General features: G+C 39.1%; 1 protein-coding gene across 1 annotated transcript; it reads right to left on the bottom strand.

Annotated features, from left to right (window-relative positions):
* Positions 1-13,530: 13,530 nt before the first annotated feature.
* On the bottom strand, positions 13,531-48,852 carry LOC139690520 (mitoguardin-like). The gene is made up of 9 exons (XM_071588020.1): positions 48,789-48,852; positions 44,925-45,145; positions 37,124-37,315; positions 24,461-24,573; positions 22,751-22,919; positions 21,632-21,796; positions 20,990-21,151; positions 19,101-19,271; positions 13,531-16,504 (listed from the first exon to the last, which is right to left on the bottom strand). The coding sequence occupies exons 1-9, from the start codon at positions 48,850-48,852 to the stop codon at positions 16,265-16,267; spliced, it is 1,497 nt and encodes a 498-aa protein (XP_071444121.1). The 3' UTR covers positions 13,531-16,264.
* Between the last annotated feature and the right edge of the window lie 23,237 nt (positions 48,853-72,089).

Raw genomic sequence — 72,089 nt, 5'->3', positions numbered from 1 at the left:
TTGCTCAAGTATATTTTGTTTTATGTAATAATAATAATATATATAATTATCTATTCTAGAGAATATTTCCTAGAGAATCAAAATATTAATGGAGGTACTTGTACCAATCAATGACTTCTGGAGTTCTATTGGCAAAGGCAACATCATTTGATCTTGGTATGGTCAATCATAGGGCAGGAGCCAGATGAAATCTAGTACATGCCATCACCTACTTGTAATCTTTGATCAGCCAAGCTGATGGCATTTGGATAGAAGACTCAGAAGAGAACTGCAACAGTGCAGGGAAATGTACCGAGGGATTAATGTTAAGAGGAAGAAAATACTATGAGAAGAATTAAAAAAGGAGGGACAGGTACAGATAGGTTCAATTTGTGTGAGTTGAGATGGAATGACAGTGTGTGGTTTAGTGAGTCCATGGTTATAAGGTAATTTACTGTAGGGGAGAGAATGTGAAGTAATAATAATCATAATATATTTTATTGTCCACTGACCATACATATCATGTAGGTGTAGGAGTCATCTAATGCGCATAAAAGACACAAAATACAGGTACATTTTGACGCTATGAACATGCTTAAAAGAGAGCATATACATTAAAGTGTGGAATAAAAACACAATGCATTATTAGCAGTGCAGCATTGCCATATTACTAAAAAGAAACTGAGTAGGGTATTGAATATAGAGTAGATGATTAATTTTGTACATTTATTCTAATTTTATTGACACAAATAAAAGCAGAAACAACAAAGCCAGTGATAGTTCAGGTGTACATGTTGACAAGTGGTCACCAGAAGGAGGAAATACCAGCAGTTACACTGTATGATCAATTATAAGAAATAATTGGAACATGCTGGAGAGGAAACACTTCATACTGATGGGAGTGAAACATGATGGTACACAAAGGGAGAGATGGAATGGTAGTACGAAGGTACAATTTAGGAATTGGGAATAATCACCGAGAGAAAATAAGTATTGCAGGAGATGGGATGAGAATAAAGAAATCGGTCCCAACAACATCAGAGCCATAGATATACATGGTAAATTTAGGGAAAGATACTGTAGGTAGGTACTAGTCAGATTACACTATGGTTAGACAAGTTTATTAAGAACATCCTTGATTCATACAGCTTCCAGTGGGTATAAGTATATTTTTACCACAATTTACTTGTTATGAAATAGTATTTAAAATATTGATTAAAAGGGTTTTTGAGTGAATGAAAATAGAATGTTGAACATTTAATGAGAGTAAATAATGAAAGATGACCAAGAGAAACTTAATACATGTCTAACTGAGGTAAGAACTGTCTCAGGCTTAAATACTGTATGTGGCATTTCTCCATATTACAATGTGAAACTTATTATCAAACTGTCATAATAAATAAAATTTGTTGTCTCAGGCATAACTTTGTGGAATTTGCATAACATATTGAAATGTAATGAAATAATTGACTGTAATTCCACACACTTTGTGTGTGTGGAATGTGTGCAAAGTGTGTGGAATTACAAAGTCAATTATTTCATTACATTTCAATATGTCATAATAAATGGTGAATTATGGAATTTCTGAGACTTTCACCATTCCCCCCAAATGTAAATGAGGGGAAGAGGGTGGAAAATGTTGAGAACAGGTGAGTCCCACAACAATAAGACAGGGTGAGCAGGTAAGGTAACAATAAGAATGATAAAAGCTAAGATAATTAAGAATCCATGGACCATAGAAAAGATGATGAAGAGAATAGATGGGAGAAGAACTGGAAGAACATTAAGCCAGATATTGAAATATGAATGTACAGAAAAGTAAATAATAAGCTTAGCTGAGAAATTAATAGGGCCAGGGGAATGTGGGAGAAAGAGTGGCTCATACATATGGAGAAATTTCACAGAGGGTCAAATTGAGATGTGCTAAACAAGAAGGTAAGAGAATACTCAGGATGGTGTAGCAAGAGAAATCTATAACGACCATATGAGATAGAGAATTTAATTTATTAACAGTCAAACAAGATTCATTGAAGGAAGAGAGAATTAGAGATTTCTGTCAGAGAGATCAGGCCAATGAATAATGAGGAAATATCACATGGAGGTTGATAGCTTTGATCCATAAATACCAAATGGCAAGATAGAAGCATTAAACAAAATGAGCAAGGCAGTAGGAATAGAAAATATCTCTGCACCCTTCCCAAAAATTGTAGGGAAAAATGAAAGGAAGGCAGTTTTTGGAATTCAATGTAAAATCCATGAGGATGGAATCAAAAACCTATCTTTGAAAGGGTTAGAAGAGTGGTGAACACTGTTCTGGAGTACCAGCAATCATTCCTAGAATTCCTTGAAACTCACTCAGACTTCAAATACCCATGCATACAGACTGATCACAGTTGGATACAGCCTATGGTCACTTCATCCCACCATGGAGTCATAAAATTAATGCTATATCCACTGAGCAACATTTTCATACAGGAACTATGTAAATGACTCTACATGAGATTAGAAAGAAGTCATTTCTCATTTCTTAGGGCACTAACTCCTTGAGTGCCCTAAAATCCATATCTGATTTTTCCCCCATGAATCCTATCATCCTGCACATACCATCTGCTCTCATATCCCTTAATAGAAAGGAAAGTAAAGTTTGGTATTTGCAGGGCTCTGGATATGTTGGGATAGCTGGAAATGAGATGGCCAATTCAGCTGCTTAGGTGGAACTATATATACTTCAATTGCCATCAATGATGGTATCGGTTGAGTATTGAGATGGTATCTACAGGTTAAATTGTGAAAGGCAGACTTAGGCCATTGAAAGAAAGCTTAGTGGACCAAGGAGAGCAGGGGATCGAGATTGTGCAGTGGCTAACATACTAACTTCCCACCAAGAGGGCTCAGGTTCAAATCCTGGAGATGGCAGTTTTTTTCAGTAGTATCACGCTCCTTACTTGAGGTACTTTGTGGAGAGCACTTTAAGTGAGTATGCCAACTGACAGATGGGAGGTTAAACTGTGGACCCCTTGACGCCTTTCGTTAAGAGACGGCTAATACCGATGCCATGTTTCTCTCCACCATTCCTCCTTTCCCATCCATCCCTCATAGTGCATATGACCTAAGCTGTTGGTTGCCTCCCCCATATCTACTTCTACTAATACTACCACCCAAACTCAGTGAATTTTTACCAGAATCAGACTTCATCAGAAACCATAAGTGATGCATGGGTTGGATTTGGATCCCCTACCCTGATGTGTGAATTTCAAAAACTGTTGTGGCTTAGCACTAGATAGGCTCTACCCTTATCAACCTTTAGGTTGATAAACATGGTTTTTGAGCCCTAATTGTCTCAGTCAAGTTTTATTCTTTTTAAAATAAACTGTAATTTAAATTATTTACAAGTTTATTATTAATCTTAAGGCAACGTCTATCTGATGACGGTTTCATGCTGCTTCCGGTAATTACCGTCGCATAGGTTGGCATGTCGGACAACATTTAATAGACACTTTATTTTTATAAAAATCTAGCCTTTTCAACTGATGCTACATACACATCATTTTTTAATGAATTTTAATACTAACATCTGAATTCAATTTTTAAAGATAAATTGGTAAAATATATTTGGATTGTGAGAGGTGCAAAAAGACCCTACTTATTGGCACGCTCAAAACTCTCAAAGAACTTCTAGGAATTTGACCAAAAGACTTCATTTCTTTCATTTTGATCCCTATATAAAAAAAGAATAAAGCAGCAGTATGAAAGGATGATGGAATGATAACTTTAATATTGCATGCAGCACAGGTAGTATTCTGAGAATCAACAATAGAAAGTAACACAATAGTGCAAACAACTATCTGAGGAAAGATCAGTATGGATTTAAAAGAGAAGGGGAAAGCCATTCCATACATCTTACAATGCCCCTGAAAAGCACAACAATAATTGGAATGCCTTGGTGGTCTGCCAAAGTACTGTTATGCCATCTGCAAATCTGATTTGATCACCCTACTACCCACTTTCATTCCAAGCTCAACCATAAACTTTTCTCATTTCATAACATATACTCAGCATATAAGATAAAAAGTGCTGGTAATAACAGGCAGCTCTACCTTACTCCCCTGCCAATCACTGCCCCACCTGATTCTCTTTCTGCTAATCTTACCTCTACCATATGATTCATATAGTTCTTGAATTAGATACCTGTCCATCCTATCTACTCCTATACTCCACAATACTTCAATCATCTATATCTACTCTGCTCTGCTAAATACCTTCTCACATAAACACACAAAGATAACACCACTGTATTTCAGAATTTTTCTAATAATGATTTTTTTGTTGCAATCGTGTCACTAATTCCCCTGCACTTTCTAAATACAAACTGATATTCACTTAGATAGTTGTTCTCACTAATGTGTAACCTTCTGTTGATGATTCTCAGTACTACCTTTGTCACATGCACAATTAAATGTATCATCCTACAAGTATGCACACATAGTACTCACCTGCTTCACTCTTTTTTGAGATAAGAAATAAACATTCCATTTTCATTTTCTTATCATCCTCACCGAATTCCATATCCTTATTCTAGCCATAATGATCCTACTTTTCTTCAATCTAATGGTTGTCCATTTAGTTAAATACAATTTCATGCGATATTAGCTTCAGAGGCCTTGTCCCAGAGACCCAGACCCAGATGCCTGCAGGGACACAACTACCAGCCTGGAAGTCCAAGTCTCATAATTTCAAGGATTCATTTTCTATTGAGTACTAACCAATATTGTAATGGGAGCAATAATTGATGCGATTTCCCACTCCCTTCCTCAATGCCATGTGACACCATCGCTTGAAAAGGTATTAGATACCTTGCAGCCACCTCATTGAGGAGCAGATGCTGCATGGATTACCTTTCTTCTGGCTTAGGGCCTTTAACCAATCAATAATGGGTTTCTCCATCAGATTTAATAATATTTCCCTTGTCAACAGAGCTCCAGGGTTCATCAGAATACACAAGAACTTCCATAATGTGAATCTCACAGACCACAGGGAGGTATTTTAATCATTTTGCACCAATATGAGAATAAAAGTATATTAACAGAGTATACAAACATACTTTGGGCATGATCAAGAAATCACCGTTTGAAAATTTACTAAGCATTACCTGCATAGCCCCTACATTGCACATTATGCAATATTTTGAACAATACTTTGACACAATCAATTTGAATAACAGAGTCCATTGCTTTTCTTTTACAATATAAGTGACTTTCATCACTTATATTGTCTTCCAAGCTTATGGTCTTTGATGTTAAGTCCCCTCTCTACTAGGTGGAAGATTTCTTCATACAAATGGACACCCCTCAATTAAGCGGTGAAAGAATTCTGAGGGCTTCTTTATCCTGACATTCCATGGAAAACTTGGACATAGTACAATGACATCTCCACCATATGTAAATGGATAACACAGTCATATTTTTCCAGATAACCAAATCTTATAATTCGACATGTTTTGTTCATTCTAAAAGTGCCTATGTAGCGCAATCATATACTGCTACAATCAATGAATGAGGAATGTAGATAATTTTCTTTTTTGCCTGGGAATAATTGTTATCCCAATGCATTAGGTTGAATGGTAGGATAGGTATGCATTCACCATGGTACTGTGCTACCATTGCACAATTCAATTCAAGGAATTCTTTCTTATTTCCTAGGGTAGTTCTCTAAAGGTATCTTCTAATGTTGAAGTGGGAAAATCTTTTGAAACTTTGTTATCTCTCCATTGTGCTAATACATATCTCCAAACCACCCAGACCATACCTACACATGGAGTGCAAACGTGGTAAATATAATAATTTCATTGATCTTCCAATTAAAGTAGGTTTTAATGAACACACAGACTAACCACCCTTACACTTCTGAGCCTACCCCAAAAAGATGAAGTTTGCCATCCTAAGCTAAAATAAATACTCCAACACAAATACTTTTCCTTCCTTATCTTGCTTACCTAACATACTCCCCTTTATCAAAGCCTTTAATATTCCATTTCCAAGCAAAATTCTCTTCATTCGACTCAAGTCAAAAAAGTCAAGGTTGAACTTTCCTGTCTCCTTGGATTTCTCCGAATAACACACTCTCCTCCAACACCTATTTTTTTACTTCTTTATTGGTTTTCCTTTCCATCCATTTTACCTTTTTAATTCTTCTTCACATTCACAAATCAAAATCCTCCAGTTCATAAGAGTTTTCACTAATCATTTCTAAATATCCATATCCCCAATATACCTCCATTCTTTCCCACTCCCTCCTCTTTGTAAACATTTCTTCATCCATCATAATTCTTCTTCTCCTTAAAACCCTACTTCTTTGACCAACTTGGTCTAATACACTTCCAAGATAGGTAAATTGTTTCACTGGCTCTAGTTTTTGTTCACTAATTATGACACTTAACTTGGTCTTACCCTTTCTTTAAAACCTTTTAAGTTTACAAAATTCTCAACTCCTACCCTAAATTGATTTTCAAATATGCTCAGCAATAATTATATTCCTTTGGCAGACCAGCTAACTAAAGCTTAATTATCAGAAAATCAGTTTTCATTCCTACCTCCAGCTCCTTCCATGTCTCTATCATTTTCTCTACATGTAAGCATGAAAAACATGTGCAATGATCAGCATCCCTGTATTAACCCCCTACCTCTAACAATGTCATTTGGACTCTCCACACACACCCAAACATTCTGAGACATGTACAGGTTTTAAATAACCCCTTGAGCCCACTCCCATCTTCCGTATTACATTCATTAACTCTGCCTCAATCGCTATAACAAATGCTTTTGCAAAATCCACAAAACAAGTAATCTTGGATATATTCTACATTTATTTCTATCAGTAACCTCATTGATGCAAATATGTGGATGATACAGATGAAAATCTTAGGGAGATGGACAGTAAATGAGTTTTCCAAATATATTTTGAATGCAAAATAATTTTTTCAGGGAGGATAAAAGCAGGACTAAATCAGTCCTGCATTTGAAAACTGTTCCTGTCCACTATTTTGTAAATTTATTTAAAAATTTTGCAGTTTTATTTTAAGACCAAAATTTGTGGTCGAATTTATTTTGAAAATACTAATCCTACAGGTCCATCCAAAGTACTCAACCTTGCATTCTTAAAAAGTATACTGGGTCTTCTGTGCATTTTGGCTGGGTAAAAAGTGCTCTGAGTGGAACATTAGTAATAAGTGCTTTTTAATGGATTCAACAGTATTCTTATAATCCACATGTCAATTAAATTGTGCTGTGATTTATCAGTGCAATAGAAGAACAGAAATAACCACAAAAATCTACTTTTTAAATGTCCTAATAACATTATTAAAGTTAATAAACAGTTGAGTACTCGATTGGAAAAACAATATGCCTAATAAAAGCTTTTGCCATTAGAGACAATGTATAGGCTACAGCATCCTAGCACAAAAGAAACGAAATCACCATCAACAGTTCCAAATTGATGCATACTGAATCCTGTCTTGTTTGATAGTAGTAGTTTAACCCTTGAATAACAATTTTTGTACACATTAAATTAATATTGTGGTCCCCTATGATGTCTAATACACTGGTACCAATCTTGATTAATGCAGTAGATACAAATATTGAGGGCCATGAAAGTAAGCAGTATCAAATCTTAAGACAGTTTTTGTTAAAGGAAAGTAAGGGTCAATGTGCTCAAATAATTACAAAGTCTAAGATTGTAAGAAAAATATACACAGATAAAATAGTTTAGGAGACATCTTTTACTGGTTGTATTTTTATAATTGGTCAATTTGTTAATGCCCCATAAATATTCAAAGATGTTTCTTTAATGAGAACATACTTACAATTCTTGATCCTTTATCTTCTATCACATGGCTATATTGAACTCCATTTTTCGCTGCTCTTACTATTCTCCTCTGTGGAGGTCTCGGATCTCTTTAGCTCGTCTTTTAGTCATAAATGTACATCCAAATGAAAGATTTATCACATTAGTGAGGACACTAGGTGTTTAATCTTTCGGGAAATGGCAATAATGCATTCGAAACGTTTTCACTCAAAGTACACTGAAATTTTCAACCGATCTATCCTTTATTGATATTGTTCATACCAAAAAACAGCGCTTCACGTTGATCCACATTTGAACACACACTCATAGAGATTTTAAATTCCCACTTTACACTCTTTACTTAAGTCAGCACATTGGTTTCCAATTCTTATTTTAAATTCTTCAATTTAAAATAAATTGAATTACCATAAAATCTATTTCCGGTGTTTGACCGATTTTACAGGGCAGCGATTAGTCAACTTTTTGACGTTAGTTAACTTTTCTATAGTATAATGTCTTCACTAATAAACATTTTCGCGTCACAAACGATAAAAAATGTCAGTAAATATCTATAAGGGCTTTGTACACACGAGGACACAAAATTTTCCAATTGCAACTTGTAGTTAAACACATCAAAGTTATTACATTACTGTTGTCAAATGTACACCACACGAAATCCCCGCCAGGTACTCTAAATGAACTGCAGGTTCTTCAATTGTTAACAAGAAATACGATTCTATTTTGTCATAACCATGGCGCTCATTCCGTCGTTACGGCGCCTCATTTAGAATTAAGAGAAATGCTTCCATTGAATTTCCGAGGTGAATATTAACAATATAATTAGCAGCATAAGTTTAAAAAATAGACGATACGAAGTAAAAGATTTGAGTGGTTATTTGATTTGTCATGGAAAATGAGTCTTCATATAACATATACATCTACCAAAATGTGCGATTGTGTTCGCACGATAGGTATTTTCCTATATTGACTTAAGATTTCTCTGGCTCTGTTGTCGTGAGAAGAAAGTAAAAATGTTAACTGTTATTATTTCTCAAGAATGTGATACGCACTGTAAACGATAATCCAAATTTTAAGAGTGTTATTTACACAGGGGTGTGGTAATCTAGAGGTAGTGCGTTGGACCACTGAATGGACGGCCAAGTTCAGTACCCGCGCATGCCTCTCTGGACATTCACAGCTCCACTCAAGCTGTGTGAGTTTTCGGTAACCAAATCTAGTCTTCCACCCTGAAGTACCTTGTGCCCATCATCGCCATCCAATGACCAACCAACTATCTCTACGTTGATTGCAGTGTTTATGGTTTTAACGGTTATATACGCACTCCTGCAAATGGGCTCAGTTACTGTTACACGTTAAATTGAAAATGGGTAATAATAATAATTTTTTGAAATAATCTAGTTTAAGGTAGGTTTTGGGTGGGCATAACTAACTAATATTTCTCTTGTCCCTCCTGTGTAAAACAAAACTCAACACCCTACTCTACAACAACCCCTCTTCATCTCAATGTACTTCATACCTCCCTTCATTCTTCCTCCAACATCCCTTTCCTATTCCTGCCCCTTGCTTGTTTTCCTAACATTCTCCCTTCCCCTCTATCACAGTCCTCAACATCCCATTGCTAATTAATATGCTTTGCATTCGTTTGTTCTGGTTCCTTAAGATTTTTCCCAACAATCCTTTCCCACACACCCAGCACTTCCGCATTTGTTTTCCTTTCTGTCACCTTCACTTTCTCCATTCTTCTCCATACCCACATTTCAAAAGCCTCCAATCTACACGTAATATCCTGCTTCAAAGACCATGCTTCCCCAGTGTACATAACTGTGCTCCATATTAAAATTTTAACAGGCCTTTTCTTAGCCTCCTTACTCATGTCCCTGCCATCAATTCTCTCCTCCTTGTAAAAGCTTCTTCACCTGTTTTATTTTTAAGCTTAGCCTTACTCTATTTCAAAAAGTGCATGACTTTTATTTTATTTATATTGATTCTCATTCCATATCTATCGCACTGAATATCCAATTCACTCAGCAATGCTTGAAATCCCTTGGCTGACTGGCAAACAAGAGCTTGGTCATTGGCAAACCTAACTGATTTTACAAATTCCCCGCCGACTTTCATTCCTACCTTCAGTTCTTCCCATGCCTCTTTAATCATATCTTCCACATATATGTTGAACAGCACCAGTGATAACGGACAACCCTGCCTTACACCTCTTCCTAACACTGCCCATTCGGACTCTCCTTTCCCCTCTCGCACCTGAGCAGTCTGAGAAACATGCAGGTTCCAGATTAGCCTCCTGTTCTTCCTCTCTTTTCCTATTTTCTGTAACATATAATTAGTTTTTCCCCATGCATTCCATCAAATACCTTTTCAAAATCTACAAAATAGGCTAATACGTCCTGATTGTATTATATATTTTCTCTTAATGCCTTCATTACTGCAATGGCATCACATGTGCCTCTCCCCTTCCTGAACCCAAGCTGATCATTCCCTAAGTAATCATTTGCTCTGCTATATATCCTCTCGATGATGATCCTGAGAACCACTTTAGCTGCATGGGATATCAAACTGATTGTCCTCTAGTTCTCACATGAAAAAGCCTTTACCTTATTCAGAATAGGAACTGACACTGATCTCACAAAGTCTTCTGGCCAGATTCCTTCCTCATAGAAGCTACGAATAAGCCCATAAAAACCCTTCCTCCCGCATTTCCTAAACCTAAGTAGTTCCATGGGAATGCTGTCTACCACCACAGCCTTATTTGATTTCATCTCCCTTAATGCCCTTTCTATCTCACCATCAAATATGCCAGGTCCTAAGCTATATTCATCTATATCATAGTCTCTATGTCTAACCTTGCTTGTCTAAGTTCTTTACCGTACAGTTTTTCTATAAATTCCTTCCATTTCTCGTGGATCTTTCCTGGTTCAACTAGTATTTTCCCCAACTTATCTCTAAATTACAACACAGATTTTCCCTTCTTACTTCCCAATAAAGTTTGAACCTTATTGTATAGCCCTCCGATTTCACCCTTCCTCTGTAAACTTTCCATATCCTTGCTCTGCATCTTCCAGGGTGCATGTTTTGCTCTATTTGTTACTTGTCTTAATCCATTATTTAACTCTTTCACCCCTTCTACCTAACTCTGTATTAACATTCTTCCATTTCCTTCTCTTATCTATCTTTCTAATCAGTCATCTCAAACTAGATTAATATACAATTTCAAAAAATCAAATTATTTTTGCTAGCATTTTACTGGTTATGGTACTTCAAGATTTTGTAGAAAATTGGTATGGAAACTTTTAATTAATTTTTGAGCTCTAAAAGCAGGTCAGTGCTATGCCAGCACTGATTTTGAATATACTGTGAAATTAAAACAAAAAGGATTGATCACAAGAGCCTAGGAGGTAATAATTACCAGTAATTAAGATACTTTAAATCCATTACCTGCTCCTCATCACTTCTAATCACTCATAACAGGACTGTTGCTTACAGCACGTACTACTATTCATAGCAATTGATTTCCCATTAAGATTGGATTACCTCTGCACAGGATCATGCAGTCAGACTTAATCAGAATGAATTTCTTCGCAGCTTTCTTTTGTAGCCAACCACCATGGCTGAATTTCTCCCAAGAAATTAAAACAAGTAAAAATATAATCTTAAGTTAAACCAAAATTTAAGGTTTCTTTCATCATGCTGAAACATTTCAGAAGTACAACCAGTGTCAAGTATTAATCTAGTATATCTAAATTCCTACAGTGTGTGCTAAAATTGATAATTACTTTAGATTCTTTGGATAGATCTGACATATTAAATCCAGATTCAAAATAACTTGCTGAAAATTGACCTCCCAAAAAGTTTAGTTACTCTTCCTCTAACTCTAGGAATCAAACTTCACCTTTTGAATGGTGTGTAACATATCAGCATAGATACCATAGACAAGTTTGTTTTGGACCAATGAGTTTAATTTATAATTTTCTCTGATTCCTACATTCAACATATTTCCAGTAACTGATTCCGTCACAGATCTTTAATTGTAGATACATAACTACAGCATTCTCCTCAAAGGCTAAATAACAGGTTTGATATCATCACCAATAAGGTTATTTAACTTAAAATAACTTGCCCACACCATAGAACAATGAATTATGGTAGTCAAGTATGCTCATCATTTTATACAAAATGATCATGCACAATTACAAAACATTCAACTTCAAAGTTGTGCTCTTACCTTAGATATGAACATTAGTCTGTTTCATACACTTACCATGTATACAAAACCATTCTTCACATCAAAGTTCTAATGACCATTTTCTTAAAACCCTTAATGAACATCCCCCTTATTGTAAAAGCTTCTTTGCCTAGCATAATTCTCCTTCTTATGTTCCTACTACTTTGGCCATCTTGTTCCAAAATACTTTCAAGCTAACTAATTGCTCCACCCGCTCTTTTTTTTGCTCTCCTATTTTGATGTTTAACTTAATCTTCCTCTTTCTTGAAAACCTCAAAAACCTTTGTTTTGTCTACATTGCTTCTCACCCCATATTGATCACATTAGTTTTCTAATGCATACTCGACATTGCATGTAACCCCTTGGCTTGGTTATTCACAACCCCAAATAAATGTATGAATTCTACACTGACTTTCCATTCTATCTTCGGTTATTCCTATGCTTCATTTACCATATCCTCCAGGCATACATTTAAAAGCATGGGCGATAATGGATACCTTTCTCTTACCACTCTTCCTAACAATGCCCATCTCAACTCTCCATTTGCCACTTGCACCTCAGCAGTCAGAGATATTACAGGTTATGAATAAGTCACCTATCCTTCCAATCAACTCCTATTTCCAGCGATACGTTCATTTATTCTACCCAATTCACTCCATCGAATGTCTTCTGGAAATCTGCTAAACAAATGAATACTTCCTGATAGTGTTCTCTTAGAGACCTCATTAATACTCTGGCATCACACGGACCTCTCACCTTGCTTATCCTAAACTTACCATCCCATAAGCAATCATTAGCCATATTGTCCGTCCTCTTGTTGATTATCCTGAGGACTACTTTGGCTGCATGCAAAATCAAAATTATTTTTCTCTAGTCCTCACATATTTCTACCTTTCTCTTTTTTGCGATGAAATCCAAAAATTATTATTATAAATGGCCGTTTTGAAAACTCGGCCATCACAAAACATTTACGATACTTCCCACCCTATTACACTCGAAGATTTATCCCTAATTAGGCACACCAAAATTTTAAAACTCGATGCCACTAGGAGCTTGCATGCACACATACACAGAGACCAATTATTGAACAATGAACTAGGAATCATCCCTTCTTTGACTTGGTTCCTTTGTTTAAAAGTCCACAGGCTACACAGTAAAATAGAAAACACATCTCTCCCTTACTTCCCCTCCCCTCTCCTAGTCTTCCCATTCCCTCTCAAAGAAACAAGTCCCCCACTCCTCACCCACCTATTCCCAGTTGAACATATTCACCTGACCATGGCCACTTTGCTACTGTTGTCTTCCCCGTCATCAAATTTTCACTCCCGCTGACAGTCGCCTATTGGACCAAAATATCAGTGAAGAGTTCTTAAAAAGCAACACTGGCTATAGGATTGACATCTAACAAAAAAGTAAAGAAAGGGGTTTTAGACATTTTAATATTTATTTAACAAAATTATTGTTACTACATACCTCTGGACAAGTTAATTACTTGTTCTATTAACATTGTGTATATATTCACATATTCATACCATGATTTACAAGTAGCAATAATACCTTGCACCTCTGGAAGTCAAAATTATATTAAAATTAATATTATTCTGAACCCTTAAAAAACAAGGAATGCTTTTAACTACAGAAAACTTGTTTTTATTTCCATTGGAAATACAACATTGTGTCCTTAAATTCTTTCTGAAAGTTCATATGATGAGAGTACATTTTTTTCAAATCTAATAATACTAGCTTCTTTCACGGTTGTGAATATTTTCTCATTAAATGATAAATGATGTTGTTGGCCAGAATTACTGCACATTCCATTTAAATCAAGGCTAAGCACAAAATTATTTAAATGGTTATTGCAGAGATAAAAACAATCATCTAGCCCAACCAAAACATCAGGCATAGTCATGATTTACCAATTCATTCATTAAAATTAAGAAATTCCAGAAACACAAAAATGCCTATGGTCCCTAACTATGTTTAAAACAACTTTCATTAATTTCATTTCCTTGGGAAGCTATTGGAATACTCTTACCTGCATTACTCAATTCCAAATCAAATCAAGGTTATTACATTTTTAAAATCATAAATATTTATATATAAAATAGTTTCTATAACAAGATGAATACCATCACCATCAGTCATCTAACCCCCTCAGGTTCTGCACATAATTGTCAACGTATCAATGCATGATCTTGAGTGACAACTCTTGAGTTGCCACATAACACCATAACAAGTTATCCATAATTAATTGTAGACGAGATAGCTGGAAAATTCATCACGCAAGCTAAATGAAATTGGCAGAGAAAGGGTTCTTTCCTATAGCTCATTAAAATAGCTCAATTTTTTATAACAAAAATAAATACCTTCAATTGTTCAAAACGAGCCATAAACTGGCCATTTTAATCAAGTTTCTTGTGCAATCCAATGTGGACTTCTCCATTAGCCTACTTTTATGTAAACTCCTAAATTTTCTAGCTGTTCAATGGGTATATTACATACAATTCACCTAATATTCAATCGCATGCAGACATTGTGCTCAAAGTTGACCTCTTGAGTGGAGAAATGTATTGAAATTCATCAAATTAACCAATTTGCTATTGCTTTTAACCACAACATATTTATTCCAGAGGAACATTTCCAGTAAATATATCTGCATTATAAATTGGGATCTATGACTCCCATAAACCCTATGTATTATGCCATCATTTTGGAGTACAGACTATCTTCCATTTTCCTCACATTCAAAGTGTCCACACTAAGTATAGACATGACTAACACCAATTCAAGTTTCCTCAAGGGTTAAATATAATTGCATTTTTTGTCACAATTTAGCACAAATCAATTCTAATTTTTTTCCTTTTATGAAAATTTGCCTTGATCAGAACAATGTGGGCAATGAAAGAGTATCCAATGACTAAGTAAAAGCATCAAATAATAACCTGAGAAGAGCCAATTAAACTGGTACCTTTAGGAGTGTGCTACAAACAAACTTATTTGAAGTGGCAAAGAACCAGGTTACTTGGCCTCAACAAAAATGAATTACTGAACCATTTTAAGACTAGAAAACTTAATTATCTCAATATCTACTGGCCATTTGCACCTATACCTCTAGTCAGTCATCGTGGACATCATAGGACATGAAGATCACTGATAAATGTAAAAAAGTGTTTTCTCACTGAAACCTCCCAGGTTTAAGTCTAATGCTTAAAAATCAGCTCTTGATGGAGTCATTTGTGGGTAAGGGAAAACTTTTAAGTTTGTAAAAATTGAACAATTTAAGAAATTTCCTAATTCAAACAATGACACAAATATTTGGAATGATCTACACATCTACATCACCACCTATCCCTACTGCAAATGACACAGCTTTGCATGTATATTAATTTTGATTGCTACAAAGGCTTCCAGCAGTTAATGCTTCTGCAATGATCCATATTGCTGGATGGTAGTTTCACCAGCATTATTTTGATTTTCAGGCTTCAACTATTTTGTCAGATATTGAATGGTGTGCTATATTAATGTATACTTATAAATGGGTCGCTCTCAAGTTACAGGCACTCTGACCAATAGATGATGAGAGTAACTCTGAACTGAGAAGTGGGCCAAAATTTCTGTAACATTACTTCAGACCTAAGAATACTATCAGCAAAATTCATACCATTTAACAATATTAATCAAAGCAGGAGCAATCTGAAAACCATTGAGCCATTAACATTTTCCTCTTGGTGATTTTCGGAATAAGTAGGTGATTAGAAGTAAGAAATCCTCATGAAATGAACTAGATTACAATGTATTAGTTGTGATGGGCAAAGTTTTTCTTTCCCTTGCCTATTCATTGCACTAACCAATAATTAGCATCTGAGAAAAAATTGCAATTGTAAATACTGAAAATTTATAATATGATAAAAATTCATAAATCAACAATGATGTACAAGTTAAGAGTGATAAAAGTTCTTATTAAATGAAGATCTTGATATTCTCCACTCCTTGCTGCACAGTAGCAATTTCATTGTTTATATATTTATAAGCAGTGTTCTTTTCCATTGTAATCATCAATGTTGGCAGTCCACCAAGCACCTGGCTCAATCTGACAGTATTGTCTTGAGGCTTTGACATAAAAATAACATCTACACAAAGATCAACAACTGCCAATTTACCATGAAATGGAGGGAATAAAAAAAAAATTCCTCAAATTTTTCCGTCTGAGATTCCTATGCTAGATTGGCTGGCCAAGTCAGCGAGTAATTGTGGAGATGCAGTCAGGGTAGTATCAATGACGGTAGGCTCAACTGGTGCCGACAATCTCTCCATTATGCCATCAGCCCTTGATCTTGCATGCCCCATCACATCTAGTGCAAGCTCTTCTACTGAAGTATACCGTGTTTGCTGAAAGTTGAATATATCTTGCAGGAATCCCATCACTTGGTCCTGAAACAAAACAAAAAACCTCTATAATTAATTTAAGTGGACACCAATTTTGATTTTGCGGGATACTTTTACACTTGAGGTAATTGCATATAGTCATCAGGGGAGAGGACTTCTTGGAGTAACAAGTTCCGCATACTCCAAAAAAAAATAATAGCAATATTTAATTTCATACGCATGCATTTCTTTAGGTATGTAAAAGGCACGTGTTGTGCAATTTTAAATAGGCATCTGTTAGAAAACAATTTCAAAGAAAACCACTCATTTTTGAGCATCCCTCGAAATGTCGACACTGGAGAAAATGTTAAGTTAAAATAAATTTGTTGATATTAGCTATTATTCCAATAGGTCAGAGGTAATCCACTGATTAGGCTCCTTTTGGTTAGTGCCTAACTATCGTTACAACTCATAATGTGTCTCAGTATTTCCTCCCTGCCTAAAACCTTTTGCCATTTATTAACCCCCACTGCGATCTTCCAATATTTATTCTCAACCAACCTTCATTATGCCTTCACAGCCAGTTTGTTTCCTTCCTCTGCTCTACTATTCTGGCTTTTACCCTCCGATTATGACAATCGTGTGGGTCGTGGTAGTCCAGGGGGTAGAGCGTTGGACTACTGACCGGAGGGTCCTTTGTTCGATTCCCGGCCTAGGCACTCTGGGCACCTGCAGCTCCAACCAAACTATGTGATATTTTGAGTACCAAGCTTTCCTGGGAAACCATAACCGGCATAGGGAAAGGAACTGGCCCCCCTATTGATGTGTGAATTTCACACCCCGTTGGGCTTAGTATTAGGTGAACTCTACCATCACCTACCAAACCGACCTTCGGGTTGATTACTGTGTTTATGGTCTATTTTTATTATAGCAATCAGCATCCGGCTATCTATTCTGCATGTACCCTCTCAATATGTTCTGCCTATCATGGATTACACCAGGCACGTTCTCTTTGTCCTTCTGACATATGAGCTCATAATTAGTCAGCCACTCTCAACCACAACCATTCATCTGAAAATATTAAGTAATTCAAATTTCTTCAAAATTTTATGCAGCTTGCATCATACCATGCCAATCAATGTCTAATTTCCTATTCTGTTAAAAAAAATGTGTTCACAAGAGGGGATTCTAAATTATTTTAAGAAAGTAAATGAAAGGGCATGTAGGAAGTATAGATTCAATATGTGCTATATTGCCCATTTATTAGATAAAAAGTGTAATGCTTAATTAACATTTTGGGGAGAAAATATATAAAATATATATTAGATATAATTATTAGAACTGCAGGAGTGGGAGAATATTTTAACATTGAACTTCAATGCCTTTCAAATTAAAATGCCTCTCTTCTTCTTTACCCTGACCAACTGGACTATGTCCTGCCCTCAATCGCAATCAGTATTATAAAAAGACAAAGAATATACGCAACACCAATTTTTAATGAAAATCTGAAATCAATAAAAATGTCCTCTTTCAAAACTTGACTCATCCTCTCCAATAGGAACGGAGATTTCTCCAAAATTGGAGGTAATGCATTGATTTGATTGTACAGATTACAATCCAGAACATACAAAATTGTGTAAATTCAATCAAAGTTGATTCAGGATAAGTGCATATGAGGTTTCACTGTCATTAGATAGTTGCATTTTAACTTAACCTTCTGATGCATTGATTTAAATTGAGAGCAGGTGCAACCTTACCACTGCTGACCATCTACATTTCTTTCTCAGTTGTTCATTTACTGACAAGATGAGTGGTCTGGAGTATGCATTACTCCATGTCTATTCTAGATCCATATCCTTTGTACCAAAATGGTTTGGTAGAGAGACAATAAGAATGCATAAATAGAATGGAGAAAAATTAAACTCACTTGTTGCCCCAGTGGACATGTCTTTTAATTGGAAACCAAACAGTCAAGCCTGCTAGGGATGCCTAAGCTTTGAATTAAATGTACATACCAGGAAGTGGAATCATAAAGTACCTAATGAAGTACCATGAGTACCTAATATGTTTAATTAGAACAAAACAGACATCAGGTTACTCCACCCAATCATACTCTACAGTTTTTTTTGTTCTTTTTTCTGCCATAAATTAGCAGCTGCAAACTATAATAATTATATATATATAATTAAATTATTATATATATATATATACATACATATATACATATATATATATATATATATATATATATATACACATACATATATACACACACACACACATACATATTGCATGTGACTTGAAATTCCAACCTAATAATTTTTCTTAAATAAGGTATACACAGTTAGGATTTATCTCCATTCTTGGAGAAAATACATTTAATCTTTGTTAAAATTCCAAATTTCAGTTTACCTTAGAAAACTCAAATAAGTATACCCAATCTGTGGGAGCTATAGCATCCATATCTCTAATTTCATAAGTCAAAAAAAATCATGAAATCCTGTCTTCCCAAACACAAATACTAATTTCTTCCCTCCATTTTTAAAACCATAACTTCTTGCACTATTTATCTGTGCATACTTATTTGAAAATAAATGTGACAACTTCCTTATTAAGTTAAAATATAAAATCAACATTAATTATGGCATAGACCAATATCCACCTTAAAAAACTGACAAATACTTCGCAGCTCTTCATCTGTACCAAGGAAGCCCCAAGCCATCAGAGGAGAGATATGTTCAGATATAGCATAAAAGTGAGCCATGAAACCATTGGGTTGGTTCAACCGATGACGCTTTGCTTTTAGTAAAGACCAAACTGCTGTAGCCAATGCCTGCAAGAAAACATGAAAATAAAAAATTTTAATGATGCAAAATGATTGATGGGCCTTAAAAATATATAATCAAATGTACACTAAATCACTCTTTAATAAATTTTTCAACCAAATATATGTTGACAACAGACATCTTAACTTCCATATCCTTAAGTCAGGTGAAAACAACACACAAATGGGCACAATATTTTTGAATTTCAAAAAAGCCTTAAAAAAACTCCTCCGCAATAAACTGATACACAAGCTTAAACACTATGGCATCAATGGTAAAGTGATTAATTGGATTAGAGACTTCCTGTCATACAGCAAACAAATACAGGTCATGAATGGTTTGTGCTAAACAGAGGTAGATGTAACTTTGGGCATCCCTCAGAGAAGAGTAATAGGTCAGCTACCATTCTTCACATATATAATAATGACTTAAGCTCACATGTTATTAGCAACCTTAAGATTATTTGCAGACAGCACAAGGGTATACATTGAATTAACGACAACAGTAGGTTGCTCTCTATTGATTTAGACAAAATATTTGATCAGTCCAAGGAATGGGGATTAGAGCTGGACATAACATAAATACACAAATGCAGTTTTGAAATTAGCAAAAGAAGTGATAAGCAGATTGTAAAAATGGAGGACTCCGTATTAACAACAGCAGAGGAAGTTAAATATTTGAGGTTAGTCCTCACACCATGACCTTCATGGGGTGAGTATTTCAGTGCAGAGAATATGGAGATGCACCGAAACCTACTCTGCTTCATTGAACAGGTAGTGAGGGAAACATATTGTGAAAGGGTGTACCATATTCCATCCTACCACAAATCGGGATGTTGTTTATTTTTAGTTCAGTTTTGTCTTTAGTGCCCATTTTTTCCTTCACTTTCATATTTTAGGTATAATTCTTTTTTCAATGATATGTGGTGACTTGGTTCTTTTGGTGACTGTTTCTGTATTTTGCAAGTCAAATCAATTCAAATTTTTTTCAGGCCATTCTATCATTTTTTCCACATAACACTGTCAAATCCAAATCTTGAATGCTAAGCATACAACCTGGTTAACATTCATAATATTTTCCATAAATTCCAAAGGAAGAATAGCCTTATTCCACATTTCCTTTTGAATCATAATTGGTTTTTAAACAGGTCTCCTTCAGTCTTTCCTTCTAGTCTTAACCTAGTCATTCATTTTATTTAGTGTGATAACCAATAGACTCTTCTAAAAGCTCTCTAGCAAATCCTCAACTTTCTTGCCTCTGTTAAAGGGTAGAATAGGATTCATTTAACTTTACATAAACAAAACTTTAGGTTTTCTACATTTTATTTTGCTGCTTCAGATACCCCTTTTCTCTTTTTTCTTCCCTGGCATCCCCTTCCTTTCGTTTCTACCCAGAAATTGGATTGGGGGACTGCAAATATAACCACTGGAATATTTTACAGGGAGAAATGAATGCCCTTACATCATATTGCAAATGTGAGGCTCTATCTTCCTGAGGGAAAGTGATGGGACAGTTTCCTGACAAGTTTCTATCTGGCATATGAATTACACGGGGGACCAAAAGTAGTCCATGAATCACGAAAATTTTATTAAACCATTATAAATACGATGCAGTATAATACATAGTTCCTAGGATACTTTTAGGAAGTTAAAAGTATTTACAAATGATGAATATTGAAATAAAATTAAGTTTCTTCAAAAGTTCTAAACCTAAGTAAATGACTCACTGTCTCCTTGAATCCACTAGAAAGCCAACGATTTTGAACCACTGCTGTAACAGAAGATGGAGGATCATCTAGGTCTTCAAAGGCATCCAAAAGAATGTAATCGAGGACAACATCAAAGAAAGTCATGGCTTTAACTCCCCGAGTAGCTAACTCCTCCTCCACCTAAAGAAATATTTAAGCAATTAATATTTATTCGAAACGGATACATAACTTGCACGCACAATACTAGCCATTTAACAATAGGGGCAATTTACATGTATTAAAAGAGAAATTAAATATTAATAGCACAGCTGAATATCACAGAGAATAATGCTTTAACTTTGGGGTAGCAGACAAATTTACTCCTTTTATGTCATTTTTTATCAAAAGAGAAAGGTATCAATCATTATTGACAGCTTTTACACAGGATCAGTCTTAGTAGATTTTAAAAAGCTACTTATTTCCAAAGTTAAAGTGAATCCATATTGCCTCCACACCTTTAGGTCTTACCATTCAAACAAAATTGTGCATATAAGTCTAAAATGTATGGATGTACTATTATTAAAGCTAAATAATTTTAATGATTAAACAAAAGCTATTATGTATGAACTTCATTTAAAAGACCTATATTTATCATCATAAACCAGAATGGCGTGTCCTTACATCAGCCCACGTAGTTGTGTTTGAATACTGCTGTGATGAAGTTCTATCTTCAACATCTTTTGAATCTGCTGAATTGCGAAAATTGGCCCGAGGTCCATCCCTTCCCCCTAAGGATTGAAGGAAACTCAGCATGTCCTCATATGCAATAAGGAAGTCCTTGGGATCCTGTGTATGAAAAAAATATTCTATACTGTTCCATGCACAATTTCTAGAAATTTTAACATTCATTAATCTGGCTATCCTATAAGAAACAGCCCTATTCCAGCTTAATTATTGATGATTCGTTCATCCATTGAAAAGGTGATGACATAATCCATTTATTGCAAAACCAATTCATGATTTTATGAGTGTGCAATTCCATTTTACTCCTTAAATGAAATAGAGCAAGAAAAACTATTTTGGCGACCTATAATTTAAACTATTTTTTGCTGTTTTTTTGCATTACCTCTCAAATTCCTGAATGCATTTTTAAGTGCTTATTCTTTTCCTCTCTATCCCTCACAAATAATTCGCCTACATATACACCACTTCCAAATCACATTTGCATCAAATCAAACACACACACACATCAGCATTTCTCAAACTCAGTTGATCTGTGATCCTCTTGTTCTATCTAAGTAAGACTTATCAAATAGTCCTCCTTTTTCGCCAACAGATTTGATTTCAGAACTGATTTGCCTTCCTCCCTTTCTGATTCACAAAGAGGGTAACAATGAAATTTGAATTCCATTAATTGCATTTATTTTCATATTTTCATAATATCTATCCCTGCAATTGAAATTAACTACAAATGCTTCAAATATCAACAAATTCACATTATTTTCAACATAATATTCCATTTGAACTACAGAAATGGGAGATAGGTACTAACTTCAAAAAACTGCTGAATGTTATGCAATAAGTCTTTAGTATTAGTATTACATTATTTGAGGAGAAGTGGAAAAGAGCATATAAGGATTAAGAGTTGAAGCAGGGTTGTGAGCAATTGACGGCTCTTTTTTGCATTAAAAATTCTAGTAATTATTTTACAAAAAAATTAAACATAGATAATCCAAACTCATTATTTGGAAATTTTTCTTGGAAAGTATAACCATTAAAAGGCTCTTGGAAAGAAATTACCTTGTCAGCAAACAGCAAAAGATCTGTAAGTATCTGCTGACCTGTGTCAGCAAACCAGACCCATGTTGATGATTGCCGAAACAAATACTGAAATCCTAGACGGATGCAGTAAAGTTTCCCAAGGTATTCAACATTTGTAACACAGTTTACAGCTTCTGTACGTAGGCACCTGGAAAGACACAGAAAATAATGATAATATTATTATAACACATTGTCATTACATGATAACTGTAAGAGAATACACAAATAAGCGATTCATGCTCAACCCTTAACAACTGCATAAAAAGGCTCAAAGACATCCTATTGCAATTACGATTATCACATACACATTGTGATCGCTGCACCTTCACTGCATTAAATTTGTCAAATTGTAAGCATTTGGTAGCGCTATGAATGAGCAAAGGATGCATAATTTTGATGGAGAGAGATTCAAAGGACAACTAGGAAAACTGCCAACGTCACAGAATGAATTACTTGATTTGCAGTGAAAAGCAAATATTGTGGCAAGCCTCTTTCATCGCAACTTATGTTTGGGCACCATTTAAAAAAAATACTTTCTGGCTTATTTAAAAAGGAACCACCACCAATGATTCAAATGGCAGCCAATCATATGCCACAGGTAATCCTCTGTCAATCACTAAAATCTACAACTTATCATCTGGCACTAATCCTGCAGCTCTCTTACCTTCAGCAACACAGCTGCTACAAGTGATTAAATCCTGACAAGTCTTCTCAATTGAGCTTGTAAAAATCTTCACCATTTACAGTTTACCTACTTGACTTATTGTAACACATATTAATTTAATTATGGATTCAATCTAAGCTTTTAGGTGTGACAGAATCACTCAATTATGTTGGGCATCCATCAACATATTCAGCATGATAATTCAAAATTACTTCTCTAAGTACTACTTAATTAATTAAATAATTATTAAATAAAAGCTGAAATTTACAGTGCTAACCATCACATTTATGAATTCATCATCATCATGGCCAATTCAAATGGTCGAATCCCTATAGTACACATTTTGAGCCACATCTCAAAGATCCTTGAGCCAACTTTTGAGTCAAGTCTCTGAATTTAAGTTATCGTTCATCAAAATAGAAGTCTTAAATTAAGATTCAAAACCCTTCATGACCCAAAGTAAGCACACACAAAATTGGTACCAATATGGTAACAGCGGAACTTATGAAATCAATTTTTTCTTAACTGAGATATGGGATCCACTTTATTTTGAATCCAGTGCAATGACAAAATCAGCTGTTCTTTGAAGGAAATTATGCTCCAAAGTGACCCAAATTAGGTTTACATTAAAAGTTTTATTCAAGGCAAAGCTATCGACTTGGTAATGAATTCTTAGATCCCTAAAAGCTTGGAGTTAGCATTCAATCATAAAGAGCCCAAGAACACTATAAAAACTTGTATAGGGTGAATCAATATTCATTTTCGCTGACTAGTCGATAGTTTGGGAAAACTTGGGAGTTGTAGCTGACTTGCATGAGCTAAAAATAAAGCAAAGCGATATAAGTAAATACTCTCAAATTTATCTATTCCTATGATTTAATTTTCTCATGGCAACAGTAAACTTTACCACAAGAAGACTTGACATGAGCTTGATAAGCTGTCTCTAAAGAAAGTAAAAATTATTATTGCGGTATATTTTTATGTCAGATCGTAGATTGACATATCACATTTTTATTTACTCTTACCTGTATGGAATTCCTCCATTTTCTAGCTGTTTCAAGGCAGTTTGATACAAAGGGAAGTTATCGTAATCTGTGAACACCTCAGCAAAAGCCTCGAACTCTCTCAGATCAGCAACCTATATTCAAGAATGTGAAATTTTAGGGGAAGATTGACACATTAAGTAAAAAACTCACTGCTAATTCACGCACACTAGGGTCCTATATTACACACACACAAGGACAAAAGTGAGTTAAAAAAACATGCTCGTTATGAGACAAATTATTAGGGTAGCTGGTAGCCCATGAAGTAAACAACATTACTGGCACCCCTTAACGGTTCCTCAACTGCCAAGAATTTGAGTATAACCACATTTATGTCTAAACAAACCACATTGTCACAAAAAACCGGAAAGAAACACCTCGAAAGATGGATGTTAATGAGAATGCAATGTTAATGCCTTGAGCGCAAACAGGAAAGAAAATAAATACGCTGTGCTCGTCTCCGTTTCCTTCTCGACTCATTGTTTCAAACACACGTGGAATCATTTGCGTTTCGCGCAAGTTATGTGTTTCGGACCTTTTACACACAACACACTTGGCCGGTACAATCCACGGGGCCAGAGTCCCAGCCTCCGCACAAACCCGCCTCACACTTAACCCTCCTGATGGCAAATACATCTCGTACGTCCCCGTTTCTTTTCTACAACATGCATTCGCCAAACCCAAAATCAAATGGGACCACGTACCCCAAGGCTTATTCCGCGACGGTCCGGGCTTGCCATTCAACTCTTATCCCAGCGCACCATCTCACACAAAACCAGCCCCAACTGGGAGGGGGATACTAGAGGACCGGGAAGGCGTTTGAAGGAACGTGCTGCGGAAGTCCAAAGAACGATAGGAAAGAAGTGCGACCGTTGTCTGGGAGACAGACGCATCCCCAACAATCAATCGCCTTTTGAGGTTAGTTACGCGTTCTGTTGAAGTGGGTGGAACTCTCGAGGTTGGTGCTGTTAATAATCCATGGGCGCACAAATTCTCACGGCACAAAACTGATGGAAGGGATTGTGAGGAAAGAGGGGCGAGGTGTCTTACCTGGGCCCATGGCACCCCGCTCAGGTTTTGGGCGATGATCGGAGGCGACGACATCCGTCTTAATCCCTCACTCTGGCGGCCGTGGGAAGGGTTTTATTATTATTTTTTTTAAGGATGAGATTTCCAGGATGGTCGCTGCCGGAATGTGAGGGACGTCACCGATCCTCCCGGGGGTCGCCGTGATTCGAATATGACGAAAAGATGATGTTTTCACGAGTGGGCCGCCAGGGAATGTACGAGGCGGCGGAAGGCCACCATGAGCCCAAGTTTGGGACGTCGAAAGGGCACGGGAGAGGAACGGAAATAAGACTTCTGGGGTCCACGATTGACTAGACGACGGGCCGTCCCGGCGACGATCGCATTCCGACCTCCGAAGGCAAACACTAAACTGTTTGCCCCGAGCGATTTCCCTCTGTACGAGAAAATGTACGCTGAGTGAGGATTATCGGCCGGACAACTATTTCGAAGTTTCCTCAGCGGCGGTACACATCACCGCATCATTGCGCCGCGATTTGCCCTCATTCCCACAGTGGATTTCGATGTCTCGCGGCTAGAACTGATTCCACATAAATGACCATGCTCTCCAATACGGATCGCGAGTCCCTCTGAGCCACTCGGAGAAATTTGGCTTGATAAAGGAATGTTCTTCGTTTCGATAGGACGCATCGCTGTCGAGTGACCGGATATCTCTCCACTCGAAAGAAAGTGGCGGTCAAGTGGGTAAATATTTCTTTACAGTTTTATCGTTGGTCAAATCACACACCCGAGCGAAGAGTCAACACTTATCCCTGACTGCGACAACAACAAAAAAAAAGAAAGAAAAAAAAATCGCTAATGTGCTGTGATAAAGAATTTTTGTATTCTAGGCAATATATTCATTCCGGTAAATTTTGATAGATCAAAAAAACTAAAAAAAACACGTAACAAAAGAGATCTCATGAACAGACTTAAAAAGAGGCTTAGAAGACTACGACGCCGCGAAGTAAAAATTCCCTTCGTCTTACACCGCTTGATTCTTCAGCTCGACATACTTCCTGCTTCCACACATTTCGTCACAAAATATTTTTAGTTTCATTCCTCTTCTAATTCATTCATTCCGACCTAATGTCTTCTTTCCTATTATGGCTTTCAATATCACCTTGCCTCTTAAAACCTCATCCATTCACTGTTTCAACCCCCTACGTATTTTCTCTGACAATTTCCACTTTTTTCCTGCCATACCAAACATTTTTCTACCTCTCCGCCATCATTATTTTTTCTATCCTTCCCTACATCCACGCAACATAAAACATCATTCTATTCCGTTTAACTTCTTTCTTAAAAGAACAAGTATTGGAATCATACAGTGCTCGCTCAAAATCTAAGTCTAACTATCTAACCCTTCCTTTGCCCTATCATCAATGCCCTCATAATTTTCATTTAAATGACTACACTAAGTCCATACTCCTCCAAAATACTTAATAAATACGTCAGCTCTTCCACCTGCTCAGATTTTGGACCTCTTACTTGATATTACGTATTAATGGCTCAGCATTGATTTCCACTCATACTTTTCATCACGCCAAAATCTGGTGTGATTGCGACACTGTTCAATTGAAATGGGATGGTAATATCAAAAGAAACAAGTGGAAATAGACTCAAAGCGATTTTTACCCAACGTTCGTACTTCCACCAATTGACTGCTACATCTCTTGGGATCTTACTAGATGTTTAACTACGAAATAAATAATAATTGGCCTAAAATACGAGGGAATCGAAATGTGATGTAAGTTTCAGAGTTAGTGATGCAATGAGATGAATTACCATTGATTGTTATGGCTCAATTAGAATTTTCCGATGGACCATGGAGTGTTTATAAACCTTTTCATTTAAGTGGTTTAATTGAGTGGTTTCATCTTGATGAATTCGAGCGTCCCCTCGAATTCATCAAGATGAAAACGAGCCCTAATGTCCCATTTAATTGCAAGTAATATAATGCTTATCTATCTCGCGGACGCTTTTGGTAGCCAACGCATCCCCCGGATTCCGATGTGCCGTAAAGCTTGTTACCTTGCTCCTCTGGAGCCCAACCACCAGGAAGAACTCGAAACGGAGGAGGCTTTGACAGACGTGTTATTTGGCAGATTAATTCGGTCCGACAATCCTTAAATCCAATATTAGCTAGCAATCGAAGTTCGTTGACAGAAATCGTGTCCTTAAAACGGTACTTTGCATTTGATGATATAAATGACCCATCCAATTTTCGGCTGCATACCGAAATAATCGCATACGATTTGGTCATTGACTAATCGTCTTTAGTAATTAATTGCCTGAGTTGCCCATTAAGGGACAATTTGTGACTGTTACGAGAAAGATATAATATTGCATGTCCCAGTGTAGTAACGCCCCCGACTGCCAACCCCGATATCGCGAGTTCGATTCCAGCTTAGGTGGGTTTCCTCCATCTAGGGTTTGTATGTTTGTAATTGTCTTAATTGTGATTTACATGTTAAAAATCCGATTTAAAAGGACAAAATGGCTTTTTCAAATTAGTACAAAATAAATAGATATTAAACCAAAGCAGATATAAATGATTATCTACGTTCAACAACCTATTTTTGAAAGGTTTTTACAATCTTGCTTTTCTCCAGGGAAAGAAATCACAGGAAGGTTGACCAGTAGTTTAGAATAAAATTTACTGGCGTCCCTATAACATATTTCCGAATCACATTCCGGATCTAAAGAAATAAAAATAAACCACAAGTCGTCATCACAACTGAGAATTTAATGGACGCGAAAAAAAAAGCAATTTGGTTAAAGGCTGTTGTAATTAATTCAGTGCACACCAATGCGGCTTACTAACCGTAAAATGCGTGATTAGTAAAGCCTAGATGCAAACATAGAGATTATAAATAACTCATACAAAGTGCAACTGCACTGGAAATAAGATTTAAATGGCAGTCGTCACAAAACCATTTCAAGCCACAGATGGACAGTTCTGGGTTTTAAGGCATAATACATGTTAGGTTAAAATTTGGGAAGAACAAATGCGATATATTTCTAAAATTAATGTTTGGAGGAGCACCCTTATGGCTGAATATTTCCCCACAGTAGAGTAAAAAAAATCAAATGTCCTTCGATGGCAGGTTGTTGGGTGAAATGTCTCAATGTAAGTAGAAAAAGAGTGCAAGGATTAACGTACAAATTGCACATACAAATTTGTATGTCAGCCTTTTATATACCTATATATACATATATATATATATATATATATATATATATATATATATATATATATATATATATATATATATATATATATATATATATATTTACATGTATATATATACATATATATACCTATATATACATATATATATATATACCTATATATGCATATATATATATATACACACACGAGGGTCATCCGGAAAGTAGTACCCGTTCGTGCCGCATGAAGTGCTGACGACGCGAGTAGCCGCTGGACGAGGTCAGATAGCTTCAGTGGCTTGTCTGCCTTCTCTGAGCCAAGTTGCGTGACGCTAGCATTGCCTGTGTTGTTTCTGTGATTGTTTACAATGTTTAAAAAAATTGAGAACGCCGCCAGTTGTGAAGTGAGGGCAGTGATTAAATTCCTCAATGCAAGAAACGTTCGCCCATGTGATATTCATCGCCAATTAAAGGAGGTGTATGGAGACAATGTAATGGACGAGTCGTCTGTTCGGCGGTGGTGTCGCAACTTCAACATGGGGAGGGGGAACACACACGACGATGAGCGTTCGGAGAGACCGTCTGTCATTACAGACCAACTGGTGAGCTCAGTTGACGAATTCGTGAGGAACGATCGGCGCGTCACAATTGATGACATCTGTGAGCATTTTCCCAATGTTTCTCGAACAATTGTTCATGAAATTGTTAAACACCATCTGCATTATGCAAAAATTTGTGCAAGATGGGTCCCTCGCGTATCTCAATGAGCTGGCGGCGAAGGACTATGCAGCAGGAATACAGAAACTTGTCACACGTTATGACAAATGCCTTAATTTGCTTGGAGATTATGTTGAGAAGTAGTTTAAAGTATCCTCTTTCAAATAAAATTTTTTATGTTTGTTAATATTTACTTTTGTGTCTTTATTTCACGAACGGGTACTACTTTCCGGATGACCCTCGTATGTATATATATATACGAGGGTCATCCGGAAAGTAGTACCCGTTCGTGCCGCATGAAGTGCTGACGACGCGAGTAGCCGCTGGACGAGGTCAGATAGCTTCAGTGGCTTGTCTGCCTTCTCTGAGCCAAGTTGCGTGACGCTAGCATTGCCTGTGTTGTTTCTGTGATTGTTTACAATGTTTAAAAAAATTGAGAACGCCGCCAGTTGTGAAGTGAGGGCAGTGATTAAATTCCTCAATGCAAGAAACGTTCGCCCATGTGATATTCATCGCCAATTAAAGGAGGTGTATGGAGACAATGTAATGGACGAGTCGTCTGTTCGGCGGTGGTGTCGCAACTTCAACATGGGGAGGGGGAACACACACGACGATGAGCGTTCGGGGAGACCGTCTGTCATTACAGACCAACTGGTGAGCTCAGTTGACGAATTCGTGAGGAACGATCGGCGCGTCACAATTGATGACATCTGTGAGCATTTTCCCAATGTTTCTCGAACAATTGTTCATGAAATTGTTAAACACCATCTGCATTATGCAAAAATTTGTGCAAGATGGGTCCCTCGCGTATCTCAATGAGCTGGCGGCGAAGGACTATGCAGCAGGAATACAGAAACTTGTCACACGTTATGACAAATGCCTTAATTTGCTTGGAGATTATGTTGAGAAGTAGTTTAAAGTATCCTCTTTCAAATAAAATTTTTTATGTTTGTTAATATTTACTTTTGTGTCTTTATTTCACGAACGGGTACTACTTTCCGGATGACCCTCGTACATACACCTTCTACATATAGTATTTGTTTAATTTTTTTAGTTGTGTAAATGAAGAATTTTACTTTCAAATGCTGTAGCCAGGACGATGACTTGGTGAAGATGATTAGATATTGTTTTCCTACTTAACTGTGTTTGCCCTTTCCTTGTTGCTTCAAAAAAGGGTAGTATTAGTATTTAGGGGAGGCGACCGACAGCTGAGGTCGTTTGCGCCGTAGGGGATGGACGGGAAAGGATGTAGGGTGGAGAGAAACCCAGCGTCGGCATTAGCCTACTCTTTCCGAAAGGCGCCAAGGGGTCAACAGCTTAACGTCCCATCCGACGGACAGCGTACTCACTCAAAGTGCCCTCCACAAAGCACCTCAAGTAGGGATCGAGATAACACTGAAAAATATTCAACACCACCGGGATTTTAACCCGGGCCCTTTGGGTGGGAAGCCCCCGCCCCCGCATCATCTCGATCCCCAGAAAAAAAGGTGACATGTTGATTCACAGGAAGGTTGGAGGGGCAAAGGTTTTATAGAGCATAAAATTCATAAAAGATCTACAGGTATCATCTATAAATCTTTAACGTAGTTAATCCTTGATTGTGAAATGTGAAACCTATACAATGCCAACACCTTTTGCTGCACCTTCAACTGCCTGCCAAACAAAAAGTTCACTTCAGTTCTACGGAAACCACCTTAACAATCGGATTGAAAAATGGATTTGAAAATTACAGCGCACCTGGTTTATCTATTCCTTGGATCTCTTGACAGTAAAAGTTTAATTCCCTCAATCGATTTTCACATAAACATTTATACATGCGACAGCATTTAAATAAAACATACATCTTGCGAAAGAATCCGACAAAAAAGCACCGCTGATTAATGTAAAACAATACCCAGCGTTCAAATTTTCTCAGCTACGAGATTACCATTTTCCACCAACGAGATTGAATACTTAAACGATTCGGAATTTTTTACGCTGCGTATTTAATTAACACTTCGAGAGAGAACTTCAAACACAACGCCATCGGTAAACTAAAAGTTTAGAAGAGAAATCACAGAAGCCTTAAAAGCGACTACCGGATTTATTCATGAAAAATAAATCCAATTCGACACGGTGTTATGCAAATGTTTCCAGCCGATGGACACCCTAAAAGGGAGTCTAATAATCTCGATTAACATGTTACTGGTGAGTAATCAAGTGAATAGAAATGAAATTCAGGTTGAACGGGCGAAAGGATTTCTTTCTTGGCATTAAGGATGATAATTGAGAGGGACAATTTCTGGTGAAAGCATTTCCTAAAAGGCTATGGGGAGTGCTCGAGGGGTTTGAAATGGCGCGCCCTCTCGGAGATGTAATTGGGATAGTCGCCTCTCCGAGTCAGCGAGCCACGGATCCCTACTCCTCGTAGGGATCGTGCTGTAGGGCGTAGGAGATGATGAGGAATAGGCCGATGGCGGGTATTAGGGCGAGGATGGCGAAGAGGATGAGGACGAGGATGGCGACGGAGCCGTAGAGCAACCATAGGTCGAGAGCCGGCCAACCGGTGGCGACGCCGAATTCGTGAAGAAACTGCGGAGAGAAGAGGGTGGAAAGAAAGAAAAAAGACCACACGAAGAGAGAGAGAGAGAAAAAGGAAGATAGTGGCAAAAGAACGGAAACGAAGAGAGACGGAGGGAAGCATGCGAAAGCTGGAGGGGGGTTGCAGACAAGAAGAACGGAGAGTCAAGAGGTTGCGAGGCAGATCCACTAACAAATTCTCCGGAACCCTTTTATTTTGTCGAAAAGGGTTAATAAACATGTTTTTAATGCTAAGAAGACCAATAATTTGAATGGGGAAACATTTTTAACATTTATGATAGGGCTTTCATTCTCGCGACAATTATGAATGTGAAAAAACTAATCAAAAAATTACGGCAATAAATTATTCCAAAAAAATGCGATTATGCAATACAGGTTTAGGTGTGAATTAATATATTTCAATAAAACTTTCAATTAATATAGTCTTAATCACGACTAATTTCGTCGCACTACATTAGTCGTAAATGGCGAAACAAATATTTGAAAATTCGTGATTAAATCTTACGTGTAAGTAAGAGGAAAACTGCAAGTTTTTTGTTTGGGTTAAAAAACACCATTATCTTTCCGTCTACATGAGCCTCGAGTTGAAAAATCCTCGAGTTTTATTCGTCATCGACGAGCGCACAATCTGTGCCATACCATGGGTACGCCTTGTGGTCGAATTCTACCGAGAACCATGCAAACTGCGTATAATACGAACATTGATGCTTGATGTGCCATACAGAATGAGAAATGGAAATTCCATTTGAAACTTAAAGAACTAACTCCCCCGGACTAGGCTGAAATGATAACACACTATATATTTTATTCACCTCTCTGAATCATACTTATCTTAAAAGGTGAAAAATTGATAATCTGAAACATTTTCTTAGTCCAGTGATAACAGCAAGCCTGTATTATTGATATGCAATATGTATTAAACGCGTGCTTCTGTTTATTAGTAGCATGATTGTTTCAAAGTCTGGCATTGGGCAATAAACCTGCAAAATTTAATCATTCTCTTCCTGCAGTGTGATCGAAAAATTGATAGGTTTAATTTTATTATTCCAATTTTCGAGCGTCTAAAATTTAAGCCATAAAAGGATTCACCTAATTCTAAACTCATATAATTTTTTTTTTCCCTCAGTATCTGGTGGACCGCCTGCTTCTGGATTATCCACTCCTGGTTTGTAATCAGGTATCCAAGAGGTCGAATCACCGCAGTTGGCACGACGCTCATGCTCCCAAGGAGGAACTCGAACCCAAAACCTTTTTAGTTACAAGGCGAACCTGATGAACCCGGTCGGCTGAATCATCATCAAATGATAGCATGGAAAATATTTCAATTAAAACAAAATGTATTCCCAGTAATATTATCGATCTCTTCTACACGAAAATGCAGTCCTAATCTGAAACTAATGAAAGACCGACACATTTTTTTTAGACGGACACAGGTTTAAAGGTCTATCGCTTCACTTTTATCACATTTTACGTATATTAGCAGCCTGAAAATGCCGTCATTTCAATAGTACGCTAAGCTTACCCGGATAGCTTTTGAATAAACCACTTTCAGACTTGTTTTACCACCGGTTTTCTAATGTATAGAAGAAATGATACACGACATTATATATTCGTATTATCGACTCGGGACTTCGGCTCGCCAAATATGACGCCTCGAGAATTTAAGATTTAATAAACCTTCTGGTGAAACTTTACCAAACCCTCCTCCCCCTTTCTCACCACCTCTCACAATTTAAAAATGTGACATTGAGCACAACACCAAAACAAATAAAAAAATCGCCAGGTATTTTGCCATTGTGAGGCAGAAAAATTTTACTTTAGGCGAATATGAAATGCGTACCTATGATTAACCATGATACTCATCGAACACCCACAATGCTCTCCGCCAGCCTGGTATGCAGACACAAGTTTAACCCCATCTCTTATCATTGAAACGTTGTACACCATGCAATTACTGAGTTTCTTAAAAATATTTTACTGGACATTTCACGGGTTTTCCGAGGGGTCTCAGCCCCCCCCCCCTATTTCACAATGCATCTTCTGGTCTCTACAGCGCATCTCAAAGCACAATCTTCTCCATCTGAACATAATGAGTTTGATAACATCGGACTGATAAAGTCTCTTTTTATATGTGATGCATTGAGTGATCTGCTGTGCACGAAGGAGAAGTTCCATCAAACATGCGTACACCCTCGAAGTTCTCCCAAAAAGGCACAAAACCAGAGACCTGAATACACCTAAAAGTCAGGAAATACCGGGTTATGAATCCGAAAGCTGGGAGGAGGAAGCCAGTTCCAGAGGCCTTCCGATCTGATCTCCGAATTTAATTTAAGTAAAAGTTACATTATGGCTTAATACACATTCATATCACTCAGCTGACATTTTCAAAGGAAGTCGTGTAGAAGGAAAGTTAAAAAAATCTTTGGAATATCAATATTCGCCATAAACTAGAATGAATGCGACAGTAAATTTTTGATATCAACGGATGACATTTTTAACGTCCGAAGATCATGATCATGGCACCACTAAGCCGTAGCCGACCTATGCAGCCTCCAAAGAGGGAGGGGAGGGAGTGATTTTCATATATGAACAAAAGTGATTTCATAGCCTTTATTCTTACAGAGAGAGCTGAAAATCATGTCAAAGTTGAAACTAGCCGAATTAATTTAGAGACCGCAACGCACTCTTTAGTAAATCATCTTTTGCTGGGGAGAAAAATATAGTGTCGGGTATAAATATCAATTTTGAATTTTATTTGAGCAAAATATTGCAATTAAGGGCATAAATGCTATTGTTCCCCGCATTGTGGAATATTATCCCTCCACTTTGAAACTTCCAGTGCCAATAAGGACCTCTTTACGGTAGATGCAAGCTTATTCAGAGTTAAGTCGTCGATTCAATGCATAAAATGAAAGAGATTGAAATTCCCCTTCTGACGAAAACATCCAATTACCCGGTAAAAAAAACCTTTCAATATCTATCAACATCCCTTACGACGATAAGACGGGCCCCTAACATGGGTTTTAATGACATTTATAGGCACCCCTCCCTCGTTCAACCGGGACTTCGAGGCCTGTCACCCATTTCTGCAACTGGGAGTGCTTACGCCTCGAGAACAGAACCGATTGGCATCATTTGGTATATCAACTCTATTTATAAGCACCACTTGACGAGCCTGGTGGCTCAGAGGTCCTTAACGTAGTTAAACTGATCTAATTATTTTTATACTCTTTTGGTATCAATAAATATAACACACTGAGATATAACATAATTGATCAACATCATACAGCAGGCCAAAAAAGCAAATATTAAATGTGTTAACGGAATATCGCGGCTTAACCTTTAGAATAACACTTTCACACACAAATAAAATACATAGATATATATATGAGTTATCAACATGATCGCTGGCGATTCAATATTTTCTAGAACCCTTTCAATGAAAAAAATTATACTTTTCGGTTGGTAGTAAACAAAAAAATACACTTTCAGCATGCGAGGGGTATATGAATAGTAACTTAATACCATATTGCATCCTAGCGAGGATCCTGTGAAGTGGATCCAGCTAGATCACAGAATAATTGACATTTATTTAATTAATGGGGGCCGGATATGATCACCACGTCCTCTCTTCCCTGGCCAGGGGGGAGGGTAACCGGGGACCCGTTTCTCAAAGCTTCAAGCCGATTTAGATATCCTCTAGAAACCGTTTTCAATGAAAAATAAAATTTCCAATTTCCATACCGTATTACGCATGCATGCAACAAGTGCTGTAACAATTCATACCGTCAGTAGAGGCGGAGGGTGAGAATTAAAAGTATATGTAAAGCGTGATAGCGTCTCCAGCTTCACCTGGAGATAATTATGGATTTCCATGTTAATACACAAAGAGCAGGGCAGCTATCACACTTTAATTAAAATCATTCCACCACAGTTTCAATTAAAAAAACAGGTCGACCATCACAAGTCAATTAAAAACACCCGACCATAGTTTCAACACAGTGTCTCATCATCCCCAACTCCGAATTTGATAGATGTATCTCATGAAAGGCAAGCCACAAATATGGTCGTTAACACCTATTTCACGGACGAAAGATTAACCGAATGAGTGATGCAAAGTTATTGAAATTATTCCCTTCGATAAAATAAGAAGAGTGCCTCTAATAATCCTCGTACTGTCGGTAAGTTATATTTTGATGATAAAGATAAACATGATAATTGTGATGCAGTTGGTGTGCACGTATTCGTTTGTGATGACTGTAATTACAGATACTAACAAAATTAACCAAAACAACAGAAAAATCAATATTAGACCAAAGAAACAGAGAAATAGTTTCATGAATCGTGGCACAATGTCTGGCATTGCACATCATATGTTTGATGACAGCCATTTCAGCAATTTTGACCTTGTGATTTCACACCAATTTAACAAAGGGAGGAAGCTGAACTTCCTTGAACAATTCGAAATTGCGAACTGTCCAGCTATTTTAAACTTGTGCAACGAATTTGTTTCCCGCTCCCATTGTCCTCTTCTCAACATTCCCATAACCCCCAGCCTACGACTACCCAGCAAGGCAGTATATGACCTTGGCCTTGGTGGTGATCACACTTCTCCCTTCCACCACTTTACAGACGCATGGAAACTTTTCAAAAAGAGCCCCGACCCATACTCTCTCCCACTTCTCCCCTTCCCTACCAATACCAATAAAGGTTGCAATGGCTTTCAAATACGACTCACAACTCTCCTAATATGACATAAATATGATACCATTTCCACCGATTTTTAACTTGATACTGACAAACCGTGCCGAAACCATGGCCGGCTGTTTTTAATTAAAGTTTGATATTTGTGTTGTTTTTTTTTAATTTTGCACTAACATGGAAGGATTTATTAGTTGCCTTTTAGAAACGGTGCCACTGCAAATATGTCAATCACGCCAGCTAAAGTTTCGTGATGGTCTTACATTCATCGGAAGCCTTCGTTTAATTAGGGCGGGAGAGAGGACATCGACATCGGCGAATCTACTTGTAGAGTCGGAGAAACGGACCCCCACATTAAGCTGTCCCTAGGGACTTCGAAGCTATAAAAAAATTAATGCGATAACTCACCACATCCTGCGCGGAGGCGAAGGAATCCGGTGACGAGGACGCCCCCGTGATGTTAGTCCTCCGGTCCGAGTCGCCGCGGCTCAGGTGACCCCGCCGCGAGGCCCCACCGGTGGCAGAGCTGCCGGCTGCCCGCCCGCTGCCCGCCACCCACTCCCGGACGGCCGACGAGTCATCCCGGAAGAGGACGGAGCGCTGCCGGGGACGATCGGGGAACACAAGCGAAGCGATTAGACCGAGTGGGGAGAAGCCGGAGAACCAGCCGGCGGCCCCCGGAAGGCGACAACCGTCGCCCACCTGCAATTCCCCACTCGAACGCTAAAGGGGGAGGCTGCCCCTCGAGGAGAGGGGGGGGGAAGGAAGTCGGGGAGGGCGGGGGTGGCGCGCTCGCCGATGGAGTCGGTAGGATATCCGTACATTCATGCAAACGATGCGATGTGTATTTTCCGAAAAATGCCAATCCAAGCCATAAAATGATTGCCAAGTAATTTAGAACGAGTCACCCTTCACTTGCTCTCTCTCTCTCACTCTCCGCTGACAGAATTAGTTAGTCCTCTTCAGCGTAGGCAAGAGGAGGAACTTCTATTGCCGTAATTAAATTGGACGCCAAACGTACAAAGTTAAACCTTGGCAAACGTCCAAACACACGAGTTGATTGATCAGGATACTGAAACCCACTCCACCGGGTCAAAGGGCACGGGACTTAAATTTTTTGTAGCACCCTAAACTTCGGCCCTTGGCGAGGGCTTAAATTTCCCTACTAATCAACACGTGAGTTTGAAGTTTGCTCTGGTTTACCTTTGCACGTTTGGCGTCAAATTTAATTACGGCTAAAGAAGTCCTCACTCTTTTTTTGGCCAACATTAATGAGTCAATAAGAGTTAATCAGGCTTCATCACATTAGGTAGCGCTGCCGGATGTTTGCTCCAACATTGACCAGCGATGCAGAATTACCTATTCGATAACTCTCCATTGAGAATGTAATAATCAAAACACATAATAAATCCCGCGCTACCCTGAGATGATGGTGAACTTGACGCCCACATGCAGAAGCGGCGTTCTCCAGGTCAGGACACTTTTCCAGGGTAACCTCCGATGAGGAAGTTTCAGGTGGTGGTTGCCTACCCCTATGATGCACCATCCCTTCCTCTCCGGTCAATGCAACGGAAATGAACGCTGGGACAGCCAGAAACCAGGAGGAGGAAAAGTAAACATTACAATAATAATCTTATACTAGAAAGGACCAACTCTTTCACATTGATATTGTAAATGGATAGAGGCAATATTTATCGTTTCGCACCTTCAATTGCGAAAGAGTTAGGAAATGTGCGAATTCAAATGATAAAAGAGTCACTGGAGTATTTTATTCGCGTCAGGCATAAATCTTAGGTCTCACAATTATTTTAAATAAATTGTAGTCTAAAAAATTGAATACTTAACAAATAAACGAGACATTTTTTACCTATATTTATTTTTATTTTTCAATGCGATAACGCGATAATCTCCTCGATCGATGAATATCTCTGACTTCCAAGCAAAACTTTAAGGTTAGGAAACAGAAAAAAGTCACTGGCGGCCAGCTCTGGGGAATATAGTTGGTTGTCAACCAATTCGTGAATTTTAGCCATGGCGATCACGGAAAAGCACTCTCTTCTTCTACAGATACGGTCGATTTTTGTAAGTTTTGCCTTCAGCTTACCAGTTGATGACGCGTAATACTCTTCCACCATTGTTTTACCTTTTTTAAGATAATCGATTAACAAAATTCCGTGGCCATCCCAAAAAACTGTCGCCGTCACCTTCCTGGCCGACAGGACCGTCATCGCCTTTTCCGGACCAGGTCACCCTTTCCAGTCCAGTTTTGGCTGTCCTTTCATCTCAGGCAGTGAAAGATCCAAGTTTCATCTAGCGCACTAATGAATCGACGCAAATAATCTGACTCGGTTCGCACGAACCGCTCGAACAGAACCTTGAAAATACCATTTTTACTGCTCTTCTTTTTTTTAAATATTATTTATTTATTTATTCAGTATAAGTCCGAAAACAGCACATTTTGTGCCTTTACATCGAACTATTAACAACGATAACAATGGTCACATTTACAAACACCCAAGCCCTAGATGGAGGGAAACCCACCCAGGCGGGAATCGAACCCGCGACCCTTGGAATGGCAGACGAGGACGTTACCCCGCCGCCACCGGGGTCGGCCATTCTTCCTACATAACCCCCATCTCATTATGTAACATTGAGGTTAGTACGTACTTTATTGTTCGGGTCTTATTTCTACTCTGTAAGAATAGCTATGATATAATAAAATCGTAGCGTATCTATGGTCTCGCACTTGTACGCCACCTTTTCCTTCTTCTGATTAATTATCTCCTGAGACATAGAAAACCTGGGGAGACCTTGAGCACGTATACCTTGAATCTTTCTATTGCTTTTTCTCTTATTTCTCCGTATGTCATCACTGCAACCAGGTGTACACAGAGAGCTTGTATCATTCTACTATCGTTGATTCCCATTCCTTTTAGAATGGGTATCATAAAATTTCAGGTCATTCTGTCAAAATATTTCTCCAGATCCATTAATATTGTAAATGGAAAAGCGGTTTGTCTTCATATATCCTCTATGATGACCCTTGGAGAAAAAGCAGCTTCCCTTGTTCCTTTACTTTACAAGTATTGTATTGTAAAATTAGACTGGCGACCGTAGCATTGAGGAGCCTTTTGCTTGTTTTATCGCGCCCGCTTGGCTCCACTTTGAATCGTCTTTTTGCGGGAAAGACTGATCGTTTTGCTCCACTCTCTTCGCTTGTGAAGCCTTCGAGTACCTTGACTCGGTTCCGCAGTGCCATGAAAATTAGCCAGAACTCTCTCTCCCGGTTGACGTGACACTTCTTTCCTGCCTTGTTTCGGTAGGTAATCGTGTACAGAATTCCATATGTGCGTATGGTGGACGTTGTGATGTTTAATGTTGAATATTTCAGAATGAGATGTCTAGCTGCTGTCCATTCGTAGCATTCTCCGTCTGTTTCCCAGTCTTTTTTCCGCCCTATGGCGCGAGGAGTTGTTTAACTAATTTATCGATCAAAGCTGCTTGCTGTTTGAAATCCGCGTCCTTGCCTCTCTTTGGCCTCCGATGACTTCTCGGCCGGAGCAGATTCCGCGGGTAGCTCCTCTTTGTTGCCAATTTCGGCTCAGCTATGCTTCAGTTTCTACGCATAGCTCTTAAGTTTTACACGAATGACTTGCGACTAGGGCATCCGCAGTAATTAGTTGTATGCATGGCACTGCAGTTTACACATGTCGATGCCTGAGGGTATTGCATGGTGCAGTTTTGGCTGTCGCGTTGCCCTCCGCAGCACACGCAACGCTGGCCGAGACCACAAGTTTTGAAGATACGCAAACTTTTGGCATCTGGTGTTCTGGTTATCGGAGAGGAGCAGAAAGGCTTCAATTCGACTTTTACGTATGTTAGGTTTGATATTTGGAGAAATTTCTCCTTGTAACTATTTTTATGATTTTCAATTGGTAACGCGGAAAAGACCTTGTTGGAAGCGGTTCAATCACTGTGTCCTGGTTAAGGAGCAGCTACTCCATGTGCTTCATTCTGTGCCCGCGTTGGGCGAGCTGTTTTGAAGATGCAGGATATATTCGATGCATAAATATTTCGCAATACATCCAAGACGTAATTCTTATGTGTGTCCAAAGGTTCCATAGGTGTAATCAGTCAGTCAGTGGTGGACGACGAACATAATTTTATCTTAACCTGAAGAGTAAATAATTTCTAGCTATTTTCACCTACGGTCTGAGCTATATTACGGATTTCGTCGATTCACGTGCAAAGAATCCGAATATGAGACCCCACGAAAGAGGTAACCCGAGGGTATTCGCAGCTGGAAAACATCGCCCGTTGCCTCATTGCCAGTCCCTATTGTCTTTGAGAACGATTTACTATTTTTTTTCACTTGCTATTCCGTGCTTGCGGTGGCGACAACGCCTTGCGTCATATACTGTCCCGGCCCGTTGTTGAACTCTTCGTAAAGATTGCTGGTGGTTACTTGGTGGACCGCGGGCCAGAAATTCGGTTAACGGTAGACTTTTTTACCGTTTTGGATACTCCTTCCCTTTGTCGTCTCCTCCCGCTGCCGTCTTCCGGCCTTTTGGGGAGACTGGGGGCTGGCGAGAGACTAAATGGTTCACATGCACATATTTTGTTTCGGGTACTGTGGTTTCAGAAAGGGCCGTTGACCTGGTTTTTTTTCTGCGGGATCATTTAGATTCAATTCCTTTTCTTTCACGTGGCAATTGTAATGATTATGGAGAAAAGTGGACACTTTAAGCCTGATTTAAGGCGAGGTTCGTTCAGAAGGTACTCTATGATTTCCACCGGGACATGTCTACACTTAGTTTGCTCTACCAGAGGGTTGGACCTCGAGAGGAGGAGGGATTGTTAAGCACGGCTGAGATGCGATAGGTTACAGGAATTGCCATCCCTGTGTTTTCCCTCGCGTTGGTAGCTGGAAGGCCTGCCGTGCTAGCCGTTCCCTTACGGCGAGGGGCCACGTCTTTCAATGAGAGGACTTCTGGTGAACTGGGCGTGGTTGAGCCAGGCATCTGCCAGCTCTGGTTGACCCAAAGGGAGGTTATCGTACCATATCGAAGCTCACATTCTTACTTCCATCAGCGTTCATTACGTGTGTATAATCCAAACTCTCTTGAATTAGAGTACGGAGTCCTATTCCTCCATCACCAGGGTGGGTCGTCTCCATTTCCCTTTTCCTCTTTTAGTAATCCTTTTCCCCTTACTTTTCAATTTCTCTTGATTTTCCTACGCGATTCTTACTATTTATCTCCTGCTGTTTCCCTGACGCGGGCCGGGTGAAATCCCTTCCGCCGTTAATCCCGCCTCTTTAATAAAGGGCGCAAGGGCCGGTCAAATGGGAAGGCAATGGTCCCGGGCACGCGATGCACCAAGAACACGCCATCTACGAGATGCCGTCGCGATTAAATGAAACCCTTCGGGCGGGTTTATTCCAAATAGAGACAGCCCGAGAGAAATACACAAAAAAAACAGATTTCCGTTCCGAGATTACTTCAGTAAGCAGCGAGCAGGATATACCAGTACGTAACTGGTACGAATCATAGGTCTTGAATGAAATTCATCATTAAACCAACGAGGACAACATGAGTATGCCGTAAAAATAATTGAATAATTCCCAAAAACAAATATGAATGCAAGCAAATCCAATCAATCCCGTAAACGAATTAAGACTACCTATATTAATTACTATTCTACTTTGATTTCGTTCGATTCGTTGAACGTTCGATTTTAAGGCAAATTAAATTACAGCCTGGAAACATTAGGCAACGATTTAGCGAACTAAATTTACCATTTTAATTTCAGGATGGTTGCTGACCCGTTGTTTAATGCCAATGGCCTCATAAGGATGAAGGGGCGTGATAAACTCAAAAGCAGTTCTTCGGTGTTTTTAGAACAATATATAAAATTCTCCATCTATGGAACAATGACTACGTAGGCCAATTTCGTATTTCATTTTCACAATGGGTGCGGATTTGCGGCCCCAAATTTATAATAATTTACCACAATAACTCGATTTATTATATACGTTGTAATTATTTACTACGATGTTTATGCGGAGATAACAAAATTAACTACCTATAAATATGAATAACCGAAGAACTCGCAATGGATTGCGAGATTACGACTCGACGAACGCTGGCACAGGAACACGGGCGTTGCAACTTCCGAAAAGCTGACGTAAATTTGGCCTGGGGTTGTTCATTATTTCCGAGGAGGAGCGAGCGCTTGGACTTCCCAGGTTATGCACGCACCTCCACCTCAGATACAAGACTTGAATCGTCCCCTCTTCCCCGTCAGAGAGAGGAATTGCTCCAAGAGAGCCGCCGGACAAGGCAAACGAGAAAGAGAGAGAGTGAATGAGCGAAGGGTGTGCGAAAGCACGACTTGGCGATTTCCCGTCCCGCGAGCGAACCACCACCACTCGAGGTTTGATGAGGGGGTGAGAGGGCGGTAGACGAATAAGGAGAGGGGACAAGAGTGGGAACAAAAGTGATTATTCACCAACACCATTGCCGCTTCACCGCAGCGAACCCATGACCACGGAAGCAGCTCAAGTGAGCAGGAACTATAGACAACCGCTGCCACAGAGTGATGCTAGAGGGAGTGGTGGGAGAAGACAAGATACCAATACATCGTTTATGGTCTGTTCCATAAACATCAAAATAATAGTTTCAGAAGGCAGTTTTCCGTAAGCTTCACAGTCCCGTCTCCTCCAGTACAGAAAACTTAAAATCTGAAGAAAAGAATATTTAGCATAAAAACAAACAAATTAACAGATTTCGAGTTCGTCAGCCATAAAGAATTATATTACTTAAATAATTGCGGCTGGCGACTAAATAATTTATTCCAAACATTAGAATAAGTTGAACAATTGTACGGTACATAATATAAGGCCGACTAATAAATATTTATCTCCCTGTTTGATGTCACATTTTAAGTTTTAGCAAGATTACACAGTCAATTAAAACAAGCACATTAAGTAAACTTGAATACATGAAGTTTTCAAGTATAGCGTTAAAACATTTTATCACGGCAAATATTCTTTTGGAGCGATAATTCCTTCAAAAATAATTTTACTGTGACGTCTTTCTATATTTAGTTTCTCTATGTGGGTAAAAGATATATTTTTTATCTTAAATCAAATAAAAATATATCAAGGGCACATCAAGAGCTCCATTTTTAGCTTTAGTTTTTAGTCTTTTTAGTACCCTTCAAGCCACCGCTAGGGTATGTGGCAGGGGATAATTACATGACCCGAGCCTACATGACAGAATTAATTAGGTACTTAGCAGTGAATTTTGTTTTCAATGCAAAAAAATCACATGATATTCTCACGTCATACATTAAAATCATCTCATACTGAGAGTCAAGATTATGGTCGGCTATAATCTGCACCCTCTCCCTCACCCATAGATCATGATTTACCATGCGAACACCCCTCGTAACACGCGATTCATCGTTCAGAAATTGTAGGGAAACCTCTTAAAGCAGAAAAATGTTAATTCAGTAGTAATCACTCAAAAAATCGGAATGAAAAAAATCAAGCACTCAAATCGAGGAGAATTAGAAAATTAAACAAGTCCTAGGAAAAACTTTCACTTTCAAAATAAACTATTCAAAAATTATGAGAAACAAATTTTCACTTTTCCCCAGATTTATTCTAACGTAAAACGCGTTTCAGTTCATCGAACCATCTTGTCCCTGAAGATGGTTCGATGAACTGAAACGCGTTATACGTTACAATAAATCTGAGGAAAAGTGCAAATTTGTTTCTCATAATGACGAACTTCCACTACTTCTCGCCTGAATCTGTTGAATATATTAAAAAAATGTTTTAATCTGTCCGAAGAATTTAAATATTTAAAGGTTATGAAAATTAAAACAGAATAAATTGCTTTTAATGATTTTGTTCCTTGCACAAAGTGTAATAGTTACATGCACACCATCTGTCTACACCACCTGTGGAACAATGCCTCTACAATATGAGTAAATATAACTCTATTAAAAGAGAAGGCAAACTAAATTAAATAGAAGATATAAGAAATACTCGTTTTACAGTCGTGCTTCCCGAAAACAGCAGAAAAGGATTTATTCCAATTCTTAAACAAGAAGGAAACATATGCATAAACAAACATTCTCACCATGGAAACCTTTTACAATGAAGCGACGGGGAAAGAAGGGGTTAAAGGCGACGACCCACCTGATCCAAGAACAAAACCTCACAGTCATCCTGGAGCTTGTACGCTGAGTCCAGGAGGTTGTGGAGCTCCCTGGAGAACTCCGCCTCTTCCGCGGTGGTGACCGCCAGGGGTCGGGCGGGAGGCGGTGCATCTCCCGCAGCACCCGCGGCCGCCCCCCGGGAAACATACGACTCAAGCGCGTCCTCCCAATAGCTAATTGCTGTCTGCAGCGCTTCCATACCTGAAAAGTGAGAACATTAAATGTATTCAGAGCCTTTGCTTGGAAATGAAATATATGACGACGAATATAATGCGGTGATATTTATAAAATATTAAGCTTGGGAATTCCACATGAATATTAACGTGAGCAACCACATGCGATAAGCGTGTTTTCATGCAGAACCAGGTCAGGATTTTGTCGAAGCTTGGAGCTTTTCAAATAATTGCGAAATGTAAATTTTGGACGCATTCACTTTTAACATTACCGAAATACCTATGCATTCAATTAGGAAAGTAATGGACAGACAGAATTTCCAGCGCATATAGTATCTTCCAAAACATATCAAAAAGTGGTGGTTTCGCCACAGCCGGGCAAACGACAAAACGGTTTCGTATACTATATATTCTACTAGTTAATAGCTACACAATGTTTTTAATGAGAATACCTCACAGTAAAAAAGGAGCTTTATACGTAGACTACTAGAGTAACTTTATTATGCGTCTCAAGTACATGAAGTTTTCTTTAAATTATTACCATATTTCGAGTATAGCAAGTTCAATATTTACTAAACCCTTAAGGAGAAAACTCGCGATATGTCCCTTTTGCATTCTAATTCGTCTACCCCTATATGATACCCTTAAAAACAGTGAGATATTAATCGTTTCAATATATTTTCCGAAATATGTATTGGAAAAACTAAAATAAACGATGGGGAAATTTATGGGCTCCCTCTTGTCTTATAGACTTCATAGCTGACAGGTCATGTTTTGGATTTTTCCGCAACTTACTACAACAGGTAAAAAAATCCATGGTTTACAAGTATCGCATATAAGTTAGACAAATAAAATTAAAGAAAATTTACCTGTTTATTCCTTGATTCAAGGACCAATTACAGAACTTTTAAAACGATTATTTTACTCTCACTCGATCGCGTCTACAGACTTTTGATGTCGCTTAACACTATAAAATATAAAAATGTTGCTTAAAATTAAAAATAACCTCACATCTTTGCATCGGTCGTCTATGACAAGTGTATCCATTGATCTTTCAATCCGGAGACGGGTTGACCACAGCCCTCCATTCTTCCCTATGCTAATTCACTTAAGTGAGGATCGTTCTTTTTTATAACATCATCCGTTATTTGGTCTATGCATTTTTCCCGCTGTATTTTCTCGCCGGACCTCTCCTTGTAATATGCATCTAGCATCCATTATGTCTCAAGATGTGCCCAAACTAACTGGCCCTTATTTCTTCTTTAATGCTCCCTACGGCCTCTTCAGCTATTCTGGATACTTTATTGACCTACCATTTAGCCGTCCCTTTGATCTTTATCATTCACCTCCAGCCCAAGGGTCTGAAGGATCGCATATTATTCTCTACCCCGCTTTCCCAAAAGGTCCTTGTCTTTGATCCATAAGACAGCCACCCTGCACGAACGCCTTGAGCCTACTGCATTATTGTCTTGTAGTTTAAATAACTTTTTGAGCGCTTGATATCAGACAGGCGATTTCCACTCCATACTATGCTACTTCCAAGGTAGGTGAAGAATTACTCAAATAAACTTCTCTGCTCGTAGTAAAACGTTTGCCTTCCCTTCCCCAGGTGACTATACGAGTTTTTATCGTATTTTTAACTAACTTAAACGGATGATTATTTAAGTGAGAATTCCATTACATTCACAATGTCTTCAGCTCTTTTCAATTCTCTGTTATAACTTAGTTATCATCTATGATTCGGATCATGCAAATTTTTTTCGCATTTATCTGTAACCCATAGATATCCATTCCTTGTTCTTTGTTCACTGTACCTGTGGTGAACAAATCTATTCAGATTTGCATCCACATCACATATCATATCTTATTTTTCATTCGTATTTTACTCCTCCCTTCATCCCGTCCAACATCCCTATCCTATTCCTGCCCTTTCCTCGTTTGGCTACATTCTCCCCTCTACTATAGTCTTCAGCATACCACTGCCGATCAATACGCCTCTCATCCAGTTTTCCTGCCTCCATAGGATTTCTCCCAACAAACCCCTCTCTTCGCCCACCATACCAAGTACTTCCTCATTTGTTTTCTTCTCTGTCCATTTCACCTTCTCCTGCTTCAATGACCACATTTCCGCACCGTACATAGCTACGCTCCATATCAAAGTTTTTACGAGTATTTTCTTAACATCCTTACTCAACGTCCCTGTCATCAACTCCCTCCTTCTTGTGAAGGCCTCTTTGCCTAGCGCAATTCTTCTCCTTACGTCCCTACTACTTTGACCGGGTTGGTCCAAAACACTTCCGAGATACGTAAACTGTTCTACCTGCTCTAGTTTTTGCCGTCCTATGTTAATGTTTAGCTTAGCCTTTTTTTTCTGGAAAATCGCATAAACTTTGTTTTATTAATATTTATTCTCATCCCACATCTATCGCACTGAATATCCCAGTCATTCATCAATACTTTCAAGTCCTTGGCTGATTAACAAACTAGAGCTTGGTCACCAGCAAACATAACTGATTTTATGAATTCCCGCCGGCTTTCATTCTTATCTCCAGTTCTTCCAATGCCTCTTCAACCATTTCCTCCATAATTACGTTGAGTATTAACAGTGATAATGGACAGCCCTTACACAAAATATCCTTAAACCCTATGCTTCACATTACACAAAATTGTGAGCATTACATTTTTATATTGAAAATTGATACAGGAATTTCATTGGCCACTCCTAATAAAGAAAGTATCAGAGTAATAAAATTTGAGTGCTAGAAATAGGCGAGTACTTGTCGGGAAAGTATAACTCGTACAATGAAGGGAATTTACTCAGCTGACAAATCATATAAACGTAACCAAGTGAACTGATAATCATTTTGATTGACTTGAGTCTGGAATTTCTGGTTGATTTACATTGAACGAGTAAGCGAACACAAATTAATAACAAAGTTACCGACACACAGAGGAAATTTGAAATATTGTATGAAGAGGCACTGAAAATGTGAAAATAATTCTATTGCTCCAAAAACGAGGGTGCAACCAAATTAAAATGGATCGATTGATATTGCCTCTGAACATCGGGAACGAAGGACGCTACAAACGAGATTCTCAAATACTCATGTGAGACAGAAATAATGATACTATTCATCAATTTTCAGGAAATGATTTGATAGAAACTATCAACATTTAGTTGGTCCGATCCATAACATCGACGCAACATCGGAAGTAATAATTTATTAATCGTTCCCATGGTACAAAATATCAGACCCTATCTAGGCCGGCATAGGTCAATAATCGGAGGGTACTTGGTTAGCCCATCCACTCAACAAGAAGACCTGCTGAAGTCAAGAGTGATAAATTTCTGGAAAATTGTTATCGCTTTTAAAAACCAAATTGAGCTGGACGTGGGCAATCCCCAGTGGATATTGTTATTCTTCAGGTACTTAGGCGTACAATATGTCCGAAAAATTAATAGTATTTCATTAAAATCAGGAGAATGCTTTCCCACCCACAACGACTAGTTTATCAATGCAGAATAAAATAAACATGATTATTAGGAAGTGCGTTTAATACCACTAAATCTCACACAATTACGTACAGTAAATGCAGTCGACGAAATCAACATTCATTGGTAAATGTACGATTTTGGTAGAATAACGTTATTATTTCGGATTTTCACCAACGTTCTTGGTGACTGTCAAGATCCGCCGGTGATTGTCGACTCCAACTGATTCCCAGCCTCAACATCGCCCTTAAATGTCACTCTCCTCACCCTCTGATTCACGCTAAATGGTGTATAGCAATCGGCAATAAACAACTCTGGTTGAAATGCAGTCCATCTTCTTGCTTCGTGGAAAAATTACCTGCATGGTCTTCCAAGAAATAATATTATTGGGTTCAAGGGCTTGGGCAATCAATCAGCTCTCGACATTAGTAGCCTATCCCAACGATAATAACCCTAGAATTATCGGGCGGTCAAATACCCCTCCTCTGAAAAATCCATGACCCACTTTTGAGCTCTCTCTCTCTCGTTCGGGAGAGTATCGCCCAAAAACTTTTTACACAACATTCACCTTTAAGGTTTACAACTACTGCTTTTCAGATTCATTCCCAGCTATTCATTTACTGGCATCTTGTGTTTTTATTTTAGCTTGCATGTTGCCGCTGCCCCCATCAATGTGAATCCGTTAATACCAGTGATTTTTTACATATTTGGTGCACACATATATTTATAAACGCTGTGTCATCCCGATTTACCTCCAACAATGATATTTCCATATAGACGTATACGTTAAAATTACCAAATTCCAAGAAACTGCGGGAGATGCCGTAGCAGTAACTTTCAGCGGAGCCATCCGATAGATGTGCATAACAATGCAACCATTTCAGAGTGTAAAATTTTGTTCTAAAATTTATTTTCTTTTTAATAAAAATTGAAACAATCATCTATTTATTTTTTACAAATTGATGCAAATATTTTATCAGTAGTTAAAAACCCATATTTCTCTTCACATTAAAATACAACAACGTGCTCTTTGGATAGTCATAAACTGACTTGGAAAAAATCAGGATGTGTTCAATTGTGCCGTCCAAATGTTATATGAATTTTTCTCTTAACATTATGACGGTATATATGCATTAATATATATATATATATATATATATATATATATATATATATATATATATCCCTCCCCGGACTACAACCTTGACGTGGTGGAAGGGCTTGTGCGTTCCGATGACCCCTAGAGCTGTGCTGGCGGGAGTAATAATTATTGCTCCTGGTAGGGTCACCCATGCCAGATAGGTCGAAGGTTAGGAGCCAGACGAAAGGTAGTCCACGCAGCGTCTGTTCCTCAGTGAGGCGGCTGCAATGGCGTCTGACCCCAGTGAGGCGGCCAGTAAGTGATGGTGTCACGTTAAAAACACTATTGAGGAAGGCAACGGGAAACCACCTCAATTATCATTCCCTAGAAAAATATGATGGACAATAGAGATATTTTGAGTCCTGGCAACCACGGGGCTCGGCCCAATCGGCCGTGTGTCGTGCCCGGCAGCGGGGGAGGCAAGGCTTCCGCGGTCGTCATCCCACGAAACCCTTGCAAGGGAAAACCAGCAGCAGCAGGACAGAAGACGCAGGAGAAGAAGACAAAATTAGTTAGAATAGGAACGTGGAATGTTAGGACAATGATGAGGACAGGGAAATTGGAGAATGTTAAGCGAGAGATGGAAAGGGGAAATATAGATATTTTAGGTCTATGCGAGGTGAGATGGAAAGATAGCGGGGATTACTGGAGTGATAAGTATAGAATAATATACAGCGGTGGGGACGAGAGCCAACGAGGGGTTGCCATAGTATTAAATGAAGAGGTAGGAAGAAGCGTAGTCAACATAGAGCAGGTAACGGATAGAATACTACTAGTGGAGATAAAAGCAGAACCGACGAACTTAGTTATTATTCAGGTATACATGCCACCGAGCAACCATAAGGAAGAAGAGGTCGATAAGATATACGATCAGTTAGAGGACATGATCGCGTGTGTTCCTGCAGGGAAACATTTGATAGTGATGGGGGATTGGAATGCGACGGTAGGCGAAGGAAGAGATGGTGATGAGGTGGGCGACTACGGTTTGGGCACGAGGAATGACCGCGGGGAGAGAGCAGTTGAGTTCTGCAGGAGACAGGGGTTAGTCATCACCAACACTTGGTTTAGACACCACAAAAGACGCAGGTATACATGGAAAATGCCAGGTGACTCAGGAAGATATCAGCTAGATTATATCCTGGTTAGACACAGGTTTAGGAATAGTGTGATAAATTCCCACAGCTTTCCGGGAGCGGATGCGGACTCAGACCACAATTTAGTTGTTATGAAATGTAGCGTACGTTTCAAAAAGATAAGGCAGGGGCGGCGAGTTAGAAAATGGAATGTAGAAGCATTAAATGGGTTGAAAAGGAAGGAATACAAACAGGCGGTAGAGAAAATCATGGAGGATGGTAAAGGGCTTATTACTATCGAAGAAAAATGGGAAATGATCAAAAAAGGGTTGTCTAAAGCCGCAAAAGACACTATTGGAACCGTTTACGCTAAAAGGACTAGGAAACCATGGATCACGGATGAGATGATTACAAAGATGGATGAGCGGCGAAAATGGAAGAATATAAATACAGAATTAGGCAAAATGAAGTACAAAGAATTGAACAATAAATTGAGGCGGGCAACAAATAAGGCAAAAGACGCATGGTGGAAGACGCAGTGCGAGGATATGGAAAGTCTCCAGAGGAAGGGTGAAATCGGTGCGCTGTACAGCAAAGTTAAATCGTTATCGGGAAGTAAGAAAGGAAGAGCTATGCTAACAGTTAGCGATAAGGCGGGTAAGGTAATAGTTGACGCAGGAAAGATCCAAGAGAGATGGAAGGAGTATATAGAAGAACTGTATAGTAAAGAACTCAGACCTACAAAGTTAGACATTGAAAAAGAAAATGACGTAGAGGAAGACAGCTTAGGTCCAGGCATACTAGACAATGAGATAGAAAGGGCATTAAGGGAGATGAAACTAAATAAGGCCGTGGGGGTAGATAACATTCCCGTGGAACTTTTAAAATGCTTAGGGAAATGTGGGAGGAAGAGGCTATATGGGCTGATCCGTAGCATTTATGAGGAGGGAATCTGGCCGGAAGACTTTGTGAGAGCAGTTTTAGTTCCGATTCCGAAAAAGGTAAAGGCCACGTCATGTGAGGACTATAGGACAATTAGTTTGATATCCCACGCAGCTAAAGTTGTTCTCAGGATCATAAACAAAAGGATAGAGAGTAGGGCAAATGATTACTTAGGGGATGATCAGTTTGGGTTTAGGAAGGGGAGAGGTACGCGTGATGCCATTGCAGTAATGAGATTATTAATCGAGAGGAATATAGAACACAACCAGGAGGTATTTGCCTGTTTCGTAGATTTCGAAAAAGCGTTTGATAGAGTGAATTGGGAAAAACTAATGAGTATTCTGCAGAAAATAGGAATAGATTGGAGGGAAAGGAGGCTAATCCGCAACCTGTACATGTCTCAGACTGCTCAGGTGCGGGTGGGAAACGGGGAGACAGGATGGGCAGTGTTAGGAAGGGGTGTAAGGCAGGGTTGCCCATTATCACCGTTGCTGTTCAACCTGTATGCAGAGGAAATGATCAAAGAGGCATGGGAAGAACTAGAGGTAGGAATGAAAGTGGGCGGGGAATTCGTACAATCAGTTAGGTTTGCTGATGACCAAGCTTTAGTTTGTCAGTCAGCCAAGGGGCTGCAAGCATTGCTGAGTGAATTGGAAATTCAGTGCGACAGGTATGGGATGAGAATCAACATTAATAAAACAAAGGTTATGCGATTTTCTAGAAAGAAAAAGGGCAAGCTTAACATTAAAATAGGAGGGCAAAAACTAGAGCAGGTAGAACAGTTTACGTATCTCGGTAGTGTTTTGGACCAACACGGTCAAAGTAGTAGGGACGTAAGGAGAAGAATTGCGCTAGGCAAAGAGGCTTTCACGAGGAGGAGGGAGTTGATGACGGGGACTTTGAGTAAGGATGTTAAGAAAAGACTCGTAAAAACTTTGATATGGAGCGTAGCTATGTACGGCGCGGAAACGTGGTCATTGAAGCAGGAGGATAGACGTAGACTGGAGGCTTTTGAAATGTGGGTGTGGAGAAGAATGGAGAAGGTGAAATGGACAGAGAAGAAAACAAATGAGGAAGTACTTGGTATGGTGGGCGAAGAGAGGGGTTTGTTGGGAGCAATCCTATGGAGGCAGGAAAAGTGGATGAAGGGGGTGTTGACCGGCAGTGGGATGTTGAAGACTGTGATAGAGGGTAGAATGTTGGGCAAAAGAGGAAAGGGAAGGAACAGGATAGGGATGTTGGACGGGATGAAGGGCGGAAGAAAGTACTCAGAGATGAAGAGGGACCTGGTGTAGAGTAGAATTTAGGGTTGTGTTTTGTTAGTAGCCACAAAATATTTGTTTGGTAGTTGTGTCCATCGAAAAACCTACCTTAACCGGTAGATTACCTTAAAAAAAAATATATATATATATATATATATATATATATATATATATATATATATATATATGCTTAGTACTGGATGAACTCTACCATTACCTATCAAAGCGACCTTCGGGCCGATTACTGGGTGTGGTTTATATATAACATTATGACGGTATATATATATATATATATATATATATATATATATATATATATATATATATATATGCGGTATATATATATATATATATATATACCGTCATAATGTTATATATAAACCACACCCAGTAATCGGCCCGAAGGTCGCTTTGATAGGTAATGGTAGAGTTCATCCAGTACTAAGCCTGACGGCGTGTGAAAATTCACACATCAGGGCAGGGGGGCCAGTTCCTTTCCCTGTGCCGGCTTTGGTTTCCGAGGAAGATCTGGTACCCGAAAACACATAGTTGGTGGAGTGGAGCTGCGGGTGCCCAGAGTGACTTGCCCGGGAATCGAACCTGGAACCTCCGGTCAGTGGTCCAACACTCTACCCCCTGGACTACCGCGACCCATATATATACAGGTATATATATATATATATATATATATATATATATATATATATATATATATATATATATATATATATATCTTTATATCCATACTTATTTTTGAAAAAATGAACGCTTTACCCATTCTTTGGTTTACTATCCGATAATGAGGATATAAGCGCGACTTTCGTCAAAGTATCGTCATTTGAATGCGATAACATGTACACAGGAGACATCTGATTGTTTTTAACCCGCGAATGAATCATCACGAAAATATAGCTTGAAAATATTCCTTTCTATTATATCTACGCAATGAGCCTCCGAAAAGGAATAAATCGATTAAAACCAACCTCTTAAATCGATAGCCAGGAAAGGCATTTTGTGTTTGTCATTCTAAATTTCCAGATTCCTATACGAAGTTGCAGCACGGAATAATGACAGTTATCAAGGGACGACCTTGCACGGAAAGCAGTCCCACAGTCACTTTTCCAAATCAGCATTTAATGATAGCTTACTCTGTCCACGTGGCGAGGGCATTTGCGCGTCTTGCTTAAGCTCTCGCCCAACAAGACGCCATCACATTTAAAACAACATTCATCGAGTGTGTTAAAAACTAAAAAGAGTTTGTAAAAAATAAGAATCCGTAAACTAGTTCCTCGAGGAACTTTTCACTTAATTAAGAATAAAAACAAGATTAACGGCAGCACACCTCGGGGTGGGACTGCGCAGTCGAGAGCGTTGAAAAGGGAAATTTGGAGGAGCGGTGGGTGGGGAGGAAGGGTTCGAGAGGCACTCCCAGCCCCAGCGGGGCAAAAGCTAGGAAAACTACCATCCCCAACCCCTTTAACATTCATATGAAAAAAAGAAACATTACAAATTATATTAAGAAATTCATCAAATTAATACCGAAATCAAAATTCTCCTCCCGCTTAGCCGTTTGTTTACCATCCGCCTCCGAGGCGAAGAATAAATTAACAGTGGTTCAAAAGATGATATGTGTACTTAGCGCGAGAAACCGAGCGTTTTCCGATAACACCCATTATGCAAGGCGCCTGTGGCGGTGAGTTCCTCGCGACCGGAGTTCGTCGAATGGAGCGGAAATGGGAGAGGGACGAGAGGGGAAGAGGGAGAAAATGAATAAGGGAGCGGGGTGGAGGACGACGGGAGGAGTGAGATAGCTCGGGACCGCTTCGTCGCCCTCAACCGACGCAGACCTGGATGACAATGAGTTCCATGAAGCACGCCCCCGATGGACGTACTGAGGGAGGGGGTTCGAGTGGAACGAAGAAGGGTCGTTGGGAGGAATTTGGAGGAAGGACGATGAGGGGGAAAGGGGGGAGGGTACGGACGTGGTGTCGGATCCTGGCGGACCTTGCACTCCCGTGAGCATGCGAGATAGGCGACGAGCGCAAACCGCGACGGCTCTGACCTACTCATTGGATGTGGAGTACGTACTTCAAGCGCGCAGCGTGCGCTTTCAACGGTGTTGTTGGCGCACCGACGATAAATCAGAAGTTTTGACGGCGTCTCCTGTGGCCGCGGACATAAGTGAGACTTCCTGGGATGAGGGGAGAGAGGAAAATGTATAGTATTCCGATCACATGATTCTCGATATATTTCGATTAATACGACTCAAATTCGTCGTCGATGAATCTCCATATTTGTCTCCACGGCATCACGTCGTGTTGAGGAATGCCCGGGTTGAAAACCGCTGGATAATCTACTTAACATTGATATTTTAGCACCCAGCAAGCCACAGCCAGGGTGTGTGGCAGGGGGTGAATACATACCAGACTAATTTTGAACCGAATATTTTTACCCCTACCGCGGGTGGACAATGCTATTCTGATCCCTTATCGTTCGTGGAAAAAATGACATCTTAAATCAAACTGTTCTACACTTAATTTCTCTAATTATATTGACATTGATCTCTCCTACCGTAGTACGATGGGGGTAATAATACATTTTCAACATGATTGCTAAAGAGATCTCCTCCCAATTTATGCAAGAGATTTTATCATTATCAGCCCAGCTCTCACATGTTGGATAAACTACTAAGTTTATCATAACAACGTTTTACAAATCTCGCTCCTCTACGCTGCACACGATCGCTTTCGTCGTAAACCACCTCTGTCATCCCTGATCGTCATATCGTCTATTCTGCCGACTTTATTGGCTACAATAATCGATCACTACATTAGATTCATTAATGGATTATAAGATAATACCTGTATAATTTAGACGGAAACATTTTGGTCGCCTGTAATATAGTATTCCGTTTACGCCGCTGCTTCGACCAAGCTCTTATGAATGACGTAATCGACAAGCACTACGTCCTTTACCTAAAAATGTCAATTATCGTTATTAAAACCTCCGTCAGTGGCGTCGAGACAATGAGCCGGTGTATGTCCGGCGCTCCGTACGTGTCAACACATGAATAATCCTGTTTAAACAGCGCTATCATAAGTAGATCAAGACGAAAAGTGCAGATTTTTGAAATGTTCTTCTCGGGCTACAACAGATGGAAAATCTCTAGTGAACAATTATTCAATTTGAGCCAGTTTCGACTCTTAGTGATATGAGATTTCAGAAAAACTCAACCAGGCTGGTGGCCTGTCAATTCCAAGGTGTTAATGAAATCTGCTCTATCATATAATCAATACCATGGCCTCCAACCGTGAATCTTAAAACACTTCCTACTAACCCAGAGTTAGCTCAAACTACATTGTATTTATTCGAGCAGATAAGACGTTGGTGACTGCGACTAAGATCACACAAATGTCATTGCCTATTCAGTATTAAGAATAATATTTCAAATGGAAAAGAGTAGCTTTTAATGTGAGCCTGAATTGAAAAAAAATACCTAAAGGCGCTCTTGACAACAGGAGAGAGATTTTGAGCTACATAATACTCCATACGGAAACACACTCGAAGGTCAGCCAGAATAATATGATCGAATCGCTGCAAAAGCCTAAAATCGATCTATGAGATGATATTGTATGAAATAGAGAGCTACCAAATAACGCCACGAAACCCGCATGTGGTTGATTGAACATCGCCTTTCACATAGGGTAGACGTTGTTGTGATAAATTTATTCGTTGATAGCACTGAATTTTCCTCTCTTTACAATAACACTAATGTGAAAATGAACTCGGTTTAGGATCAAACTCAGATTAGCGCAGGCTTACACGTTATCAGGCCGGTACACATTAAATGACCGTTAAAAATCCGCCCATCTAATCTTATTCGTTTTATTAGGTTAAATTCGCAACTCAAAATCAATTTTGTTCATTATCATCCGTATTTTGATCAGCAGATTGGTTGACTGCAGTCCTTTTCTCTTTCCTTTCCAATACTAACGCCCAAATCCCTGACATATACGAGCATTACCTATTACGCCTAACATCCTCCTTTCTGGGCCCATGTCCCTTTGTCTTCTTCATAGTGACTTTTCCTCTCTTACGTTCCTAACTAATTCAATACACCAAATGAATTCCCAAACTCTCTGGTTCCAGGTTTTTTTATCGTGCTCTATAGCGTCTTTTCTTCCACAACTATTCTCTGCGCTTCTATTTTAACTGCGCAATTATCTTCAGCATCCGTATCTAACGAAAGTGATCCATTATGAGTCCTTATTCAGTTAGTTGCACTTATAAATAAGTAATCAATGTGTTAGATGAGTCATTTCCCTGCGTTCGGGGAGCTAACGTTGAATGGAAGAGAACACAAATGAAAGTTATTTATTTCTCAGATAAGTTATTCCAAAGGTTTAGATGTAAGGAGACGTTTCAAAACAGAACCAAATACAAAATTTACCGGCTTCAGTAATATTCCACGCTCATTACAACATTCGTAAGAGAGAATTTCGAAACTTTATATACGAAAAATGGCAACTTTTTCATGGACGTACAAACGTATATCAGTAACTCAGAACAAATTGTTTTCAATCTGAGATGCGTGCATTCCAAAGCAAAATCTACGATTTTATTTAAAATTTCCCGTTCACGGCTAACATATAAAGTGATTTTCACGCTTCTATCGATCTATTACACCAAAAAGATCGGAAACAAATGAATGGACATGATTAAACGAACTCCTGGAATTATTAGGGACAAATTGGTGTAAAACATCCTTCTTGAGGTCAACATCAACAATGACAACCTTTCGAGAAATCATTTCATTATCGTAGGCAGCACATAAAGAAAGACGCAAAAAAATTCATAGGACAGCATTGGCATTTTATATCCCCGAGAGCGAATTACTAAGCCAAAGTATAATTTCATTTGTGAATAACCTGCTATTCAAAGACGTCATGCAGGCAACATCTGTACGCGAGTAGAATATGTGCTATTTTATACTGCTCCCTCGATTCGGATGAAGAGGAGGGAAAGCTATAATCAAATCACGTGGTAAACGGAGGAAATATTTAAATTACAGAATTAGGAGAAGACCTCTTAACTTTTTTTTCCGCTCCAGTTCTCATCTCGAAGGTTCAAATAAATCTCCAGCTCTCGTGGCATCCAAAATGCCCCCACCATTTGTTCCTCGCGCCCTGCTCGCTTGGACCGGAAGTGGCAATTAAGGCCAGTTTGTCCGTATCTGGGTGTGTATCAGATTAAGTGGAGTAATGGGCGCATGCCCTCGTACGCTGCATGTTGTAAGGGGAGAAGCTGAGGCACCCAAGGAGTCGTTTGAAAGAGAGAGAGAGAGAGCACTTGGGTCATGGGAGAGGGCATGCGAAATTTTGCGAATCCAGGATAACCACGGCCAAATTGAAGAAAATCTACTCTTGCGAGGAATTAAAGAAGGCAAACAAAGCTCAAGAACGGGAGAGGACTCTTAAAACTGGAGAGCCCTTCCCTGAAAATGTGCTCCTCTTCTCTATCGAGCTGGCACTGTGGGCGCAGTGGGCCCAGCGAGCGACAAATAACACCCCACGTCCCTGGCATCGTTTTCCCTACCGCCTCATGGTTCTTCACTTCTACAGAAGAGGAGGAAGCAAAGCGACTAGTAAAATATTTGTTTAACCTTAAGATGGCCCTTTAAATCCAACTGCAAACAATGACGCTATAAACCAAATTATATATACTAAGCAGCACGCTTATTTATGCTAATCAGTTTAGTGTGTGGTTTATTTAAGCCTTCTCCTTAATAGTGGCTGGTCTCTCATGCGTTGGCAAGTCCATTAGACTTAGATGCCGTAGTTTATGTGATATTTGTAAAAATTACCGCCACCATTTCAAATATTTAACAACTCCATTGGCCACTAATATTCAAGCAACACTTGATGTCACATGCGATGAGTGAAATCACCCCCTGCCATACACCGTAGCGTTAGATTGTAGGGCTACATTTAGATTTAACTTAAGAATTTTAAATTAAGCTGAAGCGCTGAGTAAAAATTGATCAAATCGATGAGTTTCTTCTCTACTAAAATCATTCAAAATATGGAGTGATTCTACGATCGATATCAAAGACGCTTAGACTGAATAATTAAAGAAAGAGAAACCGGGTAGCCTGATACCTTTTCTAGCCTACTAACCCAAGGTTCATATTCTGTGTTCGATTATGGGTACGACAAAGAGCCGGTGTAATCCGAAAAATATTAATAATACAAGTAATGACGACTACTGTAAACAATAACACAGTTGATAACAAAGGAAGTAGGAGGTGAAGCATCAAAAATGTAGAAACGTGATGAAGCAATTAGTCAACCAAGACACTTGAGGATTAAAAAAGTATTGAAACCTGACGCTGAAACGTATAGTAAATATTTTCCTCTGCAGGCAATTAATGAAATAAAATTAATGTTATGGATAGGAAAAGGTCAACTATTAACATCAAGAAATCATCGCGTACGGGATTATTTATTATGTAAAGTTTACGCAAACATTGCCTCTTGCCCTAAAATAGGTCAACCAAACTAAACTGGCAATTACAGCAAGCTTGAATTCACGGGTTACATTGCATTTGATCGGCCTTAGGTTATCAACCGAAAATATATGAAATAGTACCAAAATATAATAATGTGAAATTCTTTTCACGACTCCTCCTCATTCAGTTTTCAACTGAGCAAATGGGAATTTTTCATTTTTATCACATTTTTGTATTGTGCTAATTATTTACCATCCACTGTCCCAAAGTGTCGTGTTTTTCGAAGAAAAGAGGATATGATCGACTCACAACCTCAAAGTGATAAAAAAAGAGAAAAAATAAATGGCTGTAATACGTACGTTATGGACGTTAAAATCCGACGGTGGGCTTAATGAACTACGCTTCCATCTCTGGTTGAGCAAAAATCAATGCGAAAAAAACGGAGACGCGATATAAATTTCATCAAGCTGAGTTGAAATTGAACTGGAGAATTTTCACCCTCCAGTGCATATTTTCACTATTTAAAAAAAAAACAAGCTACAGCCATAAATTTAAAAAATAATTCAAATGTCCGCCAACTAAATAAATCTAATTTCGACGACGTAAGCGAAGTGAGCATATAGATTGGAGTGGACGCTTTGGTGAATTTAATAAATTATTCCCATTTTACACATGTCGAGTTTCAGTTTGCCAGGTAGAGGAGGCATTGCTAAAAGTGATCAACGAAATTTTTTGAAGGTCAAAAGGAAGCCCTAGAAGCCGAAAATTAACCAATTTAGTTTAATCTGGGTATGGTAACCAGAGTCAACGGGATCTGGGCCAGGCCCGCTGAGCCAAACTCTCTCAACCCACTCGGCTACCTCGGCCCGGAACTCAGAGAATAGAGAGATATGATGGTATAAAAAATGTATTTCCATTAAAATATGATAATTGATGATCGAAAAAAAACTGAATAGGGATAAAATAAGAAGGAAAACACTAAAGTTGCAAAATCGCGAAAACACGTGTATAGCGAAATATCGGAAGAATTCACTCACTCTACGCTACGATTATGGTTAAATAGGAGTAAATCTTCTATGCAATACAGAAATCGCGAGGGTAGATTCCTTTAAATACTTGGGTGTAACAATTACTCACGATCTGTCCTGGGGAAAGCACATACCGGAAATTATGCGGTCGTGCTAATAAAAAATTGGGATTTGTAAAAAGAGTGCTAGGTAAATGTGACGAAAAAGTGAAGGAACGATGCTTTCTTGCCCTAGTCAGGCCCCACCTAGAGTATGCTGCCAGTATATGGGATCCTTAAGAGATAAATTTAATTTCGGAACTGGATCGAGTTCAGCGGAGGGGGGCTGGATTTGTCAAAAATTGTTATGACCAACGCAGTAGCGTAACTACGTTGCTAGAAAATTTAGGCTGGGATTCCCTTGCACAGCGGCGTTTACAATATAGATTAAACTTATTGAAAACATTTAAAGATGGGTCCTTTTCCGATGACATCAAGAGCATAATACGAACCCCAACGTATTACGGGCGGAGGGATCACGAATATAAGATTAGAGAGATAGACTGCAAGACTGACAGGTTCAATTGGTCATTTTTTCCAAGAACAATAAGAGGCCAGAATGCTTGTAATCGAAATCCCCCAGGAGCCGGCTCGACATAATAAGTATTCACCTACAAGGTAGCGACTGCGCATGGTTATACGATTATATTTATACATTTTTTTGCAGGTTCCCCTTATCTTTCCCCATCCATTTGAAAAACCCTAACCCCCTCATCCCTTACCCTTTCCTCCTGGTGCTGTACCCCCTCCCACACACCTTTTTGGTGGCTTGCAGGGTATTGATGTAGATGTAGATGTATGCAATAATGCAAGACACGTTAACATAAATTTTCACAAAAATGTTAACTACGCTTCATAAAGATAATGTCCCCTATGGCTTTATTTTAAGATCTTAAAGATACTTAATCTACTGATTCTCCTCCCCATGCATTAAAACCTTGATGTGGTGGAAGGGCTTGCGCGTTCTGATGACCCCTAGAGCTTTGCTGATGGAAGCAATGGTCTATTTTGAAAGGTATCATTGCTCATGCCATATACTACCTTGATCAAAAATTTCCCGGAATTTATTCAGAAAATTAAAAATACAAGTTTATTTATCTAAATCTATATTGTCCCCTTCAAAGTAATCCCCATCGACTGCAACACACTTATGCCAGCGCTTGATCCAATCCTCGAAACATTTTTTATATTCGGTTTTCGGTATGTCCATCAGTGCTTCCTGCGATTTTTCCATTACTTCCTCTCGGCTGCTAAAACGCGTTCCCCGTAATGGTTTTTTAACTCAATTGAACAGAAAGAAGTCACAGGGAGCCAAATCAGGTGAATTCGGTGGCTGTTGGATGGTATTTGTTGCATTTTTCGTCAAAAAATTACGAATAATGATAGCACTGTGCGACGGTGCGTTATCATGGTGCAAAATCCACGAGTTTTCTGCCCACATTTCTGGTCTCTTTCGGCGAATTGCTTCACGCAAACGTCTCATAACGCCCAAATAATACTCTTTGTTTACTGTCTGGCCTTCTGGCAAAAATTCATGATGCACTACACCGTTGTAATCCATGAAAACCGTCAGCATTGCCTTCTTTTTTGACTGAAAACGACGTGGTTTTTTTGGTCTCGGCTCATTTGGTGAACGCCATTCACTTGCCTGATGTCTGGATTGCGTGTCGTACTCATAAACCCACGTCTCGTCTCCAGTAATGATCCTTTTGATGAATGTGGGATCGGATTCAGCCTCGCAAATCATGTCTTTTGCGACGTCAACACGGTCTCTTTTTTGCATGAAATTGAGGTCTTGCTTTGCTGCTACACGACGGAAACCCAAATCATTAACCACAATGTCTTGGGCGGATCCATAGGCAATGTTCAAGTCCTCCGCTATTTCTCTGATGGTTAATTTGCGGTTATTGACCAACATTTCTTTTACTTTATCAATTTTTTCACCGACTTTCGATGTCGATGGTCTGCCACTGCGTTCATCATCTTCGATTGACTCACGACCACTTCTGAACCGCTCGTGCCACTGGTAAACGACCGTTTTTTTTAGAGAATCGTTGCCGAAACACTTTTCCAACATTTCCAACGTCCGTGCGCCACTAAATCCGTTTTTTACGCAAAATTTAATACAAGTTCGTTGTTGCAAATTTAAATCCATTTCTGCAATTGTAAAAAATCGCCAACACACACAGAGATAGATGTACTCTTGGCTACGTAACTTTTGCAAATGTCAAGTTATGACACTAAGATTTAAAGGGAATATCAACAACAGATGTACCAATTTAACAAAAAAACAGAACTCAAATCGGAACGATGGGAGCGCCACACGGTGGTTGTTCCGGGAACTTTTTGATCAAGGTAGTATGTCGAAGCCTAACGAAAAGTAGTCGGAACTGTTCCTCAGCGAGGCTCCTTCAATGGCGTCTGACCAGATTGGGGTGGGCATTTAGGTGATGGCTTCAAGTTAAAACCACTATTAAGAGAGGCAAAGGGAAACCACCTCAATTATTTATCCCAGGACTTTGAGGTCGGGTACCATAATGACAACGAGTCCTGGAAACTATGGGTCGGGATCCAATCGGCCGTATGTCTTGCCCGGCAGCGAGAGAGAGGCAAGGCTTCGCAGTCGTCATCTCACGAAATCCTTGCAAAAAGAAATGAACATCAGCCGTACAGAAGGGGGCCAAACTAATTAAAACAGGGGTTTGGGAGGATACGATAATGCTGAGGTCATAAAAGTTAGAAAATATACAGCGAGAGATTGACAGGGGAAACATATGTTTTAGGGATGTGCGAGGTAAGATGGAAGGATAGAAGAATTATTAAAGAGATAGTTATATATTAATACAGCGGAGGGGAAGAAATCAACGATGGGTGGCAATAGAAGTGAACAAAAAGTTAGGAATTAGTGCAGTAAGCATGAATAGGCAAGTGATAGAATATTATTAGTTGAAGCAAGAATTGAACCAACACCTCTCGCTGAACTACTTAAGGATTAAGGAAAACGTGAGAGGTAGTGCTTTTATGGATTGATTCGTAGATTTCATAGGGAGGAATTTTCCCTGAAGATCTTGTCAGATCATTGCTAGTTGCTATTCCAAAAAGGGAATAGTAGCCAATTGTGAGGACGACAGAACAATAAGTTTTTTCGTACGCAGCTAAAGCGGTTCTCAGGATCATCAATAAGATGGTGGTCAGAAGGGCAAATGATTACTTAGGGGATGCATAATTTGTATTCAGGAAGGAGAGAGACACGCGTGATACCATTGCAGTAATGAGGTCACTAATAGAGAGGAACATATGATACATTGCAATCAGGATGTAATTGTCTATTTCGTAGATTTCGAGAAAATGTTTGATAGAATAAACTGGGTAGAATTAATGAATGTATTGCTGAAAATTGGAGTACATTGGCGGGATAGGAGACTAATCCACAACTTGTGCATGGCTCAGATGCGAATGGTGGATGAAGGGTCCGGATGGGCAGTGTTAGGAAGAGGAGTAAGACAGGGGTATCCACTTTCACCTGTGCTGTTCAAATTATATGCAGAGGAAATGGTAAAAGAGTCATGAGAAGAACTGAGAACTGCATATGAGAATGAAAGTCGGTGGGTAATTTATAAAACCAGTTAGGTTTGCTGATGATGAAACTTTATTTTGTCAGTCAGCCACGGGGTTACATGCAAGGAGGGAGAAAGTCAGCGCACCGGAGTAAGCAAAAGTACGTATGTCCTGTCTTCCCCGTCCCATCATCACTCTTTGTCGGCGCTCCGCACAGCGAACGACATACGCGCTCAGAAATTCCTGTAGGCAAGACACTTTCGCCCTATATGGCGTAGTAATTGGATTGTAATGACTTCACAGGCGGCGGTGGGATACGACCGGATAAAACTGGGCGGGGCGTCGATGGCAAGGTAGCGGTAAGAGCAACACTGGCGATGGGAAATGTGGCCGGTGGCCGTTGGCTGGAAGTGGAAACACGAGGAGGCATCGGTAACGAGGAGTTAAATCCTCGAAAATCACTCCTCCGTCCCGCCGAACGATCTGACCAACCCTTAAGTTGTCAAGCACTTTGTTTGGTATTTCAAGTTTTGGACTAAACCAATGCATACAAAATTTGAAATTCCCTCTAAAGTTGTGTGGCATGAAGTGACGCGTGGTGTCATTTGCTAATGAGCGCAACAATGCCAACGCCTGCTTCCCCTCCGCTACCTCCCCTTCGCTCCCTAAGAACCCTACTTGCACCTAACTACCCACCTATTCCTAGTGGCGAAATAACCTCTGCTGCCCGTCGCCTCCCATCATTACTGCCAAGACTATAAGTTCAAGAAACTATCACGGTCATTCTCGCTACAATTTGCAAAATAGTAAAGCAATACGCTGATTTCAAAGAAATGACCCTTCGATATAATCCCTATGAGTAGCAAATTATCGGAAGAATACGTAAGATTTGTTGGAGCTGTCTAAAAAGCGATTTCAAATTCAAATACCAGAGAATGCGAAAGAGATACAGTCTCAGGCTTCACTTTGGATAAACTTTCCATAATGTAAGAGGAATAGACAAAAAACTTGTAACTTTCAATAACATTTTGTTAACAACACACGGAGATGACTCAACGAGTCCACACCAGAGTCGTGTTAATAAAAGGTAGTGGAAATGACAAATGTTTTTCCATTTCCTTTTCCGAAGCTAATTGGGATTAATCTCTCACGCGAAGGTCATTCTCCATTGCCCTTTTTATCCAAACCCAGAGTCCTATTATGAGAGGAAACTGCTGGCAGTATAGCGTTCTCTGCGGGAGGTCAAATTTTATTACCAAGTTGATGATTAACAGTATTAATTAGAAATCTTGCTTTCCGCTGCCGGACGTGACGCTCTCGTCGTGGATTCGTTTGCAATATTACATCATTTATGCCATTCACATCTCCAATTAGGCCTGTTATGAGTGGTGGAAGCAAAATTTATTCGTTAATGTTCAGAAATATGCGTAGGATACGCTTCAGGAACTAAATTATTGCATATTAATGGGTAAAGAGGATTTTTTCTCAGGTTTATCGCGGAAACTTGGAGTTTTATACCAAGAACTAGTACAATCGAATTGTAGCAGTAGAATCAAATATCTCAATTTTATAGCTTGATTAATTACATGAAAGTAAGACCTCCCATAAAGACTAAGCAATTACACCGAATCGGTCTTCAAGCCGTTCTGCTAAACTTAAACCAAATCGGAACGAAACTGTCTGATCCGCCTTAGCTGTGATAAACGCAGGTGCTTGACTTCAAAAAACCAACGAAGCTTCCTCTGCGGCAATAAGATCCCGGATTAAAACGTGGGGATCGGACTAGGGCGTGGGTGTTTAATCCTTGGGGAAGGGAGTGTTTAAAACCCGGCCAAAAATTGTGTACAAGGTACCCAAAGCATCAAGCCGGACCTGGGAAGAAAGGCACGCCATTCAGGACTGCGTCGCTGTCGCAGACGGCTTAAACTTACCAATATCTCTTACAGTTCGTTTTTGTACCACGTGACCTCTTCATTTCATAAAAGTGGGGATGGCCAAGTTCTCAAACAGAGCGTAATTTGACTCTTTCCACAGGGAGCAATTTAGAAACGATACCATGGGGTGCTTCTTTGAAATCCTAGGGGAAAATCCACATTTGTAATCGAGGAGCCAATCACTTGGTACGAGTATTACGAGTATCATTAATGTTATGATATTTTGGTGCGTTGAATAAATTAAGCCCGAACCTCGAACCGTGGTCATTTAGCGACGATATACAAATACAGATCATCCCAATGGATTATAAACATTCTCTTTCCATTTAATAACGGTCTCATACATTACATATTGAACGTAATTAATTTTGCTAATCCGTCTATCATCTCGTATACCATATACCGAGAGTATGTGCTGGAAGGGAATGGCATCCCTGGAAAAAATATGAGAGACGGAGATGGGACTGTAATGATTGATATGGAAGCCTTGTTTTTCTTTCGGCTCATCTCCTATATTTCAATCAGCCAGTTGTCATTCCCTACCCTCGAATTTTCCTCCATATTCCCACCCTCATTTTCAAATTGGTCGCGCCTCGAACTTGAATAAATAATGCCAAGGAGGAATAAATAAACAAGCACACGGGCGATATGGCGAAACGGTCGGAAAAGCCACCTCTGACCCTCCCGACCCGCCTCCCCACACACGCCCTTCTTCCTCCCCGCTCTGCTCTTTCCCTGTACCGATGCTCTTATCTCTGCCCGCGCGCTCAACGCATTCCTGAAACCCACACGAGAGTGAGAGCCCTGCGGTGAGATGCCTCTCCGGGCGCACACGCCGTGGCTTTGGAATGCAGCGGCACTATACTCGGCGGCAGCCCACGCATGCTCCCCGTGTCGAGAAGCGCCGCGGAGGAAGAGGTCGATGACGTACCGAGAAAGGGATTTTCGCACGATGGCTTTGCTTGAAACACACTCAGCAGAGTAAATTGCATTGCGCCACCGCGTCCCCACCTCCCGGAGAGCGGTCTGCCATCCACTTGAACTACGCAGACGCAACGGCGACTCCAAATACCTCTGGCGTCGTCACCCGTCAGAAGAGTCTCCTAGATATTATATATATATATATATATATATATATATATATATATATATATATATATATATATATATATATATTCTATATATATAACTTATGTGAAAGTCTCACGGATGTGAGCAATAAAGTACTCAAGGCAGCACTAGCGAACAAAAACAAAAACACAGAAACACACAACAAAGAAAAGAAACTCACACGTTTTCGAATTTCCGGTGGTCAAGCCACCTTTCTCAAGGAAGAGAAGGAAAAGTTTAACTTCTGTGAGTTGGCGTTTACTTAGGACATCCTAACTATAAAAACACACGGACATTCCCAAATCAACATTTATTTCCATTGAGGGATTCTTTCAAAGGGTCTTTTCAATCCTTTTATCCCGTAAAATCCATATTCATCAGATTATTTAATATAAACACGCATTTTATTCCCCTACCTTTTTTAGAATTACATTCTTCTGTTTTAAATTAAAACCCCGCTTACGTACAGGATATAATATCAAGTATTGAAGCTTTGAATATTTTGGATGAATCCTTATCAACAACCATTTTCATCAGCCAGGACTTCGACAGACGTAAAAGACATTTTAACTTCCTCATGGTCTTCATTTTGTAAAATAAAACTGCATTTTTTACCAATGACTTATTGCATATATAATGACAGATATATATATATATATATATATATATATATATATATATATATATATATATATATATATATATATATATATATATACATACTGGTGACACGCGATTTAGTACATCGTATTTTAAGGTACCCTATAAATTTTACTGAATGGTAAATTTTATATGCGAGTTCAGCTCGTCTTACTCTAAACACAAAGGAGCGTAATGACTCCTAATTATGGTGGGGACATATTTCTTTCACGGCGGCTCCGCTGGTCTCCCATAAAAATCGGGCATTCGTTTAGAGATCAGCATTAATTGGATTTTACGGAGAAAGACCCTAGGGAGTACTACCCAGGAATTAAAAGCTACAGATCTCCGGGCGGCATCGGAGAGGTCCAAGCAGACACTGGGGTATCACGCTACGCTTTAATTCCAAAACAATTTACTAGTTTAATTCCCACCTCATGACAACCTGATATCGCTATTTGAAGATATTTAATCAGAATAAATTCATCGAAATATTACAGTCCAGTAATCAAATCATTTAAAAAAATCAGAACCACAGCGTACAAGATACACTTTATACAGGAGTTGAGAGCTTTTTGGGAAACGGAATTAATTTAATTGCTCTATCAAATCGATTTATAGGAATGGGCCCCGAGGTTGTCATTATGGTTGATTAAAGGGTTACGTTAAAACATCCCAGGATGGGAAATGCAACATGTACATTAACTAAACCAGTCATTTTCCAATTAAAACCTTATGTATTCCATGGCGGGTGAATCACTACACCCAAAGCGCGGTTTATACTCCAACACAGGAACACCACCAATTCATCTTTGAGCCCACGCCCTCCTCAGATCTCACCACCAAAGGGCATCCCATTTTAAATCGTTATAGTTTCGCGGTTAAGTCTCCACCACGAAATTTCCTCCCACAAACCATTTCCAACCCATCAAATCACACGGATGGTGTAAGGGTCTTAGAGTTAGAAGCGATTTGATTTTTAAGTGAACGTTCAGAGCGCCCTTTTACAAGATTCTAGTCGAAGAAAAGTCTAATGACATATCCCAGGATGACAAACGACTTAAAGTTTTATTTATCCCCCTCCGTCTAGCTTCAACCGACCATTACTTCCCTCTAATCTTTAGATTCAATATATTACTAAAATAAGGCAAAGAACTGGCGGACGGGACCCCTAAATGGCGAGCTAACCCATTATCACACGGAGCAAAGTGAGAAATCTCGGTTCTTTATATGACTCTGGGTAGTAAGCCATAAATCATGAGGGCAGTTAATAGAAACAGGTGTAATAATTGCATTTGCCCATAATTGAGTTATCAAGTTTCTTATATTTGCCACCAAAAGATAACAAATAACAAAAGATCTATTAGTTGCCTTATTGGGGTCAACTTAGTCAAGTATTCAGGAATGAAGATGAACAAAAATAAGCCTTAAACGTTTCCAAAGGGTAAGATTATTCAGCATCATTTCAGAAATAGGTTCGACAATCAAAAACCAAAATGAATGAAATAAAAAACAACAACTACAACTATTAACTTAGTGACAAAATCAAAGACAGCACATCTTCCTATCTTAGTTAAATTGCCGATTTGTGAAAGGCGGAAGAAAGAGTTATAGTAAATTTTCCAAATGAGCATGGAACGAATACACCAGTGTCGCCTTTCCGATTCACAAAAGCCGGTTCATCGATCGTTGAAATCACTGGCATTAATCGCACTGTAGCTCCAACCAGAACTTTATGTCTTCTCAAATTTTTTGTTTTATGGTAAACAAATTTACGACATTTAACATGGAACCTTCCCAGATGAAAGCGTCATGGCAGGCCAAACTCTCCTCCATTAAATTAAACCCTGTTTCATAATTGTATTTTTACATATAAAAGTGCGTGGAATTTCATTGAAAAATTGATCATGTACGAATTTATTTTGACCCCCTACCCGAGCTAGTATGATGAACATGTGGAGATTTCTCATAAAAAGCCTTTAAGAGGTGCAAGCCGATTGAAAAAAAATATGGGTATGGTGCATGCATACAAAGTCCCGAATGAAGGAACTCATATGGAACAAGCACTGGAGTTTAGAAGTGAAATGTAAAAAGTATTTTCTCCACGCCGCGACTATACTCGGGACATGCATTTCATGGATTTGACACTTCGACGAAATATTACACACTTGGAAAAAATAAAAAAAAAGGAATCAATATTAACTGGAAATTAATAATAAATCAACAAAATCCAATTTTGCCAGTTGAAACCTTGCTTTATCCAAGGGTATTCAATTTAAATAACATTCAGTTAACCCAGACTACAACCTTAACGTGGTGGAAGGGCTTGTGCGTTCCGATGACCCATAGAGCTGTGCTGGCGCGAGTAATAATTATTGCTCCTGGTAGGGTCACCCATGCCAGATAGGTCGAAGGTTAGGAGCCAGACGAAAGGTAGTCCACGCAGCGTCTGTTCCTCAGTGAGGCGGCTGCAATGGCGTCTGACCCCAGTGGGGCGGCCAGTAAGTGATGCTGTCACGTTAAAAACACTATTGAGGAAGGCAACGGGAAACCACCTCAATTATCATTCCCAAGATTTACATGATGGACAAAACAGAGATTTTGAGTCCTGGCAACTACGGGGCTCGGCCCAATCGGCCGTGTGTCGTGCCCGGCAGCGAGGGAGGCAAGGCTTCCGCGGTCGTCATCCCACGAAACCCTTGCAAGGGAAAACCAGCAGCAGCAGGACAGGAGACACAGAAGAAGAAGACCATATTAATCAGAATAGGAACGTGGAATGTTAGGACAATGATGAGGACAGGGAAATTGGAGAATGTTAAGCGAGAGATGGACAGGGGAAATATAGATATTTTAGGTCTATGCGAGGTGAGATGGAAAGATAGCGGGGATTACTGGAGTGATAAGTATAGAATAATATACAGCGGCGGGGACGAGAGCCAACGAGGGGTTGCCATAGTATTAAATGAAGAGGTAGGAAGAAGCGTAGTCAACATAGAGCAGGTAACGGATAGAATAATACTATTAGAGATAAAAGCAGAACCGACGAACTTGGTTATTATTCAGGTATACATGCCACCAAGCAACCATAAGGAAGAAGAGGTAGATAGGATATACGATCAGTTAGAGGACACAATCGCGTGTGTTCCTGCAGGGAAACATTTGATAGTGATGGGGGATTGGAATGCGACGGTAGGCGAAGGAAGAGATGGTGATGAGGTCGGGGACTACGGTTTCGGCACGAGGAATGACCGCGGGGAGAAAGCAGTTGAGTTCTGCAGAAGACAGGGGCTAGTCATCACCAACACTTGGTTTAGACACCACAAAAGACGCAGGTATACATGGAAAATGCCAGGTGACTCAGAAAGGTATCAGCTAGATTATATCCTGGTTAGACACAGGTTTAGGAACAGTGTGATAAATTCCCACAGCTTCCCGGGAGCGGATGCGGACTCTGACCACAATTTAGTGGTTATGAAATGTAGCGTACGTTTCAAAAAGATAAGGCAGGGGCGGCGGGTTAGAAAATGGAAAGAAGAAGCATTAAATGGTTTGAAAAGGAAGGAATACAAACAGGCGGTAGAGGAAATCATGGAGGATGGTAAAGAGCTAAGTACAATCGAAGAAAAATGGGAAAGTATCAAGAAAGGGTTGTCTAAAGCCGCAAAAGACACTATTGGAACCGTTAACGCTAGAAGGACTAGGAAACCATGGATCACGGATGAGATGATTACAAACATGGATGAGCGGCGAAAATGGAAGAATGTAAATACAGAATTAGGCAAAATGAAGTACAAAGAATTAAACAATTAATTGAGGCGGGCAAGAAATAAAGCAAAAGAAGCATGGTGGAAGACGCAGTGCGAGGATATGGAAAGTCTGCAGAGGAAGGGTGAAATCGGTGCGCTGTACAGCAAAGTTAAATCGTTATCGGGAAGTAAGAAAGGAAGAGCTATGCTAACAGTTAGAGATAAGGCGGGTAAGGTAATAGTTGACGCAGGAAAGATCCAAGAGAGATGGAAGGAGTATATAGAAGAACTGTATAGTAAGGAACTCAGACCAACAAAGTTAGACATTGAAAAAGAAAATGACGTAGAGGAAGACAGCTTAGGTCCAGGCATACTAGACAATGAGATAGAAAGGGCATTAAAGGAGATGAAACTAAATAAGGCCGTGGGGGTAGATAACATTCCCGCGGAACTTTTAAAATGCTTAGGAAAATGTGGGAGGAAGAGGCTATATGGGCTGA

Source organism: Hetaerina americana, unplaced genomic scaffold (genome assembly GCF_022747635.1).
Source record: "Hetaerina americana unplaced genomic scaffold, ioHetAmer1.1.p SCAF_1, whole genome shotgun sequence".
In the NCBI taxonomy this organism is placed as follows: domain Eukaryota; kingdom Metazoa; phylum Arthropoda; class Insecta; order Odonata; family Calopterygidae; genus Hetaerina; species Hetaerina americana.
This window is presented reverse-complemented; position numbering and strand designations above follow the sequence as displayed.

Bases quoted from the DNA above. Each gene is read 5' to 3' on its own strand.
- LOC139690520 (XM_071588020.1), bottom strand. From the start codon at position 48,852: ATGTTGAGGCTGGGAATCAGTTGGAGTCGACAATCACCGGCGGATCTT. The intron at 24,574-37,123 runs GTGAGTTATCGC...TCTTGAATATAG, and splicing joins TCGCCTCCGCGCAGGATGTG to GTTGCTGATCTGAGAGAGTT. The intron at 22,920-24,460 runs GTAAGAGTAAAT...GTGTCTTTCCAG, and splicing joins AATGGAGGAATTCCATACAG to GTGCCTACGTACAGAAGCTG.